Here is a 72,089-nt window from a genome sequence, read left to right on the forward strand (position 1 = left end):
TTTAGTTACAGTGTCACGATCGTGTGGCGGATTGACGGACCAAAATGCAGCAGTTGGAAAATAAGCCATCTTCTTTATTAACACCACGAAGATGAACACGACACAAAAACACTTTAACAAAACGACCGTGAAGCTACAAACGTTGTGCACAAACATACAGGCTACAAACGTTCTACATAGACAATTACCCACAACCAATGAGAGCCTATGGCTACCCTAAATAAGGCTCCCAATCAGAGACAACCGAAATCAGCTGTCTCTAATTGGAAACTCATTCAGGTAACCATAGACTCTCCTAGATAACTAACCAACATAGACAACGCTAGACATATACACTCAACACAAAACCATCTACTACACCCCATAACCCCTTTACCAAATAAACACCCAAAACCAACAAAACATAAACATTACCCATGTCACACCCTGACCTAACTAAAATAATAAAGAAAACAAAGAATAATAAGGCCAGGGCGTGACATACAGTTTCTTCTGAGTCTATTTAGTCAGTTATAGTTATAGTTATAGTTTTCAGTCGCCAATTGCCACTGAAAAATATGTGTTTGCCGAATATTTGATTGACTATTTTTGTTGCCGAGATGAACAGTGGTGTTGAGATATGCTGCTGTTGTGTAGAGAACATACCTCTTTCTCCAGTTTGGGGACTTTCTTATAAAAGGTTTTCTCTGCATCTCCGATCCATATTACAGAGGGCTGCAGCTGGCGAGCCACCTGCCACAGCAGAACAACACAGAGGAGAAACCTTCACCTCTTTATTTCACACATCAAGGCCAATGTTCAAACAACTCTCAGCCATACGGGCAAGTTAGTAACCTCAACAAACCAACAGTCTAACCAGCAGAAACATCAGTCTCACACAAACACACCAACAGTCTAACCAGCAGAAACATCAGTCTCACACAACAAAACAAACAGTCTAACCAGCAGAAACATCAGTCTCACACAACAAAACAAACAGTCTAACCAGCAGAAACATCAGTCCCACACAACAAAACAAACAGTCTAACCAGCAGAAACATCAGTCTCACACAACCAAACAAACAGTCTAACCAGCAGAAACATCAGTCTCACACAACCAAACCAACAGTCTAACCAGCAGAAACATCAGTCTCACACACACACACCAACAGTCTAACCAGCAGAAACATCAGTCTCACACAACCAAACAAACAGTCTAACCAGCAGAAACATCAGTCTCACACAACCAAACCAACAAAAGAACACGCACAAACAAGTCGTAAATTAACTGAACTATCAGTAACATTTAAACTACAGTGTATCTCCTAACTCTGGCCCTAACCCTAACCATAACCCTAACCCTAACCATAACCCTAACCATAACCATAACCCTAACCATAACCCCAACCCTAACCCTAACACTAACCATAACCATAACCATAACCCTAACCCTAACCATAACCCTAACCATAACCCCAACCCTAACCCTAACACTAACCATAACCATAACCATAACCATAACCCTAACCCTAACCCTAACACTAATTTAGCCTTTACCCTATTCCTTATTCCAAACTTTACCCTAATCCTTATTCTAAAACTTTACCATAATCCTTATTCTAAACCTTACCCTAATCCTTATTCTAAACCTTACCCTAATCCTTATTATAAACCTTACCCTAATCCTAATGTAACCTTAGCAAGCAGTTGCTTATCAACAGATATTCGGTTGCTTATCAACAGATATTCAGTTGCTTATCAACAGATATTCAGTTGCTTATCAACAGATATTCAGTTGCTTATCAACAGATGGTCATACTATTAACAAACTATCTGTAGAGCATCTACAGTTGGACTATCCAAATAAAGTGTGACCAAAGAGTACATTAACAATGGTCTCTGTAATTCAGCGATGTAAAGTCCATCCTGTTGTATGGGTCTGAATGCAGGTGGGTCGTCAAAGAGTACATTAACAATGGTCTCTGTAATTCAGTGATGTAAAGTCCATCCTGTTGTATGGGTCTGAATGCAGGCGGGTCATCAAAGAGTACATTAACAATGGTCTCTGTAATTCAGCGATGTAAAGTCCATCCTGTTGTATGGGTCTGAATGCAGGCGGGTCGTCAAAGAGTACATTAACAATGGTCTCTGTAATTCAGCGATGTAAAGTCCATCCTGTTGTATGGGTCTGAATGCAGGCGGGTCGTCAAAGAGTACATTAACAATGGTCTCTGTAATTCAGCGATGTAAAGTCCATCCTGTTGTATGGGTCTGAATGCAGGTGGGTCGTCAAAGAGTACATTAACAATGGTCTCTGTAATTCAGCGATGTAAAGTCCATCCTGTTGTATGGGTCTGAATGCAGGTGGGTCGTCAAAGAGTACATTAACAATGGTCTCTGTAATTCAGCGATGTAAAGTCCATCCTGTTGTATGGGTCTGAATGCAGGCGGGTCGTCAAAGCGGACATGAAGAAGGTTGAGGCCTTCCATAATGGATGCCTCTGAAGAATTTGCTGCATTTTCTGGCCAAATAAAATCACCAAGCACAAACTCTAAAGGAAGTCCAAAAGCCAGAGCATCACATCAAATCCCGACCAGCAGAATGTGTTGACTCGGCCATGTTTTCCAGGTGGAGCAACACGGCATCCCAACACGGTGGCCTCGACCAGGGAGAAGAAGAATACCCGGTGCAGAACTGTGACGGACGAGCTGGCCAAGATGAACATCTCGTGTCACGAGGCACAACACGTGGCCAAGGACAGAGAGCGTTGGAAGGAGCTCATTGTTGCCTTATGTCCCATCGGGGAGGAAGAGCTAGTAAGTCTTTAGTTAATGACACATACAGGCTTATGGAGAAACAGTATTGTGGACTTGCAGTGTTTCCATGGCTGGCATTGACAAAAACAACTTGGGGTGAGGGAGGCAGTCACACCCAAATGTTACAAGCCTTTTAGAAACCAACACTGTCTCAGCAAGCAGGAAGTGCTGTCAGGACACGCTCCTGATCCCAGAATGCACTTAGAGAGGGTGCCAACCAATGAGGTGCTGACAGGTGAGATTCAGAACAATGTCACTAGTGGCTATGGGCTCCTGACTTGTTTACCTCTCAAGACAGCTGCATAGAGAGGTGTCAAAGCAAGACAAATCTCTCTCTCCCTCCATGTCTCTCTTCTCTCATGTCCCTCGTCCCCCCTACATGTCTCAGATGAGTCAGTGGTGCAGAATGTCACAGGGGAACCGTGAACAGTAACTGTGTTAACCGATAGACAACTATGTTGATCTGATAAACATCAAGCTGACATAGCAACACATAGCAACATCAAGCTGACATAGCAACATCAAGCTGACATAGCAACACATAGCAACATCAAGCTGACATAGCAACACATAGCAACATCAAGCTGACATAGCAACACATAGCAACATCAAGCTCATAGTGCAGCTTATTATTCCGGACTTCACCAGCAGGCATTTCATTCACAACACTGATACTGAATCATGTACACTGCCAAAGTGTTTTTGTGGGGCATACAGTATGTGTGCATATACTATCTGAATCAAACCAGACAATGACCTCTACCCTCGTACATGTGACCATTTTGATGCAGGCTACGTCTGTCAATCACTCCTGCCTTCATCACTATGTACAGTAGCAGATTGAAAACACCTTGAAGACCATGTGCAGTAGGTACTGGAGGCAGCTCCTGCCGGGGTACTTCCCAGCCAGGTTTCTGGGGGACAGGTTGAAGAGGTTGGCCCCGGTCTCAGTGCACAGAGCATGGACCAGCATCCTCTTCCCTACGCCTCCAGGACCAGCCAGCAGCAGAGTCTTCATCAGGGGAGCCTTCTGATGGACGGACTGGGAACCTGGGAGGGAGAGAGAAAGCGAGAGAGCGAGAGAGCGAGAGAGCGAGAAAGAGAGAGAGAGGATAATAACATATAGATGGTGATGGTTAGCTGGTAGTAATTCTTACCATTGATGGCAACTGGGCCGGACCAGGATAGGACTGTATAATGTAACCTCCAGACTGCACCGAGCCAAGCTGTGAATACACTAGTAGCAGGACAACACAGCAGCAACCATGAACCTGTGAGACTAAGGGCTCTATTCAGTCTGGAAAGCTGAAGCGTTACAGATTCCAGACAGAGATGTAAAGGTCATTTCCCATTGAGACGACAGATGCAGCGTTTATGGTGAATGCAGTCTAAAGCGGGAACATTGTCTTTAAATTTCAATCACAGCGTAAAGCTGAACGTCCGCCATGCGGATTGAACAGAGCCAGAAGGTCACTATAGGTGTTTGTAGCCCCTGTGAGGTCCCTGAGGGCCTCAGCAGCAGCAGTGCTGCTTAACTGGTATTAACTGATTCAGACAGGTTAACCTCCTACCACAGCAAACAATAGTTGAATTACCCAGCTGGATGATGCTGGGCTGAGGCTGGGGTTAGGCTGGGGTTAGGCTGGGGTTAGGCTGGGGTTAGGCTGAGGCTGGGATGAGGCTGGGCTGGGGCTGAGGCTGGGGTTAGGCTGGGTTGAGGCTGGGGTTAGGCTGGTTAGGCTGGGGCTGAGACTGGGCTGAGACTAGGCTGGGGCTGAGGCTGGGATGAGACTGGGCTGAGGCTGGGCTGAGGCTGGGGTTAGGCTGGGCTGGGGCTGAGGCTGGGATGAGGCTGGGGTTAGGCTGGGCTGAGGCTGGGGTTAGGCTGGGATGAGCCTGGACTGAGCCTGGGTGAGGCTGGACTGAGTGTGGGCTGAGTCTGGGGTGAGGGTGTGCTGAGGCTGCAGTGAGGATGCAGTGAGGCTGCAGTGAGGATGCAGTGAGGATGCAGTGAGGCTGCAGTGAGGATGCAGTGAGGCTGCAGTGAGGATGCAGTGAGGCTGCAGTGAGGCTGGGCTGAGAGTGCAGCATTGTGTGCTCTCTGATACTAACCGTATTTAAAGTCCAGGCTGGACAGAGGCCAGAGGGCCAGGATACAGAACGTGAGAGTAAACGCATCCAATCACAACACCCCTCCATTAACCTCTAGACCCAGAGACCCAGAGCAGGTGCAGCCGTGTAACCCTTATCCCCAGGAATCCCCTCCTGTCCCTGGGGTAGGTCCAGCCAAGAAGTCCCGCTCCTGCTGCCCTGGCCGGAACTCATTAAATCTACAATAGCTGGCAACAGGCTCTGGCCTCTGTTCTCTCTCTCTATGCTGCAGGCTGTTTATTGGGTTAGTTCACTCTCTGTTAGATCAGGTCACAGTGTTAGTTCATTAGGTACACTATGAGCACTGATTAGAAGACTACTCCTCCCATTAAGGTCTAATGATGATCTCTTTCCTGCTTCTAACCCATCTGGGACAGATTAGCCGATCAATTGACTAGTGCAACGTGCACTTGTCCTTTTCCATAGGAGATGAAATGTAGAAGCTTGAACAATAAGGTCAAACACAGCTTAAAAGAAGGAACACTATCATGTTCAAATGTTGTCACTTTCTTGTGAAAATAACAGACACCCCTGAGAATGAGATAGCAGCTAGTCTGGATAATTGGCTGTGAATCGCTAACAAAGGGAGTACACAGAGATATCTCTCCACCAAGGACACCATCTAGCCAGCCTCCCTCCAGTATCCAATGCTTATACTTCAGAAAACCAAACCCGTCTCTAAGGAATCTCTGAATCATCACAGAGTAGCTGAAACTGAGCCAACTCTTGGTGAGAATGAGAATAAAGTTCCGGGAACAACAAAACAAAACAATGTCCTATTGTGATTAATTTCATAAAAAGAGGTGGAAGCTTAGGCAGTGTTGTGTGTACACAGTGCAGATATAAATAAACTGTAGTATGTGATGATGGAGGGGATGGTGGTGATGACAGTGGTGGTGATGGTGGTGGTAGTGGTAGTAGTGGTGGTGGTAGTGAGGTGTAGTGGTGGAGGTGATGTAGTGGTAGTGGTGGTGGTGATGGTGGAGGTAGTAGTGGTGATGATGGTGCTGGTGGTGGTGGTGGTAGTGGTAGTAGTGGTGATGGTAGTGGTATTTATTTTATTTATTTACCGTTATTTTACCAGGTAAGTTGACTGAGAACACGTTCTCATTTGCAGCAACGACCTGGGGAATAGTTACAGGGGAGAGGAGGGGGATGAATGAGCCAATTGTAAACTGGGGATTATTAGGTGACCATGATGGTTTGAGGGCCAGATTGGGAATTTAGCCAGGACACCGGGGTTAACACCCCTACTCTTACGATAAGTGCCATGGGATCTTTAATGACCTCAGAGAGTCAGGACACCCGTTTAACGTCCCATCCGAAAGACGGCACCCTACACAGGGCAGTGTCCCCAATCACTGCCCTGGGGCATTGGGATATTTTTTTTAGACCAGAGGAAAGAGTGCCTCCTACTGGCCCTCCAACACCACTTCCAGCAGCATCTGGTCTCCCATCCAGGGCCTGACCAGGACCAACCCTGCTTAGCTTCAGAAGCAAGCCAGTAGTGGTATGCAGGGTGGTATGCTGCTGGCTAGTGGTAGTGATGGTGGTGGTAGAGGTGGTGGTGGTAGTGGTGGTGGTGGTGGTGGTGATGGAGGTGGTGATGGTAGTGGTGGGGGTGATGATGGAGGTGCTGATGGTAGTGGTGATGGTAGTGGTGGTGGTGATGGTGGTGTTAGTGGCGGTGGTGATGGTAGTGGTGGTGGTGATGGTAGTGGTGATGGTGGTGGTGATGGTGGTGTTAGTGGCGGTGGTGATGGTAGTGGTGGTGGTGATGGTGGTGTTGGTAGTGGTGGTGGTGATGGTAGTGGTGGTGGTGATGGTAGTGGTGGTGATGGTAGTGGTGGTGGTGGTAGTGAGGGGTAGTGATGGTGGTGATGGTAGTGGTGGTGGTGGTGGTGGTGGTGGTGGTGGTGGTGGTGGTGGTGGTGGTGGTGGTGGTAGTGGTTTTAGTGGTGGTGATGGTAGTGATGGGGGTGGTGATGGTAGTGATGGTGATGATGGTAGTGGTGGTGATGGTAGTGATGGTGGTGGGGGTGGTGGGGGTGGTAGTGGTGGTGACGAAGGTGGTGGTGATGATGTTAGTGATGGTGGTGGTGGTGATGGTGGTGGTGGTGATGGTAGTAGTGGTGATGATGGTAGTGATGGTGGTGATGGTAGTGATTGTGATGATGGTAGTGATGGTGATGATGGAAGTGGTGGTGATGATGGTAGTGGTGGTGGGGGTGGTGGTGATGGTGGTGGTGGTGGTGGTGATGGTAGTAGTGGTGATGATGGTAGTGGTGGCGATGATGGTAGCGGTGGTGGTGATGGACATCCACACCAGCCCATCCAGGCCTCTGGTAGTCATATTGCCTTTGATTAGGTCTGAGGTGCTGAAAGACATCCTCTTCTTCTCCAGGGTGGGTGGCCTGTTTGTTCAGTAACCCTCCCCTCTTCAGGAGCTCCATCTGGGGGTCCACGACGCTGGCGTAGGGGTGTGGGATGGAAATGGGCCTTAACGCCAGGTGACATGAGACGTGTTGGGGAGAAAGATCACGTCCCTTCAGGGTTGGGGTGAACGTCAGTGAGTTGTATTCTATTACCATTAGGATCCCTGGATTAGCTTCAGCCCAGTAGCTGCTTCTTGATGATCTAGTGGTGTGGAATATTCTATTCTGTTCTGTTATGTATTTCTGTTCTGTATTTCTGTTCTGTATTTGTATTCTGTATTTGTATTCTGTATTTGTGTTCTATTCTGTTCTATTCTGTTGTGTTCTATTCTATTCTGTTCTGTTCTATTCTGTTCTGTTCTGTTCTACTTTCCTCTGGTATTCTATGTTCTTCCCTGTACTGTTCTATTCTGGGTTCTGGCCCACTGTTACCTGACTCCCCTGTGTTCTGCAGCTGTAGCATAGTGGTGGCAGAGACAGTGACAGAAAGGCTCAGCCAGGAGAGACAGGCTGAAGGATCAAAGCTGCTGGTTAAGAGCAGCCAGGGTCACGCACAGTTCACAAGCCCCCCCCGCACACACACCTCTCACACACACCTCTCACACACACCAGATACACTCTGCCCTGAAAATTGTATGCCATGCCATCCGTGGCACTCTAGGGTTTCCCTTTCTGTCTCTGGGAGCTGTGCCACTCTTAATCCTTCCACAGCATTGAGACAAGGGCAGGGCACTGAGGTGGGTTATGAGGTGGTCATGGTCAATTTCTTGTACCCATCCTCTCAGTCAAATTGCTTCATAGGTAAGCAGTCCTGAACTGACTTTCATACAGACGTCATGAATTAACTCGACCTGTTATCATGGGCCATATGGCATCAAAGGAAGGTGGCTTTAAAAGAGGCATGCAAAACAGAACTGATCCAGCCCACACATCCAGATATTAGTGAGTAATGTTATACTGTATAGTATGTACGGTGTGTGTGTGTGTGTGTGTGTGTGTGTGTGTGTGTGTGTGTGTGTGTGTGTGTGTGTGTGTGTGTGTGTGTGTGTGTGTGTTGCAAGTACAATAAGTATGAATCAGACTAGCCAGGTTGTGGGGTGATGTGATCACAGTCACAATGATGAGAGTGGATGGGATGGGCTCTCTCTCACTCACCCAGAGGCAGGATCCCATAAAGGGCAATGAGCTGTCTGACGTCTGACAGAGAGGGCATGGGCTCAATGTCTGCCTGACGCAGGGTCGTACCCAGGTAGCTGAACTCACCTGGAGGGAGGGAGAGGGAAGAGAGGGAGGGAGAGGGAGGGAGAGACGAGGAAGGGAGTGGGAGAGAGAGAGGGGGGAGGGGGGAGGGAGAGAAGTCAGACATCCATCAGACAATAGTCTTGTTCTTTGAGGTATGGAATTTGCTCTTTGTACATTGGCTGATGCATATCTTCAGACATAAATCAACTCAGCAGAAACCTGTACTAATGAAACTAAGACATTGATTGGCTGTAATTCAGGAGCCTCTAAGGCATCTAGTTATACTGTGGCTAGAACTGAAATAACTCTTCTCCTCAACCATTCCAAACTCTCTCCCAACATCAAAGGCACAGTATGTGGATATAATTGAAACCAACAGTAACTGGTTTTGGGGAGCCTCTGGGGAGCCAGGCGCGTGTGTCTGTCTGTTCAACATGATAGAGTGTGGCGTCATCCTGACCCTTGTTGCAACACGGCCGCAGCGAGACATCTAGGGCGGGAGGCACGGAGAGAATGAGGCACAGGGTGGGATATTGAGTCATAAATCCCTGTGGAGATGAGGCAGGCTCCCTGTCTGATATCCAGCTGGCCCTACTAGACACTCGTGAGCAAACACACCTTTTCACACACATACCAAAGCACGCAGACACACACACCAAAGCATGCAGACACACACACCAAAGCAAGCAGACACACACACCAAAGCATGCAGACACACACACCAAAGCACGCAGACACACACACCAAAGCATGCAGACACACACACACCAAAGCACACAGACACACACACCAAAGCACGCAGACCCACACACCAAAGGATGCAGACACACCAAAGCAAGTAGACACACACACCAAAGCAAGTAGACACACACACCAAAGCAAACAGACACACACACCAAAGTAGACAGACACACACGTATGCATGAACATTCATATAGCTGTAACTAAGGATTATCCAATTGACTGAAGCCAGACCTAAGTCACCGACATTTTATATATACAGCGCATTCGGGAAAGTATTCAGACCCCTTGACCTTTTCCACATTTTGTTACGTTACAGCCTTATTCTAAAATGTATTTAATACATTTTTTCCCTCATTAATATACACACAATACCCCATAAATACAAAGCAAAAACAGGTTTTTTGACATTTTTGGAAAATGTATATAAAATACATAACAGAAATACCTTATGTACATAAGTATTCAAACACTTTACTAGGAGACTCAACATTTAGCTCAGGTGCATCCTGTTTCTATTGATCATCCTTGAGATGTTTGATTGGTTGGAAAGGCACACACCTGTCTATATAAGGTCCCACAGTTGGCAATACATGTCAGAGAAAAAACCAAGCCATGAGGTTGAAGGAATTGTCCGCAGAGCACCGAGGAAGGATTGTGTTGAGGCACAGATCTGGGGAAGGGTACCAAAACATTTCTGTATCATTGAAGATCCCCAAGAACACAGTGGCCTCCATCAATCTTAAATGGACAAAAATGTGGAATCACCAAGACTCTTCCTAGAGCTGGCCGCCCGGCCAAACTCAGCAATCGGGGGAGAAGGGCCAGAGTTCCTCTGTGGAGATGGAAGAACCTTCCAGAAGGACAACCATCTCTGCAGCACTCCACTAATCAGGCCTTTATGGTAGAGTGGCCAGACGGAAGCCACTCCTTAGTAAAAGGCACATGACAGCCCACTTGGAGTTTGTCAAAAGGCAGCTAAAGACTCTCAGAACATGAGAAACAAGATTCTCTGGTCTGATGAAACCTGAATGCTAAGCATCATGTCTGGAGGAAACCTGACACCATCCTTATCGTGAAGCATGCTGGTGGCAGCATCATGCTGTGGGGATGTTTTTCTGCGGCACGGGACTGGGAGACTAGTCAGGATCGAGGGAAAGATGAACGGAGCGATCCTTGATGAGATAGAGATCAGAGAGATCCTTGATGAAAACCTGCTCCAGAGCGGTCAGGACCTCAGACTGGGGCAAAGGTTCACCTTCCAACAGGACAACGACCCTAAGCACACAGCAAAGACAACACAGGAATGGCTTCGGGACAAGTCTCTGAATGTTCTTGAGTGGCCCCAATCGAACATCTCTGGAGAGACCTGAAAATAGCTGTGCAGCGACGCTCCCCATCCAACCTGACTGAGCTTGAGAGTATTTGCAGAGAAGAATGGGAGAAACTCTCCAAATACAGGTGTGCCAAGCTTGTAGCGTCATACCCAAGAAGACTCAAGACTGTAATCACTGCCTACGGTGCTTCAACAAAGTACTGAGTAAAGGTTCTGAATAGTTATGTAAATGTCATATTTCAGTTTTATTCGATTTTTTTATACATTTGCAATCATTTCTAAAAACCTGTTTTTGCTTTGTCATTATGGGCTATTGTGTGTACATTGATGAGGGGAAAAAACTATTTAATCAATTTTAGAATGCTGTAAGGTAACAAAATGTGAAAAAAGTCAAGGGGTCTGAATACTTTCCGCGCTGTATGCGCGTGTGTGTGTGTGATGTCAGTACTGTACCAATGTATTCAGAGAGCTTGATGTTCAAGGGTCTAATCAAGAAGCCTTCCAGCACCAGCTCTTCATACAGAGACTCAAGGGTTCTGGAGAGAGAGAGAGACACACACAGAGAGAGACACAGAGAGAGAGACACACAGAGAGAGAGAGAGACAGACACAGAGAGACAGAGAGAGAGAGGAGGGAGAGAAATGGAGGGAGAGAGAGTAAGACACAGAGAGAGAGAAGGAGGGAAAGATAGTAAGACACAGAGAGAGAGAGAGAGAGAAGGAGGGAGAGAGAAGGAGAGCGAGAGAGAGAGAGAGAGAGGAAAGAGAGAGAGAAAGAGAGAGAGTGTGTGGAGGGACAGACAGAGTGAGAGAGAAGGGCAATGAAAGTGAGAGATAAACATGAAGTAGAGAAAGGAAAGGAGAGAGAGAGAGAATGGTAAGTCGGGAGAGAAAAGAGAGAGGGAGAGAGAAGGAGGGAGGGAGGGAGGGAGAGAGAGAATGGTAAGTCGGAAGAGAGAGGGAGAGAGAGAGATGGTGTTAAACTGAGGGCGGGGGAGCAGGTCACAAACACACTAATCCTTAACCAGGCCTATTGGAGTGGTGGTCACTCCATGACATCATACCCCTGCCCTCTGCCAACCAATCATCTGCTCCATATGGCAGACTGACATTATCAGACACTGACCTGTCGGCAGTCAGATCCTTCTCTTTCTTCTTCTTCTTCTTACTGCCCTTCTTTCCTTTCTTCTTTTTCTACAATGGAGACATATGACTAAGCAGTGGAGGCTGGTAGGAGGAGCTATAGGAAGACGGGCTCAGTGTAATGGCTGGGATGGAATCAATGTACCAGAGTCAAACATGTGGTTTCCATATATTTGATCCGGTTCCATTTAATCCATTCCAGACATTACAACGAGCTGATCCTCCTACAGCTCCTCCCACCAGCCTCCTCTGGAACTGAGGGTTCTTCCAAAACCACAACCAAGCCGGCAGAGCAGCCTAGGAATGTCCCAAAAGATAGTCAGACATGCACAGAAGACAGCTGAAAACATTGAGATGAATCTAGCTCATAGCTCGACAGAAACGTCATACAGAGGGAACCTAAAACGAACAACATGGAAGATGTTGAGTTCAGAAAAAAACATCAGAAAGGAAAAACTGAGTCTTTGGGGATAACAACATGTTCCTGGTCTATAATAACACTCCTAGAGGGATGATCTTACACAACCTATGAAGCAAAATACATGTGTTGTTTCATTTAGTAAATACACCACCTCCCTGTTGCTATGAGAGGCTGTTCCTCTCACAGAAATATTGAAGAATTCCCCTCTCTTTCTTCAGGAATTTTGGACCACTGTGAAACTATGTTCAATCGTAGCCTACAATGCTGGCAGCAAACCATAAATTAACACCTCTCAAAGAACGAGCTATGATTATGTTGGATGGTTTAGGATTTGACATTCTTTGTATACCACATTACTTTCATTACAGTATGAACAAGACACAAACAAGCGATACATAGGCCTACTGATTCAATAATCAACACGCTCAGCTATTCTGGCTGAGGTAAATCACAAAATAATCTGCCAAATATGTCTTTGGAGATCCACATGAAAAAATACTATAGTATAAACTGGGTGGTTTGAGCCCTGATTGCTGATTGGCCGACAGCCGTGGTATATCAGACCGTATACCAGGTGTATGACAAAACATTTATTTTTACTGCTCTAATTATGTTGTTAGCCAGTTTATAATAGCAATAAGGCACCTTGTGGTTTGTGGTATATGGCCAATATACCACGTCTAAGGGATGAGTCTAGGCACTCCGCGTTGTGTCATGCTTTAGAACAGCCCTTAGCCGTGATTTATTGACCATATACCAAACCTCCTCATGCCTTATTGCTTAAGTACTCACTGTAGGGTTTTTGCAGACTTAACTGTATTATTCACTGTAGTCTATTGTTGTATACTGTAGTATTTACAGTTTACTATATTAGAAATACTGCAGTAAAATAAATAGTATATACTGTAGTGTTTTGTGGACTGAAGTATACTGTAGTATTTACTGTAGTGTTTTTGTGGACTGAAGTATACTGTAGTATTTACTGTAGTGTTTTTGTGGACTGAAGTATAGTGTAATATTTACTGTAGTGTTTTGTGGGCTGTAGTATACTGTAGTATTTACTGTAGTGTTTTTGTGGGCTGTAGTATACTGTAGTATTTACTGTAGTGTTTTTTCAGACTACTGTAGTATTTACTATAGTGCTTTTGTTTTATTATCTTTGACATAGAAGTGGGGGGCTTTCTCCTTGAGGAAAACAACATATTTTCCATAACCTGTAGGTAGGTAGGTAGGACTGGGGTCTGAACCGATAGGTTCAGTGTTTCTGCTCTTTTCTATAACCGGCAAGGAACACAATATATTTGACATGTTTATACTTGGCATGTAGATTTCTCAAAAATGTCTCACAGATTTGGCACAAATTGAGATATGGGGGAGGGGAATGTGCAGGGCATATGCAAATTGTGGGGATGAACTGACACTAGTGTAGAAATGTAATGACTGTTCTCATATCTACTTAGTTTGTTTGGAAAAGGACAGAGAAGACAGCTGTAAGGTACAATAAAATTACATTCACACCAACAGACAATGAGGCTGTCACGTTCTGACCATAGCTCTTTTGTATTTTCTTTGTTTTAGTGTGGTCAGGGCATGAGTTGGGTGGGTATTATCTATGTTTTCTGTTTCTATGTGGGGTTTCTCGTTTGGTCTGACATGGTTCTCAATCAGAGGGAGGTGTTAGTCATTGTCTCTGATTGGGAACCATATTTAGGTAGCCTGTGTTCTATTGTGTTTTGTGGGTGGTTGTCTTCAGTCTTTGTGTGTCTGCACCAGATAGAACTGTTTCGGTTTTCACTTTTGTGGTTTTGTAATTTGTAGTGTTCAGTTTTTTGATTATCATTAAATTAAGATGAACACTAACTACGCTGCGCTTTGGTCCTCTCCTTCCACCGATGAAAGCCGTTACAGAGGACAATGATTGATTACTTTCATTTCATTATATTAATTCATAACAATCATTTTCTTTTGAGATTACGGATGTCCATTTTATATTATTCCTACATTAAGCAATGGTAGAAATGCCATATGGAAGCTATTATTGCTTACCATACGAAATGTGTAATCCTTCATTCAACCATGCATACGTCTGATCATATGACTTGGATTAACCCATATCTCCATCCAAACTATCCAGCCCCCATATCCACACGAGTTCAGAGCAGAGCGACTCTTTACCTTCTTGCCACCTTTCTTTCCCTTCTTCTTCTTCTTCCCTTTCTCTCGGTCCACAGCCAGCTTGAGATTCTTCACTTCCTGTCTCATCAGCTCATCGACCTGTAGAGAGATTTTTTAACATGCACGCTCACCAGTCACCATAAACCCTCGACTCGTCTCATAGTTGGAAATCGTTCACAGATGTGCAGCGTTTGAAGTCCGCTTCTGATGTTTGCAACAGGGTAGAGGTGAATTCTGTTACATTTGAGGTAATATTATCTTCAGGTGATGAACAGAATTTTAAAGGTTAATAATGCATTTTCATTTTTTAATCGGGATGGACTGGCATGAATGCATGGGCTAAACTGCATTTTCATTGCAAGTTAAAGCGTACTGTTCACTATCTAACAAACGTTAGCTTGCTGGCTCGCTAGCTAACGTTACGTGTATGATCTGTGTAGTAATATTATTTGTATCTCAGAAGCCATTTACATTGCTAGTTATAGCTTAATGTTAGCTAGCTAGCTAACATTGAGCCTAATTGCTTAGCTTTAGCTATCTTCAGATTCATACTACAGCATTTCATGCATGGTGGCTAGCTATGACAAACCGTTTGTATTGCCAGTAGTATGGGTTGGGATTATGGTTAATTGTTTAGCTAGCTAGCTCGCTACATGTCTAAACAAAAGACTCACCTCACCAGATGATTACATGACCCATCAAGTTAGCCAGCTGTGTTTGAGGGTGATTACAGCCACCTATTGTATTATTGTATTTCATGAACACGTGTACATGTCTAGACCATAGGGTCCCATTCACTTAGCTAGATGTGGCTGGGGGCTGGTTTCAGCATTTCTTTCACATGACCCATCAATTTAGACAGGTGTGTCTGGGGGTTGGTTAGTGTGTCTGGGGGTTGGTCAGTGTGTCTGGGGGTTGGTCAGTGTGTCTGGGGGTTGGTTAGTGTGTCTGGGGGTTGGTTAGTGTGTCTGGGGGTTGGTCAGTGTGTCTGGGGGTTGCTCAGTGTGTCTGGGGGTTGGTCAGTGTGTCTGGGGGTTGGTTAACGTGTCTGGGGGTTGGTTAACGTGTCTGGGGGTTGGTTAACGTGTCTGGGGGTTGGTCGGTGTGTCTGGGGGTTGGTCGGTGTGTCTGGGGGTTGGTCGGTGTGTCTGGGGGTTGGTCGGTGTGTCTGGGGGTTGGTCGGTGTGTCTGGTCGTTGGTCGGTGTGTCTGGGGGTTGGTCGGTGTGTCTGGGGGTTGGTCGGTGCGTCTGGGGGTTGGTCGGTGTGTCTGGGGGTTAGTTAGTGTGTCTGGGGGTTAGTTAGTGTGTCTGGGGGTTGGTTAGTGTGTCTGGGTAAGCACTAAGCATCATCTAATAAATGTAAAATATTTATACAATATATATAATATACAATATTTTGATATTGCTACTATACAAATATGCAAGTAACCATTTCACTGTACCGTTTACACCTTCTGTATCCTGTGCATGTGACAAATAAACTTGTATTTGATATAGTGTGTGTTTACCAGAGACGGTAATGTGAAGAACAACATGACCTGCAACAAAGTCAGATTAGGAAACAGGCCAAGGACGAGATCAAGTGTATTTCCTTATTGTAGGCTACTACTTTTACCACTTTTAGTCTTCACATTTTTGGTTGTTTACTAAACTACGCACTCTGTTCAGCAAATGGTCTCAAGTGAATCCTTAATGAAGAGCTCTCCAGTAGGTACCAAAACATTCAAGGAGAATTTTCTCAAAAGGGGGGTTACAAGTTTATCAACTTTCAAAGCAGAATTTCTTTCCCATTGTTCCACAACTGCAGTGTATGATATACCATTTTCTAGTTCCGAGTCATCTAATTTTATCCAATGTAAAAAACACCATTTCAAATTTTGCAACATAAGACTGAATCGAGGCGGTCGGTCACATATGATTGAAGTGTGTGTGTGTGTATGTGTGTGTGTGTGTGTGTGTGTGTGTGTGTGTGAATGTTTATGGGTGAGTGTGTGTTGAGACCAACGGCCTAGTCTCTCACCTGAACTCTGACCTCCTCCTCCACCTCCAACCTCTTCTCCTCACGCACCAGCTGCGCATCAAACCGCTGCAGGAAGTTCTGTTTCTCATCACGCCCCTGCCACACGTCTATACACACACACACACACACACACACACACACACACACACACACACACACACACACACACACACACACACACACACACACACACACACACACACACACACACACACACACACACACACACACACACACACACACACACACACACACACACACACACCCCATCACTGACAGTAGAGCATGAGGAAGCATGCTGGAGTGGTCAGTAGGGAAAGCAGACAGGACCAGAGAGAGAGGCAGGTGCAGGTGGAGGACTGTGTGTGTATATGTGTGTGTATGTGTGTGTGTGTGTGTGTATATGTGTGTGTATGTGTTTGTGTGTGGGACTAAGGCAATGCATATTGTCCTCTCTAAGTTGCTCTGTCCGCTCTCAGGCACCACTTCCTGGTCAGGAAATTAACTTCCTGTTCCTGCTACCGGCCTGTCACAACGCCAAGCAAAGATTTCCACATCAAGCCAGACAGGTGGGGGGAATGGGATCTGAGCCTTCAAAACAACCACTCAAAATGCCGGACACAACTAAACACTGGTACAGCCAAAGGCCATTACAGACAGAAGACCCCAGCTGCTCTGCCATCTCTCTTCTAAAATCCTCCTTTGGTCTCTGCATTGGCATGGTAACGGTTGTGGTCAAAATGTGCCATTTTGTGAGGCCTTTTTGTTAACATGGAATCACAAGATAATTACCAACATCCGCGTTGTTTTCACATTTGACAGATAAACCCCCCCCTTCGGATGAAGACCTGTCAAGTTCAGGCAGGAGTCAAAGGCCATTGGTTTAACAGCTTGCTCCGGTGGCACCTCTATATACGGCGTCTCTTTGAAATGAGATCTGCTCGGAAGGTCAGAGATCAACCTTTCCTCTCCTCCTCCACAAGGCCCCCTTTTTTAAAGTCCCCCGTTGCAAAACATCCCCCAGGCAATCTGATACATGTAATTACCTTTTCTCTTGTCTCGTGTGTGTTCCCAAAACTCAATCTGTCTGTTTGTTTCTATGCCTCTGAAAGTAGAAGGGTGTGAAGAGAAAGCAGTGGTGCAAGTGGTCAGCATTTCAAGTCCACTATATTGCCATTAGGAGAGTTTAAGAGACTTAGGCTGGGTAGAGAATAAAGCCTCACTAGGTCTGAGGATAAGCCAACGACAATTTAATCAGTTCACTTGACCAAGCTGGCTATTGGACAAGCTCACGTCAAGCATATCTAATATAATGATTCCTCGCGACACATACCGGCCACGCACACACACCTGTAAGAACAGGCTGCTCTGTCATTGGATACACTGTGTTGGCCATATATATATATATATATATATATATATATATATATATATATATATATATATATATATATATATATATATATATATATATATATATATATACATATATACATGCGTATATACCACCTGGCCTGGTGAAAGACACAGATTAGAGCTGAAGTGTGATCAACAGCGTTTTCCTTTGCCAGGGCCACAGGCTGCTACATCCACAGTATGTGCTTCGGCTTCCAATATATATCTAGCCATTAGTATGCTGCTGCACACCTTTCTACCACAGAGCCCCCTTCTTTTATGCTTGTTCACTCTGGGAAAAACAAGGTGTTTTGAGCTGAGCTGCAAACAGGAAGAGTGAGTCCACTAAGTAAAGAATGCTTCCTATTGCACGGTCCTCTGGCCAGGAAATTAAAATGATATCCATGGTTCACATCCAACCGCTGCTCCGTGACGCTGGCTCTGGCTTGCCTGGGCACACAGGAAGAGAGTTCCAGTTACAATCACGCTCCCAGGGTTTGTCCGTCCACGGTTCCCTTCCAGCCCGCAGCCCAGCTGGGATGTGTGGGGGGAAGTAGAGGAGGTAGTGGGAAAAAAGTGATATAAACAAAAAAAAGTACCCAGCGAGAGGGACGGAAACAAAACAAAACAAAAATAACAGGATAAAGTAGCACACAATGAACTATCACCTCAATGAAACACTTAGCCGTGACTAGTGTGTGGACAAGATGACAAAGTCTCACACTACCGAGAAAGTCAAGCGTCTTTTGTTTTCCCAACAAACACAAACTCTCAGAGGAACGGACCTATAGACCTGAACCCTCATTGAATTCTGGGTAAATATTTGCTTCACCTTTTCCGCTTCATTACATCTAAATCAACCTAACGAGCCAGTCATTAAACCATTTTCCAATTACACACACCTGATAAAACAGAGCTGATGTGACAGGACCACCATTTACAAAGCGCCCTGACGTTTATTATTATTATTTTTAATCAGGCCTTTGACAAGCTGGATGTTTTACATGGGTTTAAGAGCTATATTCTGCTCTTTATGAATGTTAAGGACAAACTGTGTTTTAGGATCTTTAATGCTGAGGTTAAAGGGAGATGATGAAAGAGAGAAAGGAGGAGAAGAGAGGGGGGAGGAAGAGAAGAGAGGAGGGAGGAGGAGAAGAGAGGGAGAGGGGGATGAGGGAGGAGAGGGAAGAGAGGGAGAAGAGAGAGTGGGAGGAGAGGGAGGAGGACCAACTGCAGTGTTTTAGTCCCTGTCCTCCCCCTTTACTATGAGGCACTAAGAGGAGAGGTCACTCCTAATAAAAACCTCAAAATCAATCACTCCCCTCTCATGTTGGAGTCTAGACGCCTTCAACCTACAGCTAACTTAGACCGGGGCGAGTTTGGGCTAATAAGAGAGACTGGCCCCTGATATAGGCAAAGCCGCTCTATGGCCTTGTAGAAACCGCTGACCTCACTACACACACACACACACACACACACACACACACACACACACACACACACACACACACACACACACACACACACACACACACACACACACACACACACACACACACACACACACACACACACACACACACACACACACACACACACATATAACGTTATAAACATTATAAACGTTGTGAAGGTCAGGTGGTGAGGTGTAAAGCGCTGGGCCAGCATCTGGTCTTCATTACATCTCAAAGGTCTGTGTGTGTGTTGCTTCTAACAGGAATGTAACCTAAAGCCCTGTGTTGTACCAGTTGACATTCTGAGGTGAATCATAACGAGGAGAGAATTGAACACTTTTGACTGGGAATATAATGACTTCCTGCTAACTCTACAGCTGCTGACTGACTATTGGTTGTAGGTTCTGTTACCCTCTCCTTCACCCTCTCCATGCTGAACTAAAGGTGACGCAGAGCAGAGACCTTCTACGGTCACTGACAGACTAGGGTTAGACACAAGTAAGATGTTAGTCTCTATCAGCGTGGTAATGATTTCTCCAGCTGGTTCTGTTGGTTGGAGTATGATTCTGATCAAAAGACCAATGAGCTTCTCCCAAAAAAGTGGAGTTTGTAAAACCAGTGATGGCAAGACCAATGTTGTGGCTCCAATTGAATTCCCACATGGGTCACCTGCTCTGAATACGTGTGTTTACAACTGGACTATAGGTATCTTTGAATAAAGGCGTTATTGTGTTGTTATGACATATCTCATTAAGCTGGGAACTCTGAGAAGGCTGTATCTTTGTCCTCCATAGGGACGTCAACAGGATATCCCAGTGATTTGACTCTAATGCTCTCATTGTGTAGATTAGGAAGTAGCGCAGCAGCTTGAAAGGGCTGAATTCGACACTGTCGCACAGATATACACACAGCGACTATTCACTCACTTCCCTTCAGCCTCATTCACTTACCTTTCATCCAAGGATATCACAGGCCCATGAACGTTCAATGAGCCGAGATATTGACTGGTAGCTTTGTATCAGAGAGGGAGTCAATTCCATTTCAATTACTAAACTGCCTGGAATTCAGAATGGAACTATTGAGTTCATAGACATTTAAATGAAACTACTGTGCTATCCATAATACTCCCCACAGCTTTGTGGGATAAGCCTGCGTAATATAATAATCACGCCATTTCTCCTCTGAATAATGTTTGTTGTTTTGGCACCAACCCTGTAGACCTTCGAGACACGCCCGGAGAGCAGTGGTGACTGATCCCGCATATTTCCCTCTGTGATTTGTGGGTGTTTGTGCAGCAGTGGAACCGCCTGTGAGAAGCCAAATAACACATGCTGCCCTCAGAGAAGCATTCCACCATTCCACCTAGAACCATTCCACCTCAGGTGACTGGGTCAGATAAGTTAACTGAAGGGAGGGAGAGGGGGAGAGAAAGGAGTGATGAGACCCAGGATGTATGTGGTCGGAGGATGCAGACTCCTCCAGAGAGAGAGATCCCTCCCTACTCGGGACCAAGAAGCTTCATCTGGTTGTTGAAACGTTGTTGAAAGGGTTTGAGTCTTTAAGGAGTAAAATATTGAAGCCAGACGAGCTCAAACGGAGAGTTACTCCTGGATGTCTGACCTGTATCTGGCAGCAACAGGAGGGAAGCAGCAGGTTTTGGAGATAGGTGGAGTTACTCCTGGATGTCTGGCCTGTATCTGGCAGCAACAGGAGGGAAGCAGCAGGTTTTGGAGATAGGTGGAGTTACTCCTGGATGTCTGGCCTGTATCTGGCAGCAACAGGAGGGAAGCAGCAGCTTCTGTAATTTCTCTGCATTGTTTCTCCATTAGGGGAGAGCTGGAGTCAGTCAACACAGACTTCAGTACTCACCATTCTGTTGAAATCTCCCTTGGTCGCCTATCAAAATGTGGAAAGAGTCAAACTGACTTAACCAGAAGAGGGGATAGCTGTCAAAGGGCTAATGACTAAACCTGCGAAAAGCTAAAACACCAAAACAAAGTCAGTCATCCATCTCCATTGGATTTGGAGGAAGCAGGGTGGTTGACTTGAAACAACAATCTGGAGGCTCCAGGTCCAACTGCTCCTCACTGAGTCATTGCGTAAAGGCAGACATGGGGGTTGGACACACGCTCCTCCACGGGTCACTGAGAGACAGGAGCCTGGGCGGCATGCATCACGTCCTCGTTAAGGGCCCAGGGCACCATGGGAGACAGGAAGTCTGTCAGGTGATCAGATTGATTTGTGGTCCCACACTGATTCAAAAAACACCAACAACAGGCCCATGGTAAAGATTCAGAAACCACTAGCCTCTCAAGCTGTGACTCCTGTCACTATACACCGCTGTCTTCAGTGAGACATCATGAACCATCACAGAGAGAAACACTGTGGAAGGTAGACTTCAGATCTGTGCCTATCAGCTCGACCCTTTAGCAATGCTGTGTAAATAGTTCATCACTGCCTCTTATCACCACATTACTATAGTCCTCATACCTACTATCTAACTCACCTTTATACATTACTATGGTCCTCATACCTACTCTCTAACTCACCTTTATACATTACTATGGTCCTCATACCTACTCTCTAACTCACCTTTATACATTACTATGGTCCTCATACCTACTCTCTAACTCACCTTTATACATTACTATGGTCCTCATACCTACTCTCTAACTCACCTTTATACATTACTATGGTCCTCATACCTACTCTCTAACTCACCTTTGTACATTTTGTTTCCCTCCACAACAGTTGGGAGGAAGTTGCTCGGGGGCATTTTCCAGCCCTTCTCCTCCTCCTTCAAGAGACAAGAAATGAATCAATCAATTACATTAGGTGTATTACAGCTGGACACAGTTTTAAAGCTTTAGAAGTAGTTTAATTCCGTATTATTTTCTCAAAGTCCTATGTATAGTCTATGCATTTTAGGATAGATGCAATCTAAGCAAGGCAGAAAGGAAATAGCACCTTGTAGTTTAAGGTAATGCCAGGGGTGTCAGGTCTTATGGCTAATTTAGTGGAGAGAGTTGAGGTTTTCAGAGACTCCACATGACTTGGATAGAGTTCAAAGCTGCTCTACAGATGACCTGCCCTCCGCTGTGCTGTTACACCAGGTCAGATCCAGAACTATCTATGCTGTGACACCAGGTCAGATCCAGAACTATCCATGCTGTTGTAACAGTATAACTTTAAACCGTCCCCTCGCCCCGACACGGGCGCGAACCAGGGACCTTCTGCACACATCAACAACAGTCACCCACAAAGCGTCGTTACCCATCGCTCCAACTATCCATGCTGTTACACCAGATCAGATCCAGAACTATCCAAGCTGTTACACCAGGTCAGATCCAGAACTATCCATGCTGTGACACCAGATCAGATCCAGAACTATCCATGCTAACGTTGATGATGTGGATAAACAGTAGCAGACAGAGAGATGCTGGGTGGATGACTTATAGAACTACATCAACATCCAGTCCCATTACACATGCACACATACGGAAACACACGCGCTCATGCACGCACACACACAGGAGAGTTCTAGACAGGTAGGGAGTGGACTGGGGGGGGCTGTTCTCAAAGGGAATCAGTTATTCAGACATGGCATGTTTTATGTTACCTCTCATTCTTTAATACATTTCTCCATTAGCATTTAATGGCTCCCAAAAGAGGGAGAAATCCATTTGAAAATATTGGAGGAATCTTAAGTGCTTCATAATACGCTCCAATGTTGGATGACGACACTCATGGTGCGAGGCAGGAAGCGTCCTTATGGATCGACCAGGACCAGGACCAGGACCAGGACAGGCATGATCCGAATGTCAGATGTTGCGTTTCAGGACTGTGAAAACGTACTAGGGTTTTAATAGAGATGGATCAGGTAGTGAGGAACTGATGTCGATCATCGTGCTTAAGAGTGGGGGGGTTTTAGTGACCTGGTAAACCAGTGTTTATCTATAGACAACACTTCATTGTTTCTCTTTGTAGGGCTGTTCAGGATTGTTCAGGACAAGGTTAAGGAAGTCCCATAGAAGTCCAATAACAAGTCAGGGCACAACCACAGGGCTTAAAATATAATACCACCATGAGTCAATGTGTAACTTAACCTCCGTTACAGACGTAATACTGCCCGTCACAGAAAGCAGTATAGAGATGACGTGTCTATTTGATGAGTTCGACCATCCCATACCAAGCACATCTGGAATGCTCCTCCAGGAACGAAGCCTGTAAAGTGTGTCCCCTTCTAGCCACGCTATTTCTCTGGTTCATGAGCTGTGGTCAGGTGGATGTGACATGTTCCTCCACAGCAAATTAAAGGGGCATTTCTTGGTTTTTACGTGAACAATGCTTCCATTCTAGTCTGTGGGATCAGAGCCAGACAATATGAGTGAGGACTTGTAATCCTCTTTCTGTTGCACGGTAACCACCAGTCATGACATCATCCTGATTCTAGAACATTGTAAGGTCCCCAGTGTACAGGACTAGCCATACTGTAAAACGAGAAGTATCATGCCATTTTGAACTCTATCTGTCTCTGGTAAAGGCGTGAGTGACAGACTGAGACACATTGGTTTTATCTCTGAGACGGTCAGTCTGCTTTTAGACTCTCTGCCAGACTGCAGAGTGCTAGTTTAATCACACACCTCACTCAGAAGCACACTGTGCCATTCTGTCTGAGAGGCTAAAGTGACTCCCAACTACAAAGGAGAGAAGCTCTGCCAAGCCTCAGCTCTGTTCTCCTGAACATCTCAGTTCTTATGGCTTTAATCCTACATTATCACCCTCAACCATCATCACAGCTATTCTAAGAGCCCTATTCAAGCAAACTCTGTAACCGGATGTCCAGGATTGTACGGTAAACCCGGTTAAATAGACTTTGATTGAAAACAAGTGACCTCCTTATCCAATAGCTGTTGCTATTCTGTTCAGGAACACATATTAGCTACTTCAATAAGAGATTTATAGTCATAGAAGTCATTCAACAAAGTAGGCATGAATAATCTTAGTGCTCTATTCAATCCGTATCCAGGGAATACAGTGTTACAGAGTGATTTAAATTTAAAGCCAATGTTCCAGCATTAGCTGAACCTTCATTCACAATAAACGCTGCACATGTCAGCTCCATAGGAATTTACCTTTACATTTGTATTGCGTAATCTGTAACGCTTCAGCGATACAGAATGAATATAGCCCTTAGTTTCATTGGCTTGATGTGGGACAACGAGAGACATATTGTTGTTCCATGGGGTATGTTCATGCAAGGGGGATGTGGACTGGGACTGAATCCTTGGCTTGAACAAACCATTTTGAGGAACACTTGACTGAAATCAGAAACATTTCCTCACAGATTCTTCACAGTCTTCAGCAGTAAACATCTCTATCGTTCCACCACACCCTCAATCATCTGAGAAGACCATGGGACAAAGCTCTACCGCTTAGCCTCTGATTTAGTAGCGGAGGTGTATTTGATGGTCTTAATTGTGCACGTCCAGTGGGATTGGGCCTTCATGAGGAAAACAGGTGGAGAGAGGCTGCAATAAAGCGCCTACTTCAATTCGCTTAAGAGGAAAAGCACTCTGTCACTTACACTTTCGGTCGACTGGTTTGACTTTGAGACTCTGTGGGCTTCTGAAGGTTTTGGATGTTTCACTTTGTTTTAAGAATGTCGTTAAGGTCAGACTCAGATCAGTTATGATTCACTTTGTTTTAAGAATGTCGTTAAGGTCAGACTCAGATCAGTTATGATTCACTTTGTTTTAAGAATGTCGTTAAGGTCAGACTCAGATCAGTTATGATTCACTTTGTTTTAAGAATGGAATGAAGGTCAGACTCAGATCAGTTATGATTCACTTTGTTTTAAGAATGTCGTTAAGGTCAGACTCAGATCAGTTATGATTCATTTTGTTTTAAGAATGTAGTTAAGGTTAGACTCAGATCAGTTATGATTCACTTTGTTTTAAGAATGTCGTTAAGGTCAGACTCAGATCAGTTATGATTCATTTTGTTTTAAGAATGTAGTTAAGGTTAGACTCAGATCAGTTATGATTCACTTTGTTTTAAGAATGTCGTTAAGGTCAGACTCAGATCAGTTATGATTCATTTTGTTTTAAGAATGTAGTTAAGGTTAGACTCAGATCAGTTATGATTCACTTTGTTTTAAGAATGTCGTTAAGGTCAGACTCAGATCAGTTATGATTCACTTTGTTTTAAGAATGGAATGAAGGTCAGACTCAGATCAGTTATGTTTCAGGGGAAGAGAATAAACTGAGCTCTTCTTATCAAAAGCCTGGATAAAGCAATTCTGAAGCTACTATTGGCCACCAAGCCTTGTCTGTTTAATAGCATGAGCCACTATTGGCCAACCCTTGTCTGTTTAATAACATGAGCCACTATTGGCCACCAAGCCTTGTCTGTTTAATAACATGAGCCACTATTGGCCAAGCATTGTCTGTTTAATAACATGAGCCACTATTGGCCACCAAGCCTTGTCTGTTTAATAACATGAGCCACTATTGGCCAAGCATTGTCTGTTTAATAACATGAGCCACTATTGGCCACCAAGCCTTGTCTGTTTAATAGCATGAGCCACTATTGGCCACCAAGCCTTGTCTGTTTAATAACATGAGCCTCTATTGGCCAAGCATTGTCTGTTTAATAACATGAGCCACTATTGGCCACCAAGCCTTGTCTGTTTAATAGCATGAGCCACTATTGGCCACCAAGCCTTGTCTGTTTAATAACATGAGCCACTATTGGCCACCAGGCCTTGTCTGTTTAATAACATGAGCCACTATTGGCCAAGCCTTGTCTGTTTAATAACATGAGCCACTATTGACCAAGCCTTGTCTGTTTAATAACATGATCCACTATTGGCCAAGCCTTGTCTGTTTAATAACATGAGCCACTATTGGCCAAGCCTTGTCTGTTTAATAACATGAGCCACTATTGGCCAAGCCTTGTCTGTTTAATAACATGAGCCACTATTGGCCAAGCCTTGTCTGTTTAATAACATGAGCCACTATTGGCCAAGCCTTGTCTGTTTAATAACATGAGCCACTATTGGCCAAGCCTTGTCTGTTTAATAACATGAGCCACTATTGGCCAAGCCTTGTCTGTTTAATAACATGAGCCACTATTGGCCACCAAGCCTTGTCTGTTTAATAACATGAGCCACTATTGGCCACCAAGCCTTGTCTGTTTAATAACATGAGCCACTATTGGCCAAGCCTTGTCTGAGCCCACCTCTCCTTCTTCTTTTCCTCCTTTCTTCTGTTTGCTTTTTCGCTTCTTGTCTTTCTTCTGATCCTTGCGGTCCTTCCCACCCTTCTTATCTTTATTTATGTTGTCTTTCCTCTTCTTCTCCTTCTCTTCCTCTTTCACTGCTAATTCTGCAGCGACCTAGCAGGAACAAAAATGAGATGAGCATAAAAAAAGAAAGGGAGTGTTTGTTAACTGTCTGTGGGTTAGATGAGGACCATGGGTCATTATTCTACCTGGTCAGGTGTCTTCTGTGCAAATATGGCTGTTGATCCCCCATCCTCAGCATTGGGGAAGTCAGGAAACTTTCCAGTAGCATCTCTACAATAAATAGCATGTTTTAAAGGCACAATCTGGGACACTTCCTGTTCTTAAATGATCATTTTCATTACAGATATATCATTCTTGATGAGTTGTACTATGTCAGAGTTAGATGGCAGACCTCCAACAAGGTCACCAGAGGGCAGACCCTCCTAATGGTTTACTAAATGCTTCAGATACTTCCACTAATTAGGGGTGGTTCACGTCATGGAGCAGTTATCTCTACGTGGAGAGAAAATAATCACCCGACCAGGAATTGCTCTTCAGAATGCCAAACTATGTATCCTCACTTCCCTTCCAGCTCTCATTATCCTAAACCTTAGAGCAACATATGTATCCTCACTTCCCTTCCAGCTCTCATTATCCTAAACCTTAGAGCAACCCTGTGAACCAAAGTTTAGCTTCCAACTTCCTTCAAATCTGGTCCTCTCCTCTTGGCCTCGAAACTTTTCTATTCTCATCAGACAGGTTGAGGAAGCTGTACCGACAGGGTTTAGATTCTCATCAGACAGGTTGAGGAAGCTGTACCGACAGGGTTTAGATTCTCATCAGACGGGTTGAGGAAGCTGTACCGACAGGGTTTAGATTCTCATCAGACAGGTTGAGGAAGCTGTACCGACAGGGTTTAGATTCTCATCAGGCAGGTTGAGGAAGCTGTACCGACAGGGTTTAGATTCTCATCAGACAGGTTGAGGAAGCTGTACCGACAGGGTTTAGATTCTCATCAGGCAGGTTGAGGAAGCTGTACCGACAGGGTTTAGATTCTCATCAGACAGGTTGAGGAAGCTGTACCGACAGGGTTTAGATTCTCATCAGGCAGGTTGAGGAAGCTGTACCGACAGGGTTTAGATTCTCATCAGACAGGTTGAGGAAGCTGTACCGACAGGGTTTAGATTCTCATCAGACAGGTTGAGGAAGCTGTACCGACAGGGTTTAGATTCTCATCAGACAGGTTGAGGAAGCTGTACCGACAGGGTTTAGATTCTCATCAGGCAGGTTGAGGAAGCTGTACCGACAGGGTTTAGATTCTCATCAGACAGGTTGAGGAAGCTGTACCGACAGGGTTTAGATTCTCATCAGGCAGGTTGAGGAAGCTGTACCGACAGGGTTTAGATTCTCATCAGACAGGTTGAGGAAGCTGTACCGACAGGGTTTAGATTCTCATCAGACAGGTTGAGGAAGCTGTACCGACAGGGTTTAGATTCTCATCAGACAGGTTGAGGAAGCTGTACCTACAGGGTTTAGATTCTCATCAGGCAGGTTGAGGAAGCTGTACCGACAGGGTTTAGATTCTCATCAGACAGGTTGAGGAAGCTGTACCGACAGGGTTTAGATTCTCCTCAGACAGGTTGAGGAAGCTGTACCGACAGGGTTTAGAGTTTAGACTACCCTGGAGGGTGTGACCACCTCATCCATCCGTCACGGTGCTTATAATGTTGTCAGCAGCTCAGCCGAGGTCACAGCAGAGGGCAGGGCCGTGGAGGCCGGGCTGGAGCCTGAGACACTGGTGTTGCATCCCAAATGGGCCCATAGGGCTCTGGTCAAACGTAGTACACTATTTAGGGAATAGGGTGCCTTTTGGGATGCACACTGGGGCTGAATGTGGAGGCCAGGGCCATTGTGGGTCATTGCTTCGTACCCATGGGAGCTGTTCTCTCTCTGTTCATTCCCCAGGGCTCTCCAGGGCCCCCAGCCTGGATGACTTATGTCCATTGTTCCTGATCTACTGGGTAGGCAGGCAGCACCCACCGCTGGCCAACCATAAATCACCCTGGAATGCACTAATAGGCAGCTAGCATGGAGGGGAAGACACACACATGGAGGGGAAGACACACACATGGAGGGGAAGACACACACATGGAGGGGAAGACACACATAGAGGGGAAGACACACATAGAGGGGAAGACACACATAGGGGAAGACACACATAGGGGAAGACACACATAGAGGGGAAGACACACATAGAGGGAAGACACACATAGAGGGGAAGACACACATAGAGGGGAAGACACACATAGAGGGGAAGACACACATAGAGGGAGGACACACATAGAGGGAGGACACACATAGAGGGAGGACACACATAGAGGGAGGACACACATAGAGGGGAAGACACACATAGAGGGAAGACAAAAATAGAGGGAAGACACACATAGAGGGGAAGACACACATAGAGGGGAAGACACACATAGAGGGGAAGACACATAGAGGGGAAGACACACATAGAGGGGAAGACACACATAGAGGGAAGACACACATAGAGGGGAAGACACACATAGAGGGAGGACACACATAGAGGGGAAGACACACATAGAGGGAAGACACACAGAGGGGAAGACACACATAGAGGGAAGACACACATAGAGGGAAGACACACATAGAGGGGAGACACACATGGAGGGGAAGACACACATAGAGGGGAAGACACACATAGAGGGGAAGACACACATAGAGGGGAAGACACACATAGAGGGAAGACACACATAGAGGGGAATACACACATAAAGGGAAGACACACATAGAGGGGAAGACACACATAGAGGGGAAGACACACATGGAGGGGAAACACACATAGAGGGAAGACACACATAGAGGGAAGACACACATAGCCACTGACTGTGACTCCTTTCCTCCAGCCATATCCTGCACCTAACAGACATTAGGCCTCACACTAACACTCTGTTTTTGCTCTTGTCCTCCCCCCTTTTCCATTCCAACCTCCTCTTAATGACACGAACAGGGATAGACACATACTGGTGGTGAAGGGTTTTGCAGGAGCCAGGAAGAGTCTATGGGTGTGATAACCTGAGAGACATGGCAGTGAAAGAGGGAGGACTTAGGTTGGGAGAGAGAGAAGATAACACAAAAAAGATACAGCTACTGTGAAAGAAGACAGACTTCCCGTTGCCTGCCTGTCTCACCGGCACTCAATAAACCACTGTCTGATCTGCTCTTGCAGAGTTTCCCGTAGGTCAGGGCCGTCCACGGCACGCACAGACTCCTTGATGCTGACCAGGGCCCTCTGGTACTCAGCCTCATTCTCCTCCTGGACCAGCCTGCGAGTCGTCTCCACCTGCTGGGCCTTCAGTTGGGCCACGCTGGGCCTCTGCTGCTGCTGCTCTGGAGGGACCTGAGGACCAGGGAGGACCAGACACAGCTATAGAGATTAGTGGGGTGAGACAGGGATGCAGCGTAAGCCCCACCCTCTTCAACATATATATCAACGAATTGGCGAGGGCACTAGAACAGTCTGCAGCACCCGGCATCACCCTACTAGAATCGGAAGTCAAATGTCTACTGTTTGCTGATGAATTGGTGCTTCTGTCACCAACCAAGGAGGAGGGCCTACAGCAGCACCTAGATCTTCCGCACAGATTCTGCCAGACCTGGGCCCTGACAGTAAATCTCAGTAAGACTAAAATAATGGTGTTCCAAAAAAGGTCCAGTCGCCAGGACCACAAATACAAATTCCATCTAGACACCGTTGCCCTAGAGCACACAAAAACCTAAACATACCTCAGCCTAAACATCAGCGCCACAGGTAACTTCCACTAAACTGTGAACGATCTGAGAGACAAGGCAAGAAGGGCTTCTATGGCATCAAAAGGAACATGCAATTCGACATACCAATTAGGATCTGGCTAAAAATACTTGAATCAGTTATAGAACCCATTGCTCTTTATGGTTATGACAGAGGTCTGGGGTCCGCTCACCAACCAAGAATTCACAAAATGGGAATAACACCAAATTGAGACTGCATGCAGAATTCTGCAAAAATATCCTCAGTGTACAACGTAAAACACCAACTAATGCATGCAGAGCAAAATTAGGCCGATGCCCGCTAATTATCAAAATCCAGAAAAGAGCCGTTCAATTCTACAACCACCTAAAAGGAAGCGATTCCCAAACCTTCCATGACAAAGCCATCACCTACAGAGAGATGAACCTGGAGAAGAGTCCCCTAAGCAAGCTGGTCCTGGGGCTCTGTTCACAAACACAAACAGACCCTAATTGTGTTGCTGTCCTGGGGCTCTGTGGGGTGTGTTTGTGTTTGTGAACAGAGCCCCAGGACAGCAACACAATTAGACACAACCAAATCATGAGAAAACAAAAATATAATTACTTGACACATTGGAAAGAATTAACAGTGGCAGAATACCTGACCACTGTGACTGACCCAAAATTAAGGAAAGCTTTGACTAAGTACAGACTCAGTGAGCATAGCCTTGCTATTGAGAAAGGTCGCCATAGGCAGACCTGGCTCTCAAGAGAAGACAGGCTATGTGTACACTGCTCACAAAATGAGGTGGAAACTGAGCTGCACTTCCTAACCTCCTGCCCAATGTATGACCATATTAGAGACACATATTTCCCTCAGATTACACAGAACCACGAAGAATTTGAATCCAAATCCAATCCAATCACAGCAGCAAGATGTGTGACCTGTTGCCACAAGAAAAGGGCAACCAGTGAAGAACAAACACCATTTATTTCCCCTTTGTACTTTAACTATTTGCACATCGTTACAGCAATGTATATAGACATAATATCACATTTGAAATGTTTTTATTCTTTTGTAACTTTTGTGAGTGTAATGTTTACTGTTTTATTGTTTATTTCACGTTTGTTTATGATCTATTTCACTTGCTTAGGCAATGTTTCCCATGTCAATAAAGCCCCTTAAATTTAATTAAAATTGAATTGAATTGAGAGAGAGAGAGAGTGACAAACAGATTTAACAAAGTTACCATGGCACCAAGGCTTGTCTGGTTATCACCACTGGTACTGATTGGCTGACCTTCACAATACAGACGTGTCTGTGATAGTCTGTGTTTACTGACTCAGAGTAACCCTGCCCCTTTGTTACCCAACACAGTCCTGGTAGAGAGAACAGTGAACAAGTACACCCACCATTCCCAGGAATATCATCTCCTCCAGCCGTTCTCTCCTGGTCCTCTTCCTCTGACTGTAGCCCCGCCAAACCTGGAACATACCAGAACAACAGGACAGCTAGGACACAACACAGGACACCTAGAACACACCAGAAAAACAGGACAGCTAGGACACAACACAGGACACCTAGAACACACCAGAAGAACAGGACAGCTAGGACACAACACAGGACACCTAGAACACACCAGAAGAACAGGACAGCTAGGACACAACACAGGACACCTAGAACACACCAGAAAAACAGGACACCTAGAACACACGAGAACAACAGGACAGCTAGGACACAACACAGGACACCTAGAACACACCAGAAAAACAGGACAGCTAGGACACAACACAGGACACCTAGAACACACCAGAACAACAGGACAGCTAGGACACAACACAGGACACCTAGAACACACCAGAAAAACAGGACAGCTAGGACACAACACAGGACACCTAGAACACACCAGAAAAACAGGACAGCTAGGACACAACACAGGACACCTAGAACACACCAGAAGAACAGGACAGCTAGGACACAACACAGGACACCTAGAACACACCAGAAAAACAGGACACCTTGAACACACCAGAACAACAGGACAGCTAGGACACAACACATAACACATAGAACACACCAGAAAAACAGGACACCTAGAACACAAAAAGACATACCTAGAACCCAAAACAAGACACACATAGAACATAAAACGAGACAAGTAGAACACAACACAAGGGGACAGACAAAATGGGATTTTATAACCAGCATGCCCATACTGCATTGCATGAACAGCTGAGAGCTGAGCAGAGCCAGACAAATGCCAAACACTCAGGTCCTGGGGGCTGGCAGGCAGGAGACAGACGCTACACATGATAACACCTGCTTTTTCCCCCCCACGGAAGAGACCCCTCTCTTTGGCTGCTCTGCTCCAATGATATCTCCCACCGACATAGACGAGGAATGCAACACTACTGCAGGGAGGAATGAGCCTCTGTATCAGTCACAGTAGTGGTGACATCTGATATAAAAGTAGTGTCCTGTTCTACCAAGGTGCTGCTTACAAAGTCAGGTTTGTCTAACAGTGTTTGATCGATACTGTCCCTTGTGCAAGACAGGGATTAACATTGACCCAGCGCTCTGACCTGAACATGAACCCTAACAGGTCAGGTCAACAGAACCACCTGTCACTACCTCAGCCATGCCACATTATTATAACGACACATGATCCAACCTCTCCAGAAAATATCTACACACCCGATTCCTCCGTGAGAGCAATGTGCCCAGCGGCTTTGTTAGGCCAGAGATGGTTTACACTTGGGCCGATGAGAGAGAATGGTGGGGGGAACTGAAAGTGAGTCTGAATTGTAGGTGTTTGTTTCCATGACCTTGCTGATCATGTAATGTGATGACCCTGCGTTTTGACATCTGGGTGTCTGTACGAGAACATCTAGGTGGTACTATGGTTCTGAACCAACCAACAGCAGAGAGGTGACAGGTGGTACTATGGTTCTGAACCAACCAACAGCAGAGAGGTGACAGGTGGTACTATGGTTCTGAACCAACCAACAGCAGAGAGGTGACAGGTGGTACTATGGTTCTGAACCAACCAACAGCAGAGAGGTGACATTGACATAACATTGTTGAGATGAAGTTCTTGTGCCTTTTTGCAAAGCAGGCAGAAAACTATATCACTTGGACCCATTTCTCCATACAAAGTAAAAGCAGCCATCGATTTGGACTTGGACTCAGTCCAAGTGTATAGCAGGGTTTAATACAGATGGTATTCTGTTACCCATCTTTGAGCTACAACCCTCTGACTGGAGAGAGTGATGAACTACAAGCCTCTGACTAGAGAGAGTGATGAACTACAAGCCTCTGACTAGAGAGAGTGGGATGAACTACAACCCTCTAACTAGAGAGAGTGATGAACTACAAGCCTCTAACTAGAGAGAGTGATGAACTACAACCCTCTAACTAGAGAGAGATGAACTACAACCCTCTGACTAGAGAGAGTGATGAACTACAACCCTCTAACTGGAGAGTGGGATGAACTACAACCCTCTGACTAGAGAGAGTGGGATGAACTACAACCCTCTGACTAGAGAGAGATGAACTACAACCCTCTGACTGGAGAGTGGGATGAACTACAACCCTCTGACTAGAGAGAGTGATGAACTACAACCCTCTGACTAGAGAGAGTGATGAACTACAACCCTCTGACTAGAGAGAGTGATGAACTACAACCCTCTGACTGGAGAGTGGGATGAACTACAACCCTCTGACTAGAGAGAGTGATGAACTACAACCCTCTGACTAGAGAGAGTGATGAACTACAACCCTCTGACTAGAGAGAGTGATGAACTACAACCCTCTGACTGGAGAGTGGGATGAACTACAACCCTCTGACTAGAGAGAGTGATGAACTACAACCCTCTGACTAGAGAGAGTGATGAACTACAACCCTCTGACTAGAGAGAGTGATGAACTACAACCCTCTGACTAGAGAGAGAGTGATGAACTACAACCCTCTGACTAGAGAGAGATGAACTACAACCCTCTGACTAGAGAGAGTGATGAACTACAACCCTCTGACTAGAGAGAGTGATGAACTACAACCCTCTGACTAGAGAGAGTGGGATGAACTACAACCCTCTGACTAGAGAGAGATGAACTACAACCCTCTGACTGGAGAGAGTGATGAACTACAACCCTCTAACTAGAGAGAGTGATGAACTACAACCCTCTGACTAGAGAGAGTGGGATGAACTACAACCCTCTAACTAGAGAGAGATGAACTACAACCCTCTGACTGGAGAGAGTGATGAACTACAACCCTCTGACTAGAGAGAGTGGGATGAACTACAACCCTCTAACTAGAGAGAGTGATGAACTACAACCCTCTGACTGGAGAGTGGGATGAACTACAACCCTCTGACTGGAGAGAGTGATGAACTACAACCCTCTGACTAGAGAGAGTGATGAACTACAACCCTCTGACTGGAGAGAGTGATGAACTACAACCCTCTGACTGGAGAGAGTGATGAACTACAACCCTCTGACTGGAGAGAGTGATGAACTACAACCCTCTGACTAGAGAGAGATGAACTACAACCCTCTAACTAGAGAGTGATGAACTACAACCCTCTGACTGGAGAGAGAGATGAACTACAACCCTCTGACTAGAGAGAGTGATGAACTACAACCCTCTGACTGGAGAGAGTGATGAACTACAACCCTCTGACTAGAGAGAGATGAACTACAACCCTCTGACTAGAGAGTGATGAACTACAACCCTCTGACTGGAGAGAGTGATGAACTACAACCCTCTAACTAGAGAGTGATGAACTACAACCCTCTGACTAGAGAGAGTGATGAACTACAACCCTCTGACTAGAGAGAGATGAACTACAACCCTCTGACTGGAGAGAGTGATGAACTACAACCCTCTGACTAGAGAGAGATGAACTACAACCCTCTGACTGGAGAGAGTGATGAACTACAAGCCTCTAACTAGAGAGAGTGATGAACTACAACCCTCTGACTAGAGAGAGTGGGATGAACTACAACCCTCTGACTAGAGAGAGTGATGAACTACAACCCTCTGACTAGAGAGAGTGATGAACTACAACCCTCTGACTAGAGAGAGTGGGATGAACTACAACCCTCTGACTGGAGAGAGTGATGAACTACAACCCTCTGACTGGAGAGTGGGATGAACTACAACCCTCTGACTGGAGAGAGTGATGAACTACAACCCTCTGACTGGAGAGAGTGATGAACTACAACCCTCTGACTGGAGAGAGATGAACTACAACCCTCTGAATAGAGAGAGTGATGAACTACAACCATCTGACTGGAGAGAGTGATGAACTACAAGCCTCTAACTAGAGAGAGTGGGATGAACTACAACCCTTTGTGACCATATTAAAGTAAATGTCCAGTGAAAATCTAACTTTTAAAAGTTAACTCATACTCAAATAATGTTGTTAACTCATCCAATACTTGTATTTGTGGACAAAGCATAAATTGGGGGATTATTTTTTTTTAAACCAACTCAAACTTGTATCTCAAACAGACCTTTTCAAAAATGCTTATTATTTCCTTATAAAGGATGATGTCATCATCCTGAGGATGAGCTGGCCAGTCAGTGGTCTACTTGCATGAATATTTGTAATGCCCACACCATTCCAACACAGAAAAGCTGCTTTTTAACATACTTAATAAATAAAAAAGGAAAACTATTTCACTCATGTTGTAATTAATTATAAGTAATATTTCATAGAAATCTGGAAACACTGAACAGTTACTTTAACCCAGTTAATCAGCTTCCCTGACTGTTGTGTCTTTAGTGGTTCACTCGTATTAAAACATCAGTCAGTACTGTTCAACAGCTATTGGAAATGTAGGCCTGGTATTGAAAGTAAAGTTTGTGGACAAAATATGAGAAACGAAACAATATGTATAGACACCTTACCTTCTGAATGCGTGTGGCAGCCTGGTCGGGGTCCAAGGTGCTGATGGGTGTTTGGCTCTGGGCCTGGCTCCCCTCTTCCTCAGCCTGTCGTATCTCCTTCATGAAGCGATGCCTGAGCCGACCCTGCCGTGCCCGCTCACAAACCTGAAGGACCCGAACAGCTTCCTCCAGACACATGGTCTGAACCGACAGCTCCTGACACAGACAGCAGTATAGACATAAGAGAGACAGGACCTCAACACTATGCGAGTAATGGTAACCTCCTCCCCAGGCATACAACTTGGGGAAGAAGCATCTGCTGTGTGAGACTAGAGTAATGGTAATCTCCTCCCCAGGCATACAACTTGGGGAAGAAGCGTCTGCTGTGTGAGACTAGAGTAATGGTAACCTCCTCCCCAGGTATACAACTTGGGGAAGAAGCATCTGCTGTGTGAGACTAGAGTAATGGTAATCTCCTCCCCAGGCATACAACTTGGGGAAGAAGCGTCTGCTGTGTGAGACTAGAGTAATGGTAACCTCCTCCCCAGGTATACAACTTGGGGAAGAAGCGTCTGCTGTGTGAGACTAGAGTAACGTTAACCTCCTCCCCAGGCATACAACTTGGGGAAGAAGCGTCTGCTGTGTGAGACTAGAGTAACGTTAACCTCCTCCCCAGGCATACAACTTGGGGAAGAAGCGTCTGCTGTGTGAGACTAGAGTAATGTTAACCTCCTCCCCAGGCATACAACTTGGGGAAGAAGCGTCTGCTGTGTGAGACTAGAGTAATGGTAACCTCCTCCCCAGGCATACAACTTGGGGAAGAAGCATCTGCTGTGTGAGACTAGAGTAACGTTAACCTCCTCCCCAGGCATACAACTTGGGGAAGAAGCGTCTGCTGTGTGAGACTAGAGTAATGGTAACCTCCTCCCCAGGCATACAACTTGGGGAAGAAGCATCTGCTGTGTGAGACTAGAGTAATGGTAACCTCCTCCCCAGGCATACAACTTGGGGAAGAAGCGTCTGCTGTGTGAGACTAGAGTAACGTTAACCTCCTCCCCAGGCATACAACTTGGGGAAGAAGCGTCTGCTGTGTGAGACTAGAGTAACGTTAACCTCCTCCCCAGGCATACAACTTGGGGAAGAAGCGTCTGCTGTGTGAGACTAGAGTAATGTTTTAGTTTTATATTTTATTTTACATCCACACTATCTATCTAAGCTGAGGTAAACGTATTTCTTTAATGAATTGCATGGTAACAATTGTAATAATTTCTTCCATAAGGGAGTCTGATAGTGTGTTTCTCTAACCTGCTCAACCTGTTCAATGTGTCCCCCTTTAGCCATGACATGAGCCAGCATCTTCTCTCTGTCCCGCAGCACATGCATCTTCTCTCTCACAAAATACTGAGGAATGGGCACCTCCAGGTCCTCCTGCAAAGTATAATATTGCAGAAATATTTCTCTGTCGTTGTGTGTGATTCAAAAGGTAGAATCTCTGAGTTAAAGGGGTGAGTTCCAAATACTTTGAAAATGACTGTCAGGATACAGAAATTCATTTTCCTCATTCCCCCTTCACGTCCTACCACTCAGTCCCCGGTACAGTACCACTGACTCACAGGCGTCAGCTTGAGGTCCTGCAGCACATCATCAAAGTAGTGGAACTCTGAGAACTCCAGCTCCACCATCTCGTTCTTGAGCTCCAGGATTCTACCCATCACGCCGTCCAACACGTGCCTGACCACGCGCCTCTTCTGGGGGTGAACTATCTGGTCGTAGACAGCCTCCAGGCTGCGGAAGATCTGCAGGTACTTCAGGTAGAAGGTGGCCAGGCCCTGGAAGACCTGCAGCCGGTCCTTCAGTGGCCGAGGGGCAGTGGGAGGGTGCTCATCCACCAGGAGGTCCTCCAAGGCTCCATGGGCCTGGACCCACATCCTGGTGTAGGAGCTGAGGAGAAGGACAAGGAGAAGGAGGAGAAGGGAAAAGAGAAGCAGAAGGGAGAGTGAAGGAGGAGGAGAAGGGAGAGCGAAGGGGAAAGAGGAGGAGGGGAAGGAGGTGAATGAGAACGAACAGGAGAGAGAAGGTGAAGGGGAAACAGAAGGAGAAGGGGAAAGAGGAGGAGAAGGGAGAGTGAAGGAGGAGAAGGGAGAGCAAAGGGGAAAGAGGAGGAGATGGAGGAGGAGGTGAAGGAGAAAGAACAGGAGGAGAGAGAAGGTGAAGGGGAAACAGAAGGAGAAGGGGAGGGAGGAGAAGGGGAAAGAGAAGGAGAAGGGAGAGTGAAGGAGGAGGAGGAGAAGGGAGAGCGAAGGAGAAGGGCATATCGTATGTGGATGGAAACGTGATGGACCAGACTAAACCATCTAGATCAATTTCACTGGACATATTTCGAGGGGAGGGTTCTCTTTCTTACTATTTCTGGCTCTTTATCACTTTTCTCTCTTACTTTTCTGGATGAACAAAGGCCATGGTAGAACCGTCACCTGCTTCAGGATAGCTGTCCTTGGCAGAGTTATCTCTCCAAGTAATGTCTGATAAGTACCATTAAAAGGATTGAAAGATACTAACACCTATTTCTTGCACTTTGAACTAGATTGTCAATAACCCTCTCTTTGTCATGCAGTAACTGGCAGGTGATCTGTCAGTCAAAACCTTCAAACAAGCCTAACACCACCTGGCTAAAACACCTGGGAATGAGAGGGGTGCACTTGTCTTCTTGGTCATAGTTGATATTTACTGTAGGTATAAAAATACCTTCCTACCCAGGCATAGCTGTAGTAAAAATTAGAGTTTGACACATAGAACTAGCAATGCCATAGAAGAAAACAAAAATGGCCGCTAGATATCCCTAATGTCACTCCCTAACAGCCATCAATAAATAACCATTATAGGCCTACAGATGTAGGATCTTAATTTGACCTATATTATCACAGCAAAATAAACCAACAGCAACAGGATTTTAACAGATTTGAACATTTAGTCCATAATCTTGCTTTCAGCTGGGCAAAAGTAGACTACATGAAAAGTGCAATACTGTTAATATAACAGTGTGTTAATGTGGGTTTTCAGTTCATTTATGTGAATCACAAAGCTCACCTGCATTTCCTGCGGTGCAGGAAAAGTCTCAGCAACAAAAGAGTGATCAAATTACGCTCCTACATCTGTATACATGTCATTATTTTCTCTTTTAACATAGTTGCTGCCTCTGTAAATCTAAAAGAGCCAAGGCTTACAATGGTGAAACCATGCTCCTTTCATATTGCTATGAGGCCTATGCCATTACCCTAAAGGCAGCATTTCCATGGCCCACTCTTGTTAGGGGACTGGTTGAATCAAAGCTGCCAGGGGTGAGTGGGTGGGAATGGGGGAGGTGTAGTGAGGACTAGGCTGAAAGGACATTTCTGAGGGGGACATTACAATAAAAATGAGAGGGTGTTGGGGAATTCAACCAGATACCCAACTAGTGCCCAGGCAACAACACTGTTAAGTCAAAATAATTCAAAGGACCCCCAATAAACCCCCCCAAAATACAAGGTCAACAAATCACAAAGGCTTATACCGGTCAGGGGACCAGGAAATAAAGGATTAGGCTTTATTTTGTTTCATTTGTTTCACATGTCCTCGGTGACTAGACATATTTCTGTGAATAAAGCTGTGTGGTAACATTTCAGTAACGACATCTAGGGATGGGAAATATAGCTCAGACTAACTGCTTTTGAAATGCTTAGCGAGGTTGATACAAGCATGCCTGTCTGTTGTTATGGGAACAGCAAAACACAATGTAGACCTCCTCTCTCTTTCGCAAACTGCTGCTCTCCCATAGCCCGTTTAATAGTCAGGAAATCATAAAGGAAGTATGACCACAACTGAGTAAGTGGTTTCCTCTGTTTAGGGTTTTGCAGTGCCTCTCCTGGAAATATTAGTCTGTGGATGTCATTTTGATTTTTCCAAGTGTCCTATAGGCCTATATAGTCTAGCCACAACATTGCTTACAGAATTTTCACAATATGAGATACATCATGTAGATAAAACAAAATAGAATACCTGTGTGACATTCTTGAGTGGAATTCCACGAGCTGTTTCCAATAGAATTGTGAGTTCTGTTTTTCTTGATGCACTACAAGGCTATTAATGCACATTCATTGCATTGGGCGACAGGAAGCCTAGTGGTTAGAACGTTGTACTAGAAACCGAAAGGTTGCAAGTTCAAATCCCCGAGCTGACAAGGTAAAAATCTCTCCTTCTGCCCCTGAACAAGGCAGTTAACCCACTGTTCCTAGGCTGGTATTGAAAATAAGAATTTGTTCTTAACTGACTTGCCTAGTAAAATAAAAAATTGCGCATCTGATAGATTTAATTTCCTAATTAAAAAATAGGGTAATTGATGATAATAGCTATATTTACGTTATTCTAGGGGAAACACCGCTGTTCTAGATCGGTTCCATCCTTGGGATGTTCAGACTCTCAGAAACCGTTCGGCAGTCAAAACATGGGTCAGACAGGTGCTTTGGAGACCAGGTTAAAATCTCTATCACACAAAACAGGAGCCAATAACATCGCATTTGATGTGGGAAAATATCGTCATACTCTCAAATAACACAGAATAAGATTATATTTTTAAACACGAATCGTTATTGAAATTTGTATCAATAAAATCACACTGAAGATGCCATACTATACCTATTTTTCAATTTAAAGACTTCGCCAAAAAAGTTAGGCGCGTCCCATCGACTGAAGCGTCTTTGCTTTCTTGCTGTGTGTGCACCAGAGCGTCTAGCAACGAAACGCCACGCCTGCGCAATGAGGTTTGACCAAACGAGCGCTCCTGTCGTTCAGAACTATAGCAGAGAGATGTTGCTCTCACTTTACCGGCAGCAAATTAATTTATACAGAGCATTCCTTTCTCTTTTTTCAGTCTACATTTTCACAAGTTGTTTTTTAAAAGTTGTTGACAATATTTAGTCAACATTACCAGCACATGTAAAGACAGACACACGCCACTATATGCACGCGTAGTCAAATGAGCTGGCTGAATAGAGATGTAATGGCTTTCTAATGTGCAATATCAGCATAGTGTAAAATTCAATTAGCAGTGAACGCATCAATAGATCCTAAGGACATCCTTTATCCCGGTGGTCCCCCAACACAAAGGCTGATTATGAGTGCTATATGATCCGTCATGCGTGCCTGCCATGGTATATTGAATAACTGAATGGTGAGACAGACAGTGACACACAGGTGCGCTACAGCCTGTTGAAATGAACTTTCCACGCGTTCGCTAATGGCTACATCAAAAGTAGCAGATAGACCTATAATGTTTGAAGTGGAACGGTATTTCAGATAACTTATATATGTACACTGCTCAAAAAAATAAAGGGAACACTTAAACAACACAATGTAACTCCAAGTCAATCACACTTCTGTGAAATCAAACTGTCCACTTAGGAAGCAACACTGATTGACAATAAATTTCACATGCTGTTGTGCAAATGGAATAGACAAAAGGTGGAAATTATAGGCAATTAGCAAGACACCCCCAAAAAAGGAGTGATTCTGCAGGTGGTGACCACAGACCACTTCTCAGTTCCTATGCTTCCTGGCTGATGTTTTGGTCACTTTTGAATGCTGGCGGTGCTCTCACTCTAGTGGTAGCATGAGACGGAGTCTACAACCCACACAAGTGGCTCAAGTAGTGCAGTTCATCCAGGATGGCACATCAATGCGAGCTGTGGCAAAAAGGTTTGCGTGCCTGCCACAGTGCACCTCCTTGCACAAAGGCGGAGGTATCGGTCCTGCTGCTGGGTTGTTGCCCTCCTACGGCCTCCTCCACGTCTCCTGATGTACTGGCCTGTCTCCTGGTAGCGCCTCCATGCTCTGGACATTACGCTGACAGACACAGCAAACCTTTTTGCCACAGCTCGCATTGATGTGCCATCCTGGATGAACTGCACTACTTGAGCCACTTGTGTGGGTTGTAGACTCCGTCTCATGCTACCACTAGAGTGAAAGCACCGCCAGCATTCAAAAGTGACCAAAACATCAGCCAGGAAGCATAGGAACTGAGAAGTGGTCTGTGTTCACCACCTGCAGAATCACTCCTTTTTTGGGGGTGTCTTGCTAATTGCCTATAATTTCCACCTTTTGTCTATTCCATTTGCACAACAGCATGTGAAATTTATTGTCAATCAGTGTTGCTTCCTAAGTGGACAGTTTGATTTCACAGAAGTGTGATTGACTTGGAGTTACATTGTGTTGTTTAAGTGTTCCCTTTATTTTTTTGAGCAGTGTATATATAAACTCATCTTATCAATGATCCACAGTGCAATTTCATATTCCGCTGACATGTTTGATATCATTAAAATAGAGGTTTAAGGACACAACATGGGCAGTTATGTAGCCAACTGTAAACACATAAGGTGGAGGGGAGAGGAGTGCTTTTTACCGAATCTCACTGGATTCCCCTCTGACGGGCCCAGGCTAGGTGGGAACAACCTCAGAAAGTACCAGAATCTGGTGTTGGCTTGCAGGACATCAGAGACTGGCCCTGATGGTTCTGTCAGATGCAGTGAGGATGGACATGCATTGTTCAACCAGGTGCAGCACCCTGGCTTTGTCAGACACAATCTATCTACTGTATCAAATTCCCTGGCAAACAAACATCCATCCTTCCTTTATAAAATTAGACAATACATTGGCAAATATTTCAATGAATGAGATTCCACATTGCGCTTTTTTATATGGCATATGGTAAGATGTCTTGCCAAAATCAAGATAACAAGAGCCAAGCTGGCATAGGGCCTGTGTGTTTAAACTCATCCCAGTAGGGAATGCAGGAGAGCAGGTGAGCTCCTAAAGAACGCCAAGCCTTTGAGTTTGTTCCAAGAAAGGTTAAAAATAGTTAAACACCAAATACATTCACCTACCAAGTGTTCAACTTTAACCACCTGCAGGTCAAATAAAGGAGAGTGTCTCTTCTGTCTAGATAATATGTTTACATGAATTCCTTCATCCACATTTTGCCTAGAAGCGCAGGATAATCGAATTTTCACACCAATCTTTTATGCGCGCACTCAGGTCACTCCAAATGGGATTTGGTTTAATAGACAGCCTTATTAGGGAATTTGGTAATGAAGCCCTTTATTTTTATTTACATCAGGTGAACTTGTGGCTTGCATTTGTTTTCTACATTTTAGTCATCATTTTACAGGAGCAATTAGGTCAAAATGCCTTGCTCAGGGGTACATCAACATATTTTTAATCTAGTCAGCTCTGGAATTCGAACCTGCGACCTTTCAGTTAGTGCCCCGAAGCTCTTAACCGCTAGGCTACCTGCCGCCGTGGATACCAGTTGTATGTCTCTGCATCCAGAATGATAGAGGTAGTTTAGTGAGCCAATGCTAACTAGCGCTAGCGCAATGACTGCTAGCATGTGACTGGATGGTTGGCTGCAACCATAGCAATTGCGCTAACGCTAGTTAGTAACTTCCTTCAAACTGCAGGCAGATGTAAAAATGGTATGCACAAGTTCATCTGACTCTGGTGAAGTAGATAAAGGGCTTCATTGCCAAATTCCAGAAGTATCCCTTTAAAGATGTGAATACATCATTATATAGGCCTATTAATGCATTCAAATTGATGTTTAAAAGTAGGCATAGACTATAATTCAGGGTAAAACATAGCCTATTGGCTAACAGTTTCTTGTAAATATTTTACATTAAATTTAGTCAATTATCTACCAATATTCTAATGAATTTAGCATAGGCTACTAAATTATAATAATATCATGATAATATATGGCCCTACAGAAAAGCTCGTAAATCTATTATAAGAAATTCCCCCTAAAGAATTCAGCACCAAAGCACCACCAGTATCGGAAGGTGATGGAATGCAAAGCAGCATTGGACGTCAGACTTTTCAGTACTCGGACACAAATAACTAACTACTGTTTATATCTCTATTATGTTGGTGGGAGTGGAAATCCGATGTTTCGCAAGTCCGTCGATTCCATTGTTTTTTTTCTGAAACATCAATGAATCAGTTTTACCAAGCTGCCTAGTTGCCCTAGTAGGCGTTGCTCTCTGCAGTATTTAACAAGTGCACCGGGACAAAGCGAGGTAGTCTCGACAGAGCAGGAACCCGAGAGCTCTTCAGTCAATTTGCGTATGACCTACAGACTTCAACAGGCCTACTATAACGTCAATATTGACACCAGTCTAGGGACTCTCAAAAGCATTCACGGGGACATTCTGTGCAATTTCTGTATTGAAGGAGTTACAAAGGACACAGAAAGGCATTTTGTAAGTAACCTTTAAATAACACTACCCATAGTGCATTTTATCCTACTTTTTCACTGACAGAAAATAAAATACATTTCGTTTTCATAGGCTATTATAGTTTTTCTAACTGGCATGTTATATGTATGTTATTTGTTAGTTTTTATTGAGTTTAGAAAACGAGTGCTTTGACATTACCCAACCATTCCATGGCGCTGAGATTTGTTGTGCTCTGAAGTTGTCACACATTTGTAAAAACGCCCCGGGTCTCACAGTTGGGGGTGTGGATTAACAGTGGGTCCAGCGGATTAACAGTGGGTTATATCCCCGCAGACTGGTCTACATTCAATCAGATCTAGATTGCCCTGTATGTAAGCAAATGATACGGCAATGGATAGACGCACCTAAATTGTGCACAATAACGTTATTATTATTATTATTATTTTTAATCTTAACATAATGCATTATAGCTGACAGGTAGAGAGATAGCGTGTTTAGGAACTGTGGGTCTGTTTATGTGAATAAATCACGCATCAAATAATTAATGGAAAGGTTCTGTAGTTGGTAGTGTGTATTTCTGTTAACAAAAGTAGTTTATAGTAGGACAACAGTCATCTACTGTATCTTCAGAAGATTTCTGCACTATCACTAAAATTCCACTAGACTGACCCATTTTGGTCATTCACATATTCAGCAGGCTATTTGCTGGATGGACACCGTTAATAGCCGACCTTTCAATGTATTCATTTAGTACAGATGGTTGCAGAATTTTCACTGTGAATAAGAGTGGGGAGAGAGAAATGGGGGGGGAGGGTTCCTTGGAGGAGGAGGGAAACAGTTTAAAGTTGCAGGGTTTCTGCTGAGACCAGAACTAGAAGGGGGATTGAGAGGGAGAGGGAGGATGGAGAGGGGAAGGGAGAGGGGTGGGAGAGGAGAGGGGGAAGGGAGATGGGGAGGGAGAGGGAAGGGAGATGGACAGGGAGATGGAGAGGGGGAGGGAGTGTAGTATGCAGAGAGGAAAAAGCAGTGAGACAGAAAGACAGTGAGAGACTGGGAGCGAGAAAGAGAGTGGAGGTGTGTGTAATATGTGTATACTGTATGTCTGTGTGTGTGTGTGAGTGTGTGAGTGTGTGATTAAGTGAATGAGTGAGTGAGTGCATGTGTGTGTGAGTGTGTTTGTGTATGTCTGTGGTAGGATGTAATATTGGGGTGTGGTGGTGAGCGACGCTGTGTCCACACGGGCAGCTCTTTGTGCCCCAGACGGTGCTAGCTGCCCTGGGGCCATTGGGGGCTAGAGGGAGGACAAGGGAACCAGGTGAAGAGCCACTCTGTTTGACCAGTGAAAACACAACAGATTTACAAGGACTGGGGTCCTCAAAAGGGCCACGGCGTTTTATGGCACGTGGAGATGCAGCATTTAATGTCATCCATTCCCAAATGCATGGTGGGAGTGACGGCAGTAAAAACACCAAGCTTTCTGCAGCTTTTGGTTTTAATGTAACCCACCTCTCCCAAATGGGTCAGGCTTTTAGTTTTCATCTGTCACTGATTTAAGGTCATCTTAAAGACAGCTGTCTATCTACTCATGTTACCCACAATGCTTTTAAGGCTATATGGTAATTTTGTTAGATGAACAAACATCTGGCTAATGTTATAAGCAAATAAAGAAACGATTAAGTTGTTTGATGGTTAAATCCAGTTAATCTGTTTCAATTGCATTTATATTAGTCCTATTTGTTTTACAGACATAAAGTATAAACTCTGAACAGTCTGAACAGGTCTTATGAAGTATAAACTCTGAACAGTCTGAACAGGTCTTATGAAGTATAAACTCTGAACAGTCTGAACATGTGTTATGAAGTATAAACTCTGAACATGTCTAATGAAGTATAAACTCTGAACAGTCTGAACAGGTCTTATGAAGTATAAACTCTGAACAGTCTGAACAGGTCTTATGAAGTATAAACTCTGAACAGTCTGAACATGTGTTATGAAGTATAAACTCTGAACAGTCTGAACAGGTCTGATAAGGTATCAACTCTGAACAGTCTGAACAGTCTGAACACTTCTTATGAAGTGCGGTAGTCCATGAAGACCTGCAGTAAAAGCCAAGTAGTGAGAGGTTTAATCAGTGTGTGAAGGGCTACCCAGCAGCACCAGTTGCATCCTGTGTTCTATGGTCTCATCTGATGTGAAGCTCTCTGGCTCGCTTCACATCTCTCTCTCAACAACGCGGCCCTCTGACCCCTGACCCTCGAACTGTCGGTTCAAAGGAAAGGGCCATGATATGATGCCGGTTCACTGTTTCTAGTGAATAACCGGACCGTTCACCTTCCATACCTTCCATAGTGTGTGCGAGCACGCACGCACACACGCACACACACACACACACACACACACACACACACACACACACACACACACACACACACACACACACACACACACACACACACACACACACACATTCCATCCTGTCCATATCTCAATCGCAGGCTACGTTTCCGTGTCCGTGAAGTCCTCACCTTGAGGTATTCCTGGGTCACATTGAAAGCATCAGTACACTCTTCACTCTCTTTGTGCTAAAGGCTAAGTGAATGCCGTTGAGAGGTCCTTGTGAGGTTGGGAGGTCCCTATTTCACTGTCATAAAAATGGATGTACACAAATACATGGAGTCATAAATGTCCATGCTCCACATGTACCTACAGTATTTACTGACATTTATTTGATTTAGCTTAAAATGGACCTTGTTAAATTTTGAGTGAATTTTTAAATCTCCACATTTACATTTGAAAATGGTATAATCTGAAAAGCCCTTTATTTTGATTCAGTAATAAATCATTTACTGGCTTACTTCAGTTCACAATTCAGTGGTAATACAGGCATAGTTGAAATAGTCCCTCAGCACCCAGTTTGCAGTAGTCAGATTAGTCTCAGATGTGAGAATCTGTCTGTTCTAGACCATGATAACTCCTCTTGCTTGTTATTGATGTACTAGGAGGAATTCTACTTGTTAATGATGTACTAGGAGGAATTCTACGTGTTATTGATGTACTAGGAGGAATTCTATGTGTTATTGATGTACTAGGAGGAATTCTACTTGTTATTGATGGACTAGGAGGAACACTGCTTGTTATTGATGTACTAGGAGGAACACTGCTTGTTATTGATGTACTAGGAGGAACTCGGGAGTCCTGTGGAATGTCTCTGTCTAATGAACTAGAGGGAAAACATTGAGAACATTCCTGGACACAGCATGCGATCGGTCTAACCCCTGACATCCCACCATGCCGCCTCGGACAGAGGCGCCATGCCCATGGGGAGCACAGGGGACATGACCCTCAGATTTATCCTGTAATAAAAAATACTAAAAAGTCTCTGTAATACTACTAGCCACCTTGCAATTGTATGAAGTTGGCTTTAGCTAGTCCAGATAGGTTCCCAATCACCCAACCTGATAACTAGCTACCAAGAAGCCTTTTCAGGTTATCAATCAAGTTCCAGTAACTAGCTTGTCTAAAACTATCTTAGCTGGAATGCCTGCTGGCAAGGTTTGAAGACTTTAACCAATAACTAAATGTACTGAATAAGTCACATACCTTTCAATCTTTTACCCAGATTTTAGCAGAGATGCAGAGAGCATATTTAGTTTCTTTAAAACAATAACTGCCGTTCAGGAGGATACAGTCAGCTCAAGAGTTATGCTTAGATATGCAGAAAAATAAACATATCTTTTTTTACATAGAATTAAGCATGGAAAACGCTGTTTCAGGTGTTTGAAAAATGGAAGATTCTCCAACTTCAGGACCACCAAGCCCCCCCCAGACATCCTCACATACTTTGTAACCCCTCAGATTTCGGGGGTCATTGATGCCCCTGGCCTCTTGAGATGTTTTAGATAATGCCTGTTGTCCCTCTAAACAAATGATTGTTTGACATATTTGGTCCATATGTTTGTGTGGTCACCGAGCAAATGTCTTGTTTTGCAAATGGACATATTTCCGCTCATACAGCCCCTCAGTTGATCCATTTGTTTTGCGCGAACTCTAACCAGCAAACTTCTTGCTTTACAGATTGTGGATTCTGGCTTTTTCACAACACGGCCTTCCCCCCACTGCGGTGAACGCCACCATGAGTCTGAGTGTGAACGAGCTGACGGAGCTGATGGAGATGTGGGCGGAGCTTAACTTCACGGGGGACAACATGTCATCCCACCACGTAGAGGCTCTGCTGTGCCCGGCTGGGTTCAGCCACGCGGCGGTGCTCTACACCCTCTCTGTCCTCTACATCTTCATCTTCCTGGTGGGCCTGGCCGCCAACACCCTGGTGGTGTGGGTCAACCTCCGCTCAGAGAGGAACCGCTTTGAGACCCACCTGTACATCCTCAACCTGGCTGTGGCTGACCTCTGTGTGGTGGCTACTCTCCCAGTCTGGGTCAGCTCGTTGCTGCAGCGCGGCCACTGGCCCTTCGGCGAGGCCGTCTGTAAGATCACCCACCTGGTGTTCAGCGTCAACCTCTTCGGGAGTATCTTCTTCCTCACCTGTATGAGCGCGGACCGCTACATGTCCGTGGCGCTATTCGGAGACGGAGGGAACAGCCGCAGGAAGAAGGTGGTGCGGAGGGTGATCTGTATCCTGGTTTGGCTGCTGGCGCTGGCCGCCTCTGTCCCAGACACTTACTTTCTCCAGGCGGTCAAGTCCACACACTCTGACGCCACCCTGTGCCGGCCCGTCTACCCCACTGACAACCCCCGAGAGTGGATGGTGGGCATTCAGCTTAGCTTCATCGTCCTGGGCTTCGCCATCCCATTACCGGTCATCGCTGTCTTCTACCTGTTATTAGCAGGCGCCATTGGCAACGCCAACCCGCCAGGCTCCAGCGCCATCTCAAACCAGGAGCGACGCATCAGGTGAGTGCCTCCCTTACACACACACGCACGCACGCACGCACGCACGCACGCACGCACGCACACACACACACACACACACACACACACACACACACACACACACATACGCTTTATAAATCCAATCAATGATCAATGATTAATCAATGATTATTATTATTATTATTATCAGCCGGAAGATCATCCTGACCTACATTGTGGTGTTCCTGGTCTGCTGGCTGCCCTACCACGGAGTCCTATTGGTCGACACTTTATCTCTCCTCAACGTCCTGCCCTTCAGCTGCAGGCTGGAGAACTTCCTGTATGTGTCCCTCCACCTGACTCAGTGCTTCAGCCTCATCCACTGCTGCATCAACCCCGTCATCTATAACTTCATCAACAGGAACTACCGTTACGACCTCATGAAGGCCTTCATCTTCAAGTATTCCACCAAGACGGGCCTGGCCAAGCTCATTGACGCATCACATGTGTCCGAGACGGAGTACTCGGCCGTGGCGGCGGTGGAGAATAACGTGTGATTGACCCGCTGGGAGAGGACAGGATAAGATGGGATACACTTTATTGTCCCTAAGGGGAAAATTGTCTTGGACCCACAGAGGTGATGTCACACAACCCACAGAGAACTGACTCTCTACCAAACAGACTCTATTTAAGGCCTGCTGAACGGGCTGAACAGTTAACTGACTGCATGCAGTCCCTGGGAAGGACATCTCAAGCACATTAGACGCACTGTAAAAGACCAAGACCAAATACATATGCTCTGTTTCATTTACAGTGTGACTCCACTTTTGTTATAATTTCCCCCTTTTTGAGTGAGTTTGGTTAACTTCCCCCTGGCTAGTAACAGGGGTGGGGGGTCTTCTTCATAAAGCACTACTTCTGAACTGGAGACTTGGTGTCACCCAAACAGATGGTTCAACAACACCGTAAACACACACACACACACACACACACACACACACACACACACACACACACACACACACACACACACACACACACACACACACACACACACACACACACACACACACACACACACACACACACTTCCCCCTGCCCTGGTCGGAGCCACAGCGGAGGGAGACGAGGTGCTCTCCCTGCCAGTGTTTATGTGAGCAGGCAGTCAGTCAACCAGACTCCATTACCCTGAAGGACCTGCCACTGAATCAAGCCACTGTGTTTAAATGGAAATCAGGAATGTCAAACGGACTGACAGCCGAGACCAGAGTCAAAACTCTAAAGCTATATTTTATTTTGTATTCTTTATTCTGATCCCCCTCAGCTGACTCTTAGCTTCTGGTCTTCGCTGGGGCCATAAAAAAGACATTACAAACACGAAAGCCAATCTGTAGAATGTGAGAAGTAGATGTATGTATGTTGATGTATGTTGATATATGTATGTTGATGTATGTATGTTGATGTATGTATGTTGATGTATGTATGTTGATGTATGTATGTTGATGTATCTATGTTGATGTATGTATGTATGTTGATGTGTGTATGTTGATGTATGTATGTATGTTGATGTATGTATGTTGATGTGTGTATGTTGATGTATGTATGTTGATGTATGTATGTTGATGTATGTATGTTGATGTATGTATGTATGTTGATGTATGTATGTTGATGTATGTATGTTGATGTATGTATGTTGATGTATGTATGTTGATGTATGTATGTTGATGTATGTATGTTGATGTATGTATGTTGATGTATGTATGTATGTTGATGTATGTATGTTGATGTATGTATGTTGATGTGTGTATGTTGATGTATGTATGTATGTTGATGTATGTATGTTGGTCAGTGAGGTGTCCATATAAAGCCAGGAGGATCCATCCAGTCCCAAACACTCCTCTAGATGACTCATTTAGAAAGTATTGGTGCTTAGTATGTAGAATGAAGGAGTAGACTTTCAAATCCACATTATTAGATCATTGTTTATTCTGTAAATATCATATTTATATATTTGTTGATTTGTAGGTGCAGTGATTTTGTTAAGTTTTGTGAAACGGAATCAATGAAGGTGTGCTTTCTGTGTAATGTTAAAAAAAATGGCAGTTATGCTACTGTTTAAAATAATATACCATTAGTTATATTTTAGTTATCTTGTTCTTTTTGTTCAACTAGTTTGCATTTATTTCACTACACAAAAGAAAAACAATGTGTGTACATTTCAGTCACAACCTGAAAATTATTTGCAACTGTTTTTGAATTTGCAAACACAGTTTCTTGCCAGTCAGTTGATGTTTTTACGCTCTTGTGTAAAATAACAAATAAATGCACAAAACAGTTTATTATTGCCTCAAACTTCTTTGTCTGAGAATATTTGTGTTTTGGAATGTATAGAATGCTCTTCTTGAACTTGTGTCGGTGTGTGTTCTAGAATGTATGGGTTGTGTTCTCTTGTAGAACAACATGTGTCTGTGTGTGTTCTAGAATGTATGGGCTGTGTTCTCTTCTAGAACAACATGTCTCTGTGTGTGTTCTAGAATGTATGGGTTGTGTTCTCTTCTAGAACAACATGTGTCTGTGTGTGTTCTAGAATGTATGGGTTGTGTTCTCTTGTAGAACAACATGTGTCTGTGTGTGTTCTAGAATGTATGGGTTGTGTTCTCTTCTAGAACAACATGTGTCTGTGTGTGTTCTATAATGTATGGGTTGTGTTCTCTTCTAGAACAACATGTGTCTGTGTGTGTTCTAGAATGTATGGGTTGTGTTCTCTTCCAGAACAACATGTGTCTGTGTGTGTTCTAGAATGTATGGGTTGTGTTCTCTTCCAGAACAACATGTGTCTGTGTGCGTTCTAGAATGTATGGGTTGTGTTCTCTTCTAGAACAACATGTGTCTGTGTGTGTTCTAGAATGTATGGGTTGTGTTCTCTTCTAGAACAACATGTGTCTGTGTGTGTTCTAGAATGTATGGGTTGTGTTCTCTTCTAGAACAACATGTGTCTGTGTGTTCTAGAATGTATGGGTTGTGTTCTCTTATAGAACAACATGTGTCTGTGTGTGTTCTAGAATGTATGGGTTGTGTTCTCTTCTAGAACAACATGTGTCTGTGTGTGTTCTATAATGTATGGGTTGTGTTCTCTTCTAGAACAACATGTGTCTGTGTGTGTTCTAGAATGTATGGGTTGTGTTCTCTTCTAGAACAACATGTGTCTGTGTGTGTTCTAGAATGTATGGGTTGTGTTCTCTTCCAGAACAACATGTGTCTGTGTGTGTTCTAGAATGTATGGGTTGTGTTCTCTTCTAGAACAACATGTGTCTGTGTGTGTTCTAGAATGTATGGGTTGTGTTCTCTTCTAGAACAACATGTGTCTGTGTGTGTTCTAGAATGTTTGGGTTGTGTTCTTTTCTAGAACAACATGTGTCTGTGTGTGTTCTAGAATGTATGGGTTGTGTTCTCTTCTAGAACAACATGTGTCTGTGTGTGTTCTAGAATGTATGGGTTGTGTTCTCTTCCAGAACAACATGTGTCTGTGTGTGTTCTAGAATGTATGGGTTGTGTTCTCTTCTAGAACAACATGTGTCTGTGTGTGTTCTAGAATGTATGGGTTGTGTTCTCTTCTAGAACAACATGTGTCTGTGTGTGTTCTAGAATGTTTGGGTTGTGTTCTCTTCTAGAACAACATGTGTCTGTGTGTGTTCTAGAATGTATGGGTTGTGTTCTCTTCTAGAACAACATGTGTCTGTGTGTGTTCTAGAATGTATGGGTTGTGTTCTCTTCTAGAACAACATGTGTCTGTGTGTGTTCTAGAATGTATGTGTTGTTTTCTCTTCTTGAACAACATGTGTCTGTGTGTGAGTGGCAGAACCTAATCAGGACCAACTGTGCTCCAGCCCAGTTATTCCCTGTAGTTTGTGTCTGGATGAAGAGAAACCCCAGGTGTTCACCAAGTCAGTTAACCGTGTCAATGAGAGACCTTTCTACCCACCGTGGTCTGAAGCTGTACCAACTGTGTGTAAATCACACTGTCCTGGTAGAACCCTGTTTAACCAGCTGATGGGAAGAAAAGAAAGAGAAACAAATTGATATCACAGCATGGAAGTCATTGAACACATCTCTTCTTTTCCACAACATTCAGTAATCTTGTTAAAACCCTGTTTATCCCAAAGAACTCTGTATATATGGGGTAGTTTATATGTTTAGCTGCTGCAGATTCAGGACATGAAAGGAGAAATTTTGAAATCACAATTAATCATGTTTCTCCAGTAACCACCATCGAACAACAACCAAGACATGATATTTAATAAACACACAAACAAACCACCTCCCTGGTGGGAACTATGCTCTTCCAGCAGGGTTGTCCCCCGTGTCAGGGGCAGTCGCATCCACATTAGCCCAGTGGAGTGTGATGATCCCTGGGGCAACAGACTGACTGACAGTGGCTCCTGACTGGCTCCTGGAGGATTCCTCCAGCCCTGTCTAAACGTGTCCCCCACCCAGGGGCCTCAGGCTAGGTTTGTTACTTGGACTAGCAGGTAGGCAGAGAGGCCGTTCTGGCAGGAGACAGAATGATGTTTGAAAGCTTACAGGTTAGCTGTTACATGGATTGTTATGAGAGCTGACTCAGAAGCTGGTTTAGGGATATCTGGGGAGTCCAGTCAATGAAACTCAAAGACATGAGTATCTGGTATCCAACTGGTTTTCAGGTTGACTAGTTTGGCATCTACCCAGCCTGTCCCAATCAAGCACTTTCCACTATGTATAAGATTCTATAGGAGAACATACAGAAAGAGGCATGACAGTCAGGACATTAAGACCAATCCAGTAAGACAACAGCTAAGACGAATCCCTGTGCTATTTCACTGTTTCACTCTCCCGACCAAACATCAATGGGACTTCCAGAACAACGCCAGAGAGGTCTAAGAGCATCTCTCCTGTGTGAGGGCCTCCTGAATGGACTGATCGTGGGAGCAGTGTGCGTCTGAATGCCAAAGGCCTCCGTGGCGGCACAGCCATGTAGCAGAACAAATAGCCTTTCACTGTATCCTCATTCCTCCTGGGACACAGAAAAGCAGGCGGTGTGTGTGTGTATGAGTGGTTGTGTGTGTGTGTGTGGATTCCTCGTTCTCACGGCCATGAATGTGGCAGTGAAACAGCGATCTGATCCACTGTCAGATCAGTCTCCCAGGAGGTATGAGCTCATTTTCCAACCCCACTCCTCCACCCCTCATCACCCCTCCCTCATCCTCCCATCCTCCCTCCTCCTCCTATCCTCCCTCATCCTCCCATCCTCCCTCATCCTCCCTCATCCTCCTAACATCCCTCATCCTCCCATCCTCCCTCATCCCCCTGTTCTGTTAGAAGGCAGGAGCGGGAAGCAAAGCTGACACCTGTCGGACTGATCTGGTCATGACAAGCATGAGTAGAGTCGTCAGACCGTCCTGTACGGAATCTTAATTCCCACCAATTAAAAGTCTTTCTGGAGTTGACCTCACCGTTGGCGAGAGCTGCCATATCCGTGTAGACTGGACGAACCTGTTCCTGTAGTGTCGGATGGTCAGTGGATTCCTTGGAACAGATGAATAAACATAGATTGCATCTATGCTGCATCTAGGTAATTGACCTCTCCTTTGGGGCAACGGGGAACAAGTTCTGTACATAATCTGATTCACTTTCCAAATCATGGCACTGAAATGGATATCAATTTCACTGTACCAAATGTGGAAGTCTGAGTGTCATTATCATAACATAATGTATATGAGGGCGTTTCCCTTTGTAGAAGGAAACCTGTCCAGCATAACAATCAGACAGGTCAGTGCTGAAACGATAGTGAGTAGATCAGACTCTTCATTGGTATCATGAGGAGTAGTCAGTGCATTCACCAAGACAAAAGTCTATTTTCCAATATGCATACCAGAATACCATTTAGAATGCATGTCCAACACATTGCTTCTAATTGGTACGCCTTGAACATTGGAACAGAGCATCTTAGGCCAATCAGTGAACACCTGCATAGGTCATGTGGGAAAGGGCGGAGGTCAGTGGATTTTCATGTTTCACTGGGCACCACCCTGTGGGGCCTCTACTTCTGCTGTTAGCTGTTAGCATAGCGCTTATGGGCCATTCAACAGCTGCCTGTGTATACATGGTCTGAGCTGCTAGTTTAAACTAACTTTAACCCTGCTCCGTTGTTTGGTAATTAGCTTGTAAAGTGCAAATAGACATAGTGGTCTCTCATGGGGGGTCCCTGGAATGGTTATAGGTTAACTTATTGGTCAGTTTTTATCCAGTGAGGGGAGGACATCCTATTCCTAACCCCGAGAAAGGTGAAGCTAACTGGGTCAAGGATCAGTGGAGACGGAGCATTGGGGAATGGACAACCTTCGGTCTATCGGGTCATCTGGGTACAGAGATCACATTATTATTTTTTCAAATGGGATCTTCCTGGGCCGGTCCGAAATGGAAGAAAACCCTCTTTTGTTCCTGTCATGTGACACCATGTTGGGAAAACAGGCAAGTAATGATGGGAAGAGATGATGGTGATTATTTTTACAGGGAGGTGGTGTTGCCTCCATTCTATGTTCTGTAAATTGTGAAAGTATCAACAATAATGTTTATAGAGGAGTTATCTGGAGCAGAATGTGTCTTCGAGAGGGAGGGAAACACACACACACACACACAGACAGACAGACAGACAGACAGACAGACAGACAGACAGACAGACAGACAGTCAGCGAGGGGAAGACAGACAGAGCCTGTCCTTCCCTGCCCTCCTGTGTGAGGACAATGTTACTGAAAAGAAAGAAGGGGAAAATAAATGATTTTCATACTTTGGCTACGTAGGATTTAACCTTTGATTCAATAATAACCAACGGCTAAGCTGATTGATGTCTGGACTACAAAAGGAATGCTTGCAGCCTTTTAACAGAGATTTGGGTGCATTATTAGAAATATCTAATTATTATAATATTATTTTTTAGATCAGTGGGGTTATATATAAAAGGCTCCCATTGGAACAAGATACTAGGGCAACAAACTTCACTTGGCATTCAGCTAAATTCACTAATTGGAAAGCCTTGGCCTGGTTTCCCCCTTTCAAACAGTGAAATCCATAATTCATATTTGTCCTGCTGAGATGAGAACAAGCCGACATCCCCTCGACAAGGGGGTAGTCTGCAGCTAGCATTGTGGGTCAAGGCTCAGTAGCCTAGACAACTTGAGAGGTTAGTTTCTTAGATCTAACCTTTCTCCATAGCAACTAGTCTGTAGCCATGGAGATCTGGTGTTATTGTCAGAAAGTAATATTGCTGATTTGCATAGACAGAAGGTCTACAACTCAAAGCAGTTGACCTATATTAATATGTGGCCAAGCCAACATCATTATTAGACACACCACAGAATGGTTGAAGCATTACACTCCACTGTATTTGAGATGCAGCATTCCATTAAAGGTCCTTCGTTCTGTGTGTCAGTACATTGGGGCCCAGGCCTGGCCAGGCACGGACGCAGAAGTGCCTTTGTTTGTCAGTTAGGCCAATTCAATTCAAGGGGCTTTATTGGTATGGGAAACATACTGTATGTTAACATTGACAAAGCAAGTGAGGTAGATAATATACAAAAGTGAAATAAACAATAAAATGAACAGTAAACATTACACTCACAGAAGTTCCAAAAGAATAAAGACATTACAATATATTCATATTATGCAACGATGTGTTGTAACGATGTGCAAATGGTTAAAGTACAAAAGGGAAAAGAAATAAACATAAATATGGGTTGTATTTACAATGATATTTGTTCTTCACTGGTTGCCCTTTATTGTGGGGACAGGTCACAAATCTTGCTGTTGTAATTGCACACTGAGGTAGTTCACCCAATAGATGTGGGAGTTTATCAAAATCGTGTTTGTTTTCGAATTCTCTCTCTCTCTCTTCTGTCCTTCAGAGACATGGGAGGAGTAGTGTGAGTGTGGAAGGGCAGGGCCACATCTTCTGTTGAAAAGAAAGAGAGGTTTCAAACAAGCCTACTTCACCTTACACCCGCTGTACAGGCAGGAGTAGAGGGAGAGAGGCAGGATGAGAGGGAGAGAGGGAGAGAGGCAGGAGGAGAGGGAGAGGGAGAAGGAGAGGGGGAGAGGGAGGAAAAGGAGAGGGAGAGAGGCAGGAGGAGAGGGAGAGAGGGAGAAAAAGGGAGAGAGGCCTCTATGCCCAGGGCTACTTCTGCGAGATTGACGGCTGTGTGTGAAAACCCCAAAAGGGTTTCTCTTCATGGTGGAGATGCAGGTTTCTTTCATTCATATTCAAATGATCTAATAATGCAATCACAATGGCACAGTACATCTGCATTCTAACTCAAAGACACACATCTTTCATAGACACACAATCCACAGCTTTCAGCTCCAAAGAAACGTGACCAAAAGAATGTTCCAGTGCATTGACCAATTCTTTGAATTGCCATGAGCTAGACACGCACACACACGCACGCACGCACACACGCACGCGCACACACCCTTTCCGATAGGGGTTCCTCCTCTGGTTCGTTTGTATTGAGGATTCATGTCTCTGCTCATCAGTTGAATCTAGCAGTGACTCAGTAAGGCTTATCTGTCCTGGCCAAACAGTGGCATATTAGGTTTACATTTACAGCTCAGCAGCCCGTTGTGAGGCCCATTATCCCAGGCTAGGCCTGGCTAGGCCTGGGTTATCTACTGAGGATTGTATTCAGTGTCATTAGGGAACGATGCATCACTAATACTCCACCGACACTCCAGCACAGCAAGGGGCTGTCAGATAAGGGTGAGGGAAGAGTGGATTAAACCCATGCATCTATAGAACCCCTGGTATATTGGATATTGTATGCAGCTGCTGTATCCTAGAAGTAGGGATACATTCCTTAAACCATCTAAATCTGATATATTTATGCAGTAGCAGTGAAACCCTTTCCCCAGTGGTTAAGTCAAACTCCTGAATGGTTTTGGAAAGCCAATCTAAACTCCCATTACAAGTTCGGGTTGTGGACAGTAGTTTAAAAGATGTCTCAACATTTTGACTTTTCTAAAGTTACAATTTGAAACAATCTCCCAGAGATTGGTTTATGTTTAGAGATAAATAGTCCCATAGAAATTGACTGAGCCAGAAGACTCGGCCAAATTACTGTCCATAATTATTTATAGTTTTTTTGCAATTGCTTACACACTTGTTGCGGAATTTGGCTCTTTGTGTCAGAACTCTACACACCAGCCCAATAAGACACAACACTTAGAGATAAATATCTCACTTCTATGTCAGAATGAAACTCTGCATCAAAACCTAACAATCCTTTGTCAAACTGGCATTTTTTCAACAAAATGATACACACATGCACCATTTGAATGACTCTTTCAAAGCAGCAACAACACACTGATGTACTTTATACAAAACACTGCTGTCTTTAGTACTTTGTAAACCTTTTTGATTTTCTCATACAGGGTTCTGTGAAAGATTGTTCCGGTACAGTACATCTACTCACATTTCAATGAACTCAAAAATATAAAGGCTTCAGAAAAAAATAACATATTTACAGCTTATTTAACAACAGAAAAACACAAAGAAAAGTAGAATTACAGTAGAATAATCAATACAATATGTTACTGTAAACTCACGGAAACAACATTATCCCAGATGACAACAAACCTGGGCTGCTCTGGTCCGTCCTGTACAACTGCATTATGTAGTGCATTGGTACAGACACATTCAGTCAAAACTACAAGCTACAGGCAAGGCAGGTGCCCCCACAGACAACATACATACTGTACTGTCATACTGTACACAGTAACATCAAAACTGTATTACATGTACTTCACAGCACTATACTGTACCTATTTATTTTGTTCAATGAGGAGCATAGACCTAATATTGTAGGACTACATTGTATTGTACTGTGATGCAGAATGATGTGCAACAATTACATAGGTACAGTCTAGTGTAGAAAGTTGGAGACATACCTGTTCTCCAGTCTATATGTCCGTATTATGGATGCTACCATGGACTCTCTGCCCAGCCTCCCTCATCGTCAGACCTTGATTTATGACATGGTCCACTAAAGTGGCCCTAATGTCGTTGGAAATATGTCTCCGTCTATTGCCTGGTCCCCTTCTTTGTTCTTGTCCTCGTCCTCCTCCTCCTCTCTCTCTTCCTCTTCCTCTCACTCTCACTGCCTCCATGTTTGCAAAGTTCTCACAAAAGAGGTGAGCTTATCTGAGGTCTTATTGTAGTGCTAAGGCTCAGACTAATTGGTGTTCAATTACTGTATGTGTTTTCATGTGTGTGTGTGTGTGTGTGTGTGTGGGTGTTGCAAATTTCAGGTATGTTTTGCATTTTGAATAGAAGTGTTTCCCCTATGATTGCAAGAAATGTCATTCTTGAACGAAGTGTCTAATGTAAGAAACAGTGTGTAATGTTTTGAAAGTGTGTTGCAGAATTGCAAACAAAGTGCAAACAAAGTGCAAAGTGTTTTGCAGAATTGCAAACAAAGTGCAAAGTGTGTTGCAGAATTCCAAACAAAGTGCAAAGCAGAAAATGTGTTTGAACTATTGGTGCCTTTGTTTAAGGCATGGTTACAAAAGTTAAGGTTTTGACGCTTTTGTCGAAGCATTCACTTTCAGTGTGTAAGCAATCGGCAAAAACTGTAAAACCTATCCGAAACCATCCCTCCAAAACCCCAAAAGTAGCACCAAAATTATTACCATTGCAGTTTTTGTCAGAAGTAGGGCCCCTTCTGGGTTCAAAGAAAGGTGGTCTCTCTCTCTCTACTGTGGTGAAACGTGAAAATCCTATTTTACTTAGCACAGTCCCACCGCAGGCGCCTGCAATCACACTGATGGTGCTGTTGGGATAATGGACTTGGCCCACACAGGCTGTGCTTCTGTCCTTGGATTGTTGTTCCAAGGGAGGCCGTAACTCCTCCAGATCAGCTTCCTTTCAGAAGGAGAAATGAGGAGACAACCTGGAGATCTGCTGTTGGAATCACACACTGATCCAGCTCTGGCCTTGCAAAAGAAAGTAAGAAAAGTATAAAAGCTAAGGTTTAAAGAACGAACTGAATATAGCCTACATAACTAACTGGATATAGCCTACATAACTAACTGAATATAGCCTACATAGCTAACTGAATGTAGCCTACATAACTAACTGGATATGGCCTACATAACTAACTGAATATAGCCTACATAGCTAACTGAATATAGCCTACATAACTAACTGGATATAGCCTACATAACTAACTGGATATGGCCTACATAACTAACTGAATATAGCCTACATAACTAACTGAATTTAGCCTATATAACTAACTGGATATAGCCTACTTAACTAACTGAATATAGCCTACATAACTAACTGAATACAGCCTACATAACTAACTGAATATAGCCTACATAACTAACTGAATACAACCTACATAACTAACTGAATACAACCTACATAACTAACTGAATATAGCCTACAGAACTAACTGAATTTACTCTATATAACTAACTGAACATAGCCTACATACAGTAACTAACTGAATATAGCCTACATAACTAACTGAATATAGCCTACATAACTAGCTGAATATAGCCTACATAACTAACTGGATATATCCTGCATAACTAACTGAATACAACCTACATAACTAACTGAATATAGCCTACATAACTAACTGAATATAGCCTACATAACTAACTGAATATAACCTACATAACTAACTGAATATATCCTACATAACTAACTGAATATAGCCTACATAACTAACTGAATATAGCCTACAGAACTAACTGAATATAGCCTACATAACTAACTGAATATAGCCTACATAACTAACTGAATATAGCCTACATAACTAACTGAATATAGCCTACATAACTAACTGAATATAGCCTACATAACTAACTGAATATAGCCTACATAACTAGCTGAATATAGCCTACATAACTAACTGAATATAGCCTACATAACTAACTGGATATAGCCTACATAGCTAACTGAATATAGCCTACATAACTAGCTGAATATAGCCTACATAACTAACTGAATATAGCCTACATAACTAACTGGATATAACCTACAGAACTAACTGAATATAGCCTACATAGCTATCTGAATATAGCCTACATAACTAACTGATTATAGCCTACATAACTAACTGGATATGGCCTACATAACTAACTGAATATAGCCTACATAGCTAACTGAACATAACCTACATAACTAACTGAATATAGCCTACATAACTAACTGAATATAACCTACATAACTAACTGAATATAGCCTACATAACTAACTGAATATAGCCTACATAACTAACTGGATATGGCCTACATCATTAACTGAATATAGCCTACATAACTAACTGAATATAGCCTACATAACTAACTGGATAAATCCTACATAACTATCTGAATATATCCTACATATCTAACTGAATATATCCTACATAACTAACTGAATATATCCTACATAACTAACTGAATATAGCCTACATAACTAACTGAATATAGCCTACATACAGTAACTAACTGAATATATCCTACATAATCAATCAATCAATCAATTTTATTTTATATAGCCCTTCGTACATCAGATATTATCTCGAAGTGCTGTACAGAAACCCAGCCTAAAACCCCAAACAGCTAGAATGCAGGTGTAGAAGCACGGTGGCTAAGAAAAACTCCCTAGAAAGGCCAAAACCTAGGAAGAAACCTAGAGAGGAACCAGGCTATGAGGGGTGGCCAGTCCTCTTCTGGCTGTGCCGGGTGGAGATTATAACAGAACTATGCCAAGATGTTCAAAAATGTTCATAAGTGACAAGCATGGTCAAATAATAATCATGAATAATTTTCAGTTGGCTTTTCATAGCTGATCATTAAGAGTTGAAAAACAACAGGTCTGGGACAGGTGGCGGTTCCATAACCGCAGGCAGAACAGCTGAAACTGGAATAGCAGCAAGGCCAGGCGGACTGGGGACAGCAAGGAGTCACCACGGGCGGCAGTCCCGACGCATGGTCCTAGGGCCCAGGTCCTCCGAGAGAAAGAAAGAGAGAAGGAGAAAATTAGAGAGAGCCAAGATTTTCAAAATGTTCATAAATGACAAGCATGGTCAAATAATAATCAGGAATAAATCTCAGTTGGCTTTTCATAGCCGATCATTAAGAGTTGAAAACAGCAGGTCTGGGACAGGTAGGGGTTCCATAACCGCAGGCAGAAGAGTTGAAACTGGAATAGCAGCAAGGCCAGGCGGACTGGGGGCAGCAAGGAGTCACCACGGCCGGTAGTCCCGACGTATGGTCCTAGGGCTCAGGTCCTCCGAGAGAAAAAGAGAAGGAGAAAATTAGAGAGAGCCAAGATTTTCAAAATGTTCATAAATGACAAGCATGGTCAAATAATAATCAGGAATAAATCTCAGTTGGCTTTTCATAGCCGATCATTAAGAGTTGAAAACAGCAGGTCTGGGACAGGTAGGGGTTTCGTAACCGCAGGCAGAAACAGTTGAAACTGGAATAGCAGCAAGGCCGGGCGGACTGGGGACAGCAAGGTGTCAGCATGCCCGGTAGTCCTGAAGTATGGTCCTAGGGCTCAGGTTCTCAGAGAGAAAGAGAGAACGAGAGAATTAGAGAGAGCATACTTAAATTCACACAGGACACTGGATAAGACAGGAGAAGTACTCCAGGTATAACCAACTGACCCTAGCCCCCCGACACATAAACTACTGCAGCATAAATACTGGAGGCTGAGACAGGAGCGGTCAGGAGACACTGTGGCCCCATCCGAAGAACTAGCTGAATATAACCTACATAACTAACTGAATATAGCCTACATACAGTAACTAACTGAATATATCCTACATAACTAACTGAATATAACCTACATAACTAACTGAATATAGCCTACATACAGTAACTAACTGAATATATCCTACATAACTAACTGAATATAACCTACATAACTAACTGAATATAACCTACATAACTAACTGAATATAACCTACATAACTAACTGAATATAGCCTACATAACTAACTGAATATAGCCTACATAACTAACTGAATATAGCCTACATAACTAACTGAATATAGCCTACATAACTAATTGGATATAGCCTACATAACTAATTGGATATAGCCTACAGAACTAACTGAATATAGCCTACATAACTAACTGAATATAGCCTACATAACTAATTGGATATAGCCTACAGAACTAACTGAATATAACCTACATAACTAATTGGATATAGCCTACATAACTAACTGAATATAGCCTACATAACTAACTGAATATAGCCTACATAACTAACTGGATATAGCCTACATAACTAACTGGATATAGCCTACATAACTAACTGAATATAACCTGCATAACTAACTGAATATAACCTACATAACTAATTGGATATAGCCTACAGAACTAACTGAATATAACCTACATAACTAATTGGATATAGCCTACATAACTAACTGAATATAGCCTACATAACTAGCTGAATACAACCTACATAACTAACTGAATATAGCCTACATAACTAACTGAATATAGCCTACATAACTAACTGAATATAGCCTACATAACTAACTGAATATAGCCTACATAACTAACTGAATATAGCCTACATAACTAACTTGTAACAGCGTTCCTCTCTCTCTTCATAAGAAGAGGTGGAGTAGTGATCGAGCCAAGGCGCAGCGGGTTGTGAATACATGATGATTTATTAAATAAACAAAACAGACAAAGACGAAAACGAACTATACTTGATATAACTAACAAAATAACAAAACGATGTAGACAGACCTGAACAAACGAACTTACAAATACACGAAGCACGCTGACACAGGAACAGACTACATAAACGCACGAACAAACCGAAACATTCCCGTATGGTGTAACATCGACACAGACACAGGAGACAATCACCCACAAACAAACAGTGAGAACACCCTACCTAAATATGACTCTTAATTAGAGGAGAACGCAAAACACCTGCCTCTAATTAAGAGCCATACCAGGCAACCAAAACCAACATAGAAACAGATAACATAGACTGCCCACCCAAAACACATGCCCTGACCTAAACACATACAAAAACAACATAAAACAGGTCAGGACCGTTACAGAACCCCCCCCTCAAGGTGCGAACTCCGGGCGCACCAGCACAAAGTCCAGGGGAGGGTCTGGGTGGGCAGTTGACCACGGTGGTGGCTCCGGCTCTGGACGCTGTCCCCACACCACCATAGTCACTCCCCGTTTCTGTCTTCCCCTCCCAATGACCACCCTAAAACTCACATCCCCTAAATAAACGGCCAGCACCAGGAGAAGGGGCAGCACCGGGACAAGGGGCAGCACCGGGACAAGGGGCAGCACCGGGACAAGGGGCAGCACCGGGACAAGGGGCAGCACCGGGACAAGGGGCAGCACCGGGACAAGGGGCAGCACCGGGACAAGGGGCAGCACCAGGATAAGGGGCAGCACCAGGATAAAGACCAGCACCGGGATAAGGGGCAACACCGGGACAAGGGGCAGGTCCCGGCTGATATACTCTGGCAGATCCTGGCTGAGGGACTCTGGCAGGTCTATGCAGGCTGACGGCTCTCGACGCTCATGGCGGGCTGACGGCTCTCGACGCTCATGGCGGGCTGACGGCTCTCGACGCTCATGGCGGGCTGACGGCTCTCGACGCTCATGGCGGGCTGACGGCTCTCGACGCTCATGGCGGGCTGACGGCTCTCGACGCTCATGGCGGGCTGACGGCTCTCGACGCTCATGGCGGGCTGACGGCTCTCGACGCTCATGGCTCTCTGACGGCTCTGGCAGATCCTGTCTGGTTGGCGGCTCTGGCAGATCCTGTCTGGTTGGCGGCTCTGGCAGATCCTGTCTGGTTGGCGGCTCTGGCAGATCCTGTCTGGTTGGCGGCTCTGGCAGATCCTGTCTGGTTGGCGGCTCTGGCAGATCCTGTCTGGTTGGCGGCTCTGGCAGATCCTGTCTGGTTGGCGGCTCTGGCAGATCCTGTCTGGCTGGCGGCTCTAGCGGCTCCTGTCTGGCGGACGGCTCTAGCGGCTCCTGTCTGGCAGACGGCTCTGTAGGCTCATGGCAGACGGGCGGCTTTGCAGGCTCATGGCAGACGGGCGGCTTTGCAGGCTCATGGCAGACGGATGGCTCAGACGGCGCTGGGGAGACGGATGGCTCAGACGGCGCTGGGGAGACGGATGGCTCAGATGGCGCTGGGGAGACGGATGGCTCTGGCCGGATACGGCGCACTGTAGACCTGGTGCGTGGTGCCGGAACTGGAGGCACCGTGCTAAGGATAAGCACCTTCCTACTAGTGCGGGGAGCAGGGACAGGGCACACTGTATTCTCAAAGCCCACTCTATACCTGATGCGAGGTACCGGCACTGGTGACACCGGGCTGAGGACAAGCACATCAGGATTAGTAGGGGGAGAAGATACAGTGTGTTCAGGGCTCTGGAGACGCACAGGAGGCTTAGTGCGTGGTGCCGGAACTGGAGGCACCGAACTGGATACACACACTACAGAGAGAGTGCGTGGAGGAGGAACTGGGCTCAGGAGACGCACTGATAGCCTAGTGCGTAGTGTAGGCACTGTAGGTACTAGGCTGGGGCGGGGAGGTGGTGCCGGAAATACCGGACCGTGGAGGCGTACTGGCACTCTTGAGCATTGAGCCTGCCCAACCTTACCTGGTTGAATACTCCCGGTTGCCCGACCAGTGCGGGGAGGTGGAATAACCCGCACCGGGCTATGTAGGCGAACCGGGGAAACCATGCGTAAGGCAGGTGCCATGTATGCCGGCCCGAGGAGACGCACTGGAGACCAGACGCGTTGAGCCGGCCTCATGACACCTGGCTCAATACCCAATCTAGCCCTACCAGTGCGGGGAGGTGGAATAACCCGCACTGGGCTATGCACTCGTACAGGAGACACCGTGCGCTCTACTGCGTAACACGGCGCCTGCCCGTACTCCCGCTCTCCACGGTAAGCCTGGGAAGTGGGCGCAGGTCTCCTACCTGCCCTAGGCCCACTACCTCCTAGCCCCCCCCCCCAAGAAATTTTTGGGAATTACTTACGGGCTTTTTGGGCTTCCGTGCCAGACGCGTTCCCTCATAGCTCCGGTTCCTCTCTCCGGTAGCCTCTGCTCTCCTCAGTGCCTCCAGCTGTTCCCATGGCTTTTCGGGCTTCCAGCCACGTCTCCTTGCTGCCTCCTCAAACCACCGCTCCTGGGCTTTAGCTGCCTCCCTCTCTTCCTGAGAGCGGCGATTCTCTCCTGCCTTAGCCCAGGGACCTTCTCCATTCAATATCTGCTCCCAAGTCCAGGAGTCCTTGTTTTCCTGTCCCTTACTCCAATTACTCCGCTGCTTGGCTCTGGAATGGTGGGTGATTCTGTAACGGCGTTCCTCTCTCTCTTCATAAGAAGAGGTGGAGTAGTGATCGAGCCAAGGCGCAGCGGGTTGTGAATACATGATGATTTATTAAATAAACAAAACAGACAAAGACGAAAACGAACTATATTTGATATAACTAACAAAATGATGTAGACAGACCTGAACAAACGAACTTACAAATACACGAAGCACGCTGACACAGGAACAGACTACATAAACGCACGAACAAACCGAAACATTCCCGTATGGTGTAACATCGACACAGACACAGGAGACAATCACCCACAAACAAACAGTGAGAACACCCTACCTAAATATGACTCTTAATTAGAGGAGAACGCAAAACACCTGCCTCTAATTAAGAGCCATACCAGGCAACCAAAACCAACATAGAAACAGATAACATAGACTGCCCACCCAAAACACATGCCCTGACCTAAACACATACAAAAACAACATAAAACAGGTCAGGACCGTTACATAACTGAATATATCCTACATAACTAACTGAATATATCCTACATAACTAACTTGTCACGCCCTGGCCTTAGTATTATTTGTTTTATTTATTATTTTAGTTAGGTCAGGGTGTGACATGGGGTATGTGTGCATTTTGGGGTATTATATGGTAGAGGGGGTGTTTGTTGTAGTTTATGGTTTTGTGTTGAGTGTATGTGTCTAGCTGTGTCTATGTTGGGTGTAGTTCTAGGAAAGTCTATGGTGGCCGGAATGGGTTCTCAATTAGAGACAGCTGATTTCGGTTGTCTCTAATTGGGAGCCATATTTAAGGCTGCCATAGGCTTTAGCTGTTTGTGGGTCATTGTTTATGTATATGTTTATGTCGAACGTAAGTAGTTTGTGTGTGCACTTGCGTTTTAGGTTTCACGATCGTTTGTTGTTTTGTTAGTGTTGTATAAGTGTTTGGTGATCATCTTCGTCTTGGGAAATAAAGAAGATGTATTCAAATCATGTTGCGCCTTGGTCCTCTCGTTCATGGTCCTCCGATCGTGACATAACTGAATATAACCTACATAACTAACTGAATGTAGCCGACATAACTAACTGAATATAGCCTACATAACTAACTGAATATAGCCTACATAACTAACTGAATATAACCTACATAACTAACTAAATATAGCCTACATAGCTAACTGAATATAGCCTACATAACTAACTGAATATAGCCTACATAACTAGCTGAATATAGCCTACAGAACAAACAACATTGATACATTATTGGGGGAAATGGAAGTTGAATAAAATATATATCTTTTGACATGAAAGCTGGATATCTTTTATATTGCCTTGTCATCCCGTGTCATCCAATGCTGGATAGAGTTTCCAAACCATGTCGAAGTCTGAATGGAATCAAAAGAAGAGAATGGGCTTGGGACAAAGACAACCCATCTGAGACTGAGAAATGGACCTCTTCATACCTTCTTGCATTTCTAATCACCCCAAGCTATGGCGTGCAAGAATGCCATAATATGTCACCATGACGAAAGGTAATCTATACTCACAGAAGTGAACATCCCTTGACCCCTGACCTCAAAAGTATGCAGTATTGGCATGTTGATGAGTTAGGTCTCCATTTTCATTGTTGCTTTTAGCATGAGCAGTTTGAGTTATGTACAAGGTGAATTTGATAGTCCGACTAAGATTGCTCAGACAGCTTTGGCCAGAAAAGGAGTTCACATTTACAGTCTTCTCTCTGAGAGCGGAAACCTAAATGTACATTGGTGAAAAGGCTAAATATGCTGTGAGAGTGAGACGTGACATATCAAAATAGAACCATGTCCCAGAGTTCCGATAATATGCACCATTAATCAGTAAATAAAGGGTAGCTCGGTGTTCCAAGATTAAATCGCTGTGATGATATTTACTTAAGTTAAATTTCGATCTAATTGAAACAATCCTTCCCTGGTAGGTTCCTTCTGATGCAGACTGGGAAACGACTGCCAAGAAAAAGCCTCAATAGAAAAATCTTCTAAAAACAAACCCTGCTTTATATGACAGACATTCCTTACTCAATCTGTGTTTGAGCTTTATCAGTACTGTAACCCTTTCAACTAGGACTGAAAATCATCAGGCATGATTGACTGTCACGGGGTTCTTTCAACTAGTTCCAGAAACATACGTCAAGTGTGTATGAGCTGGATCTATGCCAATCACATCATTCAAATGATCCCCCAATAAACCATTACATAGCCTTCCATCAGATCATAATGTATTCTAAGCATTCATAACAGCTCATATCTCCTTATATCAGCCTTTATAACAGCATGAATCCCTAACTGTACATTCGTAATGCATAACAAGGAAATATAACACTATAGTTATATAACTATAGTTATAGAAGCTGAATAAAGGCAATCTTACATTTACATTTTAGTATGCGCTCTTACCCAGAATGTATCTTACAATGTACACCCCTACACACCCAAAACAAGCCACTTGCTCTAAAAACCACATAACTATTTAAGAAATGGGCATGCAGTTAACCTTTAGATCCACAGAGGTCATGTTAACCGAGAGCAGGTGTGAAACAAAGAGGGCACCGGCTCCACACATTCCAGAATCCTGACCTGGGCCAATAGGAAATGCCGTTGGGGTCAAACCTCACGACATGCTTCACTGACCTCCCCTCCCAGCATGGAGCCCTAGACTAAAAGACTCCAGGACAACAGTGTTTAAGAGCTCTCATTGGCTGAGGCCAGATGTCTTTTACTGGTTGTTTCAGTAGGCCTTCTACTTCAGCTCCCTCAAAATAATCATGCTCCTATTCTTGTAAATCCTAAACAGTCATTGCATGTTTTGTCGTGCCCTCTGTGAAGAAGAAGGGAGAGATGCACTTAATATTTCTCCCTTCACTTGTTCACTTTAAAGGGTAGAGTTTAGTTTGATGGATGAGCCTGTGAAATGTGGGCATGTCAGTGTTGGCAAACGAAGCACGCCTCCGCGAAGTAACATGCCATGTTCACGAAAGCCTGGCTGGCCAGCGGTTTGTCTTAGTTCTGCCTCGCTGCTCTCTTTTGCTTTTGTTTTTATGAATGGTTAGTAGTAATTACCGTAGGACACCCATCTATCGTATGACATGTATAAGCAACAGAGAAACCTCAAAGCTGGGAAAGTACGATAACCATAACACAAAGAAAATCTAAACAGGTCCTATTGAACATCTGTTGGAAAGCATTTGCTAATGTACGTGTATGGTATAAAATCATTTGAGTTATGTTTTGGTCTACCAACCTCTGTTAAAGCCTTTCATATGATTAGACCGAAACAATGACTTCATTTTCAATCAAAAGGTTCAACTCAGGCTAGCAATCTGTTTTTGGGAATGTCTCCAGCGCACCTGCACGAGTCTTACTACTGAAGATGTGTGAAGGAGTGTATCCCTTATTAAACTGAAAAAAGAGAGATGAAAGATCCACAAGGAAGGAGACAGCTGCAGTGAATCATGAGATATTATAGGCAAATGCATGAAATGGTCTTATCTTCCTCATCCTGTCTGAGGGCCTCTGTAGTGTGATGAACTCAGTGGCTCATTTATTTAGAACGAGGGGCCGTTGAGCACACAAGGCCAGCTGACGGCAGTGTGTGTGTGTGCGTTTATGTGTGCGTGTGCGTGTTTGTTTGGGGGTCCTGAACCCTGTCACTCACCAGGGTCACTCATAGACCCGCGGAAAGCGGCATTATGATGTGGAATTGAACTGGGGTCCGACTTCCATTGTGGCTTCCTGTCACATAGAGACAAATGATATCTCAAACATGATATCTGTTTTGTGAGGGTGTAACTCAGATTGACAAATGACACCTCTATTTACTGAATGCTTCGAGGCAGCGTTGTCATGACACTACACCCTGGAGATGTGCTGTCTCGCAGTCTTTCTCTATATGATGGAAATGGACCAGAGGAAACACAGCATTTTGCATTCCACAGTCTGAACAGCGATTACTCACCTCGAACTGGACAAAGATTTTTTCTTTAATGAGTCTGACGCAAAGGAAATAATGCTGCTCCCGGACAAGGCCCAAATCCCCATGAAGAAAAGAAGGAGATACAGGGGGCGCAGATCAGGGTGCCTTGTGAGAATTCGTCTGCGAGTAGGTAACCCGCCTCTACCATCTGTTCTATTGGCCAACGTGCAATCACTGGAGAATAAACTGGATGAGCTCCGTTCGACAATATCTCACCAACGGGACATTAAAAACTGTAATACTTTATGTTTCACCGAGTTGTGGCTGAACTACAACACGGATAATATACAGTTGGCTGGGTTTTCCGTGCATTGGCAGCACAGAACAGCTACGTCTGGTAAGACAAGGGGTGGGGGTGTGTGTCTATTTGTCAATAACAGCTGGTGCGCGCTGTCTAATATTAAGGTAGTCTTGAGGTATTTCTCGCCTGAGATAGAGTACCTCATGATAAGCTGTAGATCACACTATTACCAAGAGAGTTTGCATCTATATTTTTCATAGCCGTCTATTTACCACCACAAACCAACGCTGGCACCTAAAACGCACTCAACGAGCTGTACAAGGCCATAAGCAAACAAGAAAATGCACATCTAGAAGCGACGCTCCTAGTGGCCGGGGACTTTAATGCAGGCAAACTTAATTCAGTTTTACCTAATTTCGACCAGCATGTCACATGTGCAACCAGAGGGAAAAAAACTCTACACCTTTACTCCACACACAGATACGCGCACAAAGCTCTCCCTCGCCCTCCATTTGACAAATCTGACCATAATTATATCCTCCTGATTCCTGTTTACAAGCAAAAATTAAAGCAGGAAGTACCAGTGACTCACTCAATACGGAAGTGGTCAGATGACGCAGATGCTACGCTACAGGACAGATGCTATGCTGTTTCGCTAGCACAGACTGGAATATGTTCTGGGATTCATCCAATGGCATTGAGGAGTATACCACCTCAGTCACAGTAAGTGCATCGACGATGTCTTCCCCACAGTGACCGTGCGTACATATCCCAACCAGAAGCCATGGATTACAGGCAACATCCGCACTGAGCTAAAAAAAATATATATATATATATATATTTTTATTTTACCAGGTAAGTTTGCAGCAACGACCTGGGGAATAGTTACAGGGGAGAGGAGGGGGATGAATGAGCCAATTGTAAACTGGGGATTATTAGGTGACCATGATGTTTTTGAAGGCCAGATTGGGAATTTGTGTGAAGGCTAGAGCTGCCAATTTCAAGGAGCGGGACACGAATCCGGACACTTATAAGTAGTCCCACTATGCCCTC

At 44.5% G+C, this 72,089-nt stretch overlaps 2 protein-coding genes across 2 annotated transcripts; one reads left to right on the forward strand and one right to left on the reverse strand.

Moving 5' to 3' along the window:
- Positions 1-582: 582 nt before the first annotated feature.
- On the reverse strand, positions 583-41,033 carry iqca1 (IQ motif containing with AAA domain 1). Its single transcript, XM_055908121.1, has 17 exons — positions 40,674-41,033; positions 40,314-40,394; positions 37,892-38,219; positions 37,584-37,706; positions 36,300-36,494; positions 31,798-31,869; positions 29,808-30,016; positions 26,802-26,886; positions 26,551-26,706; positions 22,030-22,105; positions 16,460-16,566; positions 14,440-14,538; positions 11,827-11,894; positions 11,155-11,237; positions 8,538-8,645; positions 3,647-3,846; positions 583-732 (listed from the first exon to the last, which is right to left on the reverse strand). The coding sequence occupies exons 2-17, from the start codon at positions 40,322-40,324 to the stop codon at positions 583-585; spliced, it is 2,070 nt and encodes a 689-aa protein (XP_055764096.1). The 5' UTR covers positions 40,325-40,394; positions 40,674-41,033.
- Positions 41,034-44,144: 3,111 nt separating this feature from the next.
- Positions 44,145-51,750, forward strand: LOC129840433 (atypical chemokine receptor 3-like). The gene is made up of 3 exons (XM_055908323.1): positions 44,145-44,566; positions 48,617-49,453; positions 49,623-51,750. The coding sequence occupies exons 2-3, from the start codon at positions 48,675-48,677 to the stop codon at positions 49,966-49,968; spliced, it is 1,125 nt and encodes a 374-aa protein (XP_055764298.1). The 5' UTR covers positions 44,145-44,566; positions 48,617-48,674; the 3' UTR covers positions 49,969-51,750.
- The last annotated feature ends 20,339 nt before the right edge of the window (positions 51,751-72,089 follow it).

This window comes from Salvelinus fontinalis, chromosome 41 (genome assembly GCF_029448725.1).
Source record: "Salvelinus fontinalis isolate EN_2023a chromosome 41, ASM2944872v1, whole genome shotgun sequence".
NCBI lineage: Eukaryota > Metazoa > Chordata > Actinopteri > Salmoniformes > Salmonidae > Salvelinus > Salvelinus fontinalis.

What these genes read in the sequence shown, in the direction of transcription:
- iqca1 (XM_055908121.1), bottom strand. An exon ending in ACATTGAACAGGTTGAGCAG is followed by an intron (nt 36,495 to 37,583) that starts GTTAGAGAAACA and finishes TGTCTGTGTCAG; the next exon opens with GAGCTGTCGGTTCAGACCAT. An exon ending in AGATGATATTCCTGGGAATG is followed by an intron (nt 30,017 to 31,797) that starts GTGGGTGTACTT and finishes CCTGGTCCTCAG; the next exon opens with GTCCCTCCAGAGCAGCAGCA.
- LOC129840433 (XM_055908323.1), top strand. Translation starts at nt 48,675, where the DNA reads ATGAGTCTGAGTGTGAACGAGCTGACGGAGCTGATGGAGATGTGGGCG. An exon ending in AACCAGGAGCGACGCATCAG is followed by an intron (nt 49,454 to 49,622) that starts GTGAGTGCCTCC and finishes TATTATTATCAG; the next exon opens with CCGGAAGATCATCCTGACCT.